This window comes from Triturus cristatus, chromosome 5_2 (genome assembly GCF_964204655.1).
Source record: "Triturus cristatus chromosome 5_2, aTriCri1.1, whole genome shotgun sequence".
Classification (NCBI taxonomy): Eukaryota; Metazoa; Chordata; class Amphibia; order Caudata; family Salamandridae; genus Triturus; species Triturus cristatus.
In genome coordinates, this window is record NC_140588.1 from 629,241,625 (window position 1) to 629,313,713 (window position 72,089).

Genomic DNA, 72,089 nt, shown 5'->3' on the forward strand with positions numbered 1-72,089 from the left:
CTAGTTCTTCTGTCTCAACCTGCCAGAAACATTTGAAAAAAACATTTATGGCATGCACCACATGTTATGGGACAAGGGGTTCATATGGCTTCCATAATGGATTTACACCTACAGTGACTGACTAAGCCTAAGCTACATCAGTGAACTGCCCCCAATCCCACCATTGTTTAGTAAAACCTCTTCCGTACCTACCCGGCCTTTTCCCTGTACCATACCTTGCTGCAGGAGCTTCAGGACCTGATTTTAAGAGTTTGGCCTAGGGAGTTACTCAGTCACACATGTAAGTATATCTCAGTTGCCCTTTACAAATTGTAATACGGCGGACGGGCTATCTGTAAAGCTTGGTACGGAGTGACCCCTTCACCAAACTGTAGTCTAAACCTGTTCGCAAAAGTTTCCTGCCCTTCCTGAATGTATTTCATTGAAATACTTTGTGTTTCATGGTGCGGCCAGGTAGTAAAGTTGGATTAAGTGTCTGTGATTTTGTGTTTTGCAAGTTTTGGATACTCTTTAACCAATGTGGCAAGTGCCCAATAAAATCTACATATCCCATTCCTTTCCCTGTATGGCAGTGCATCATTTTCCCCACATCTACTTACAGCAGACAGGACATCTATTATCTGGTTGTTATATATGACGTGTCTGATATAATATTATTCATCTGCCTCTTTGGAGTCATGGTAGAATTGAAAGGCATTTGGAGAAGAGAGGGACCACAAAAAATCAAAGCTTTTTTTTGTCCATTGCAGCTGCCCCAGCTGCAGACTGCAGAGAGTAGCGAATGTGTACCCAATGAGCACCTTTTGCTAATTGCCATATCCCTTTGACCCCTTTGTTAGCTAATAACCATTTTTCTTGACTTTAGCCATCACAGTTTTTCAAACTTTTTCTGCTATCCTTCACAGACCACACTCATTTTCACCCGTCCACCCACTCCCCGATCAGGTTTCAGTCCCTATGTCCTCAGATCTACCCTGCAGTGCCATCAGAGTCTCTTCTACACTCAGAGGTCAGAGTGTAAAAGTCCTGGCTTTTTATTCACTTTGTATGCTCTGATTTCTCAGCAAATACTTACCAGTTCTCAGCAGCAGCCGGTGCAGGTAAGGGTGGTAGCTCGGGGCGGGGGGATGTCAACAGATGATGGAATAAGGAAAAATAAATAAATTCTATTCTGTTGTCTGTCGACATCCTTGTTGCCCCACCCCACTGCCCCAACACATTTACCTGTACTGGCCGCTGCTGCCAGTCCTATACATTGGGTGAAGAGGTGGGGGTTTCTAGGCATTGAAAGAATAAGAAGCATGAATAAGAACAATTTACAAAAGAGATATCCGAATAGACGTGGCCTTGAATCACATAGGCTTCCTCCTGGTCTTCTTGCTTCACTTCCACATCCTTCTGTGCCTTCAGGCATTGGTCCTCCTTTTTTGGGTTGTTTTAGTTCTCCTGAACCTTATTCTTGTCCTGGTCGAACTAGTTCTGGTCACCATTGTACTGGGTGTCCTGAATCTGGTGGTACTGATTGTATTCCTTCCTGATCCTGGTATTCCTGGACCTGCTCCTGGTGCATTCTTGTATTAACCTTTGCTGGACCTCCTGACCCTGGTACTACTGATACTCACACTAATCCAGTTTGACTACTAGGTCATAATCCATCTAATCCTGTTGTTCTCATTCTCCTAAAACACTCCTAGTCTTCATGGTTTGGAACATCTTGATTTTCCTTTCCCTCGTCCTTGTCCTTTTCCTGCACCTGATGCTACCTCCACTCATTCTGGTCCTCCTTAAGAGGTCCTTTTGGACTAGGCCTGGTCATTTTGGTCCTGGTCTGGTCCTATTGGTCCTCATGTCTCTAGTTATCCTGGTTTCTCTGATCCTTGCAGCATGATCCTAATACCCCAGTTCCTAGTCCTCCATCTCCACATGGAACTTTAGGTCCTGGTCACTTGGTTCTGTACTACTTGGTCATCCTAGCCCTGTTTGTTGTCTTGCTTATTCTGATCCTTCTAGTCCACTTAATCCTTCCAATCTGACCCTTCAGCTTAATGGTCCTAGTCCACCTTCTCCTGATCTGTATAATTCTCCAGGTCCTCCGCCAACATGTCAGGTTACTCCTGGCCCTGGTTCTCTTGCTTTTTCGTAATATTGAACTAGCTTGTCCACATTACCCTGATCTTCCTTGTTCAGGTCATCCTGTTCTGAACTGTAATAGTTGGTCCTAGCCTGGCCTTAGCCTTGGTCATCTTTGCTCCTGTCATCCTTGTCATTGTTGTGGTCCTCCTTTTTCCTCCTCTTTCTGATCCTGCTTGTACTGAGATGCCAGGTCCTGATACTCCTGGACATCTATGACTTTCACTTCCTTTCCCCTTTATTATGGTCCCACTGGTCCTCAGCACCCAGGTCCTCTTAACTCTGATCTTGTTGGCTCTAGTTGCCTGGCTAGCTCTTCAAGTCCTGTTTTCCTAGTGTTCCTTACTCTCAGTCAGGTGTGCCTAGCAATGTTCTTCTTATTCCTAGTCCCCACAGTCCATGTTTTCTTCTTGGTGTTGTGTGGACTATACATGATCCTTTTGTTTCTGCTCCTCCTTATGTTGGTCTTTGTATGCCTAATCCTCTTGGTTCTGGTCCTCTTGGCCATTCTTGTCTTTTCAAGCCACTTTCTCCCTGCTCTTCCTTTTCTTTCCTGATCCTCTTGATTCTCATCCATTTAACCTGGTCCTTCTGATCTTTTTTACCCTGCTCATATTATTCCCAGTACAGCAGTTCCTGGTCCTGCTGGTCCCCTCCTTCTACCTGACCTCTGTCTCCTGGTCCTCTTAGATCTTACCTTCTTATTTGTTGTCCTCCTGCTTTGGATCATGCTTGTCCTCCTGGCTCTGTGTATTGTCCTCATGGTCCTTCTGCCACTGCTCCCACTGATCTGGGTCCTTTTGGTCCTCTTTGTTTGGGTCCTTCTGAGCCTCATCATTTTGGTTCCGGTCCAACTGGACATCGAGGTCCAGTCACCATATTTGTCTTGGCTCGGTATATTTTGCTCCTCCTGATCATCCACATTCTCGTCCTGCTACACCCATGTCCTGGCCTTTCTGCCCTAGTCTTCTGGTCTAGGCCCCCCTGGCACTCCGAGGCCTGTTCTTGGTCTTCTTAGTGCTGATTCTTCTAATATTTCTTGTTCTGGTCCTGATTCTCCTGGTGTTCTTGATACTGACCCCCTCATCTCCCTTGCTTATTCTGGCCCCTGGTCCTATTATCCTGGATCGTGGCTTCCTGGCTCAGGCCCTGATCCTCCCGGACCTGGTCTTCCTGCTACTTTTCCTTATGCTTCTACACAAACTCTTCATGGTTCTCTTTTATCTGGTCCTCCTAGGCCTGGTCATCCTGCTTCTCATCTTCCTGGCCATCCTGTTCATAGCCTTGCAACCCACAACTTCAGGCTGTGACCATCCTGTCCCTGATGTCCTTGGTCCTGATCACATTTTTCCTCCTCATCCTGGTCCTCCTGGTCATGGTACTCTTTGCTTTAATCTTCCTGGCCCCCTATTCCTTTGTTTCCTGGTTGTCTTACAACTTTCTCTTCTGATTCTGGGTCTGGTCATTCTATTCTTGTTTTTCATAGTCTTCATCCTTCTCGATGTTCTGTGCCAATTTTCCCATAATCCCTTAATCCTGTTCCTTATAGTTTGGGTCCTAGTGTTCCTGAATCTTACCTAACTGCTTCTTAGTGTTGGTCTCTTTGATCATTTTCATTATGGTCCTTCTTATCTTATCGTGCTTCTTATCATAAACTTTGCCTTTTGTTCATCATGAACCTTCTTGGTTCCCCCAGTCCTGGCACCCAGTTCTGTTCCTATGCAGTCTTCTAGGTCCTAGCCACCTATTTTGGATTCTCCTCACTGTAACCTCCTAATCCTGGTACCACAGGTCCTGGTCCACCTTGCTCTTGTGTCCTGGGACCCTTAGTCTTTTTCCTCCTGGTGTGGGTTACCCTGGTTCTCCATGATCTTTTTCTTATCCATTTAGTCCTATTTGTACAGTAGCCATTGATCCAGGTCCTCTTGACCCAAGTTTCCTTGTTTGGGTCCTCCTAAACCTGGCCATTTTGGTCAGGTTCCTCCTGCCCACCACTGTCCTTCCCATTTAGTCTTCTAGATTCTGGTTGAAATTCTTACCTCAGATCTTCCTCACCCTGGTCTTGCTACTTGAAATGATTGTTCTGCTCCACTTGGGAATCCTAGCCCTGGTACCCTTGCTTGTGATTTTCCAGACCCTCTTAGTTCTGTCTAAAAGGATCATGAACAGTCTTACTGGTCATGATCCTTTTAGTTCACATAGTCCTCTTGATCTGGTATTCTGGGTGCCCTTGCTACTGCCCCCCTTGGTCATCCTAGTCCCTGTCATGCATATCCTAGTATCTAGCCATTGCCTGTGAGGTCCTGATCTCTGCAGTCCTCTTCAATCTGGTCCTGGTCCTCCTGGCCCTCTTCCTCCGGAGCCTTGCTTGCATGGGTCTGCAATAACGTGTGCTGTCACAGATCATCCAAACCTTTCCGAGTTACAATGTTCCTTGACCTCTGGTTCATGTTAATTTAAGAACTTCCTGGCATTGTACTTCCTAATCCTGGGTAGACTGTTTGTCATTCACATGTACTTTTGCCCATAGTCTTTTGGATCCTGGGTAGGAGTGGGCGTCACTCAAGCAATTCAATGTAGCATAATCACACAGAATTATGTAAAAATTCCACAAGAATAATCTTGAATTAAGGGAGAAAAGTAATTCTGCATTTAACACTATTTCTTAACGCAAATATGACACTCTCACTTACAAAAAAGAAAAAAGAATATGCACTCTTAAAGTAGGATTTTCCCACAACTTACTACCAACATTTAGTACTATTTTCACAATGCAAAATGCAACTTGGTGTCCAAAATGGACGCAAGGATGCATTTAGTGCAAAAAACCAGCACTAAATGCAGAAGAACATGAATATCGAGCATGGGAGGCTGCAAGTGTTACATAAATGTGCTCTGTGTTTGAATGTTTCCCTCCACATTACTCTAAATTACACAAAGAGGAGTAATTGAGTAACTATCAGTAATTCTGATTTAAAGAATAATGCAGAATTGCCAAACTTACTCCAATTACTCTGTCATAATTAAAAATTCCACCCAGGGCTAACCCTTTCACAGTCTCTTCAAACTGCACCTTTTCAGCCTCCTTACCCTAATTCTCCTCCATCAGCTCTCCTAGTCCTGTTCCCCTGGCTTACCTAGACCCCTCCTTTTCCTGTTCCTAATTATTATGGTCCTAGTCCTCCTGGTCCATTTAGCTCTGGTCTTACATCTGGTACTCCTCTGTCTGGTTCTCATGTATAGTGTCTTCCGCTGCTAGTTCCACTGGACTTGGTTACATGATCCCTTTTAATCCCTGGTCCTCCTGCCCCATCCTATTCCTTCTAGTCCTCCTGATTTGCCTACTCTACCTTGTTCATCTGACCATGGTCCCCTCTTTCATGGTTCACCTAGTAATGGACCTATTGCATCTGTCTTCCTCATCCCTCTGACACTTGTCCTTGTTCTCATGTTGTGGGCCACCCTGGCTCATGTATTTCTAGTCACCCTGGGTTAGGATCCCTATGAGTCTGCCACTCCTGAACCATCTGATCCTGGTCCCACTAGTCCAAGAGATCCTCATCTTTTACAACCCCCCTGGTTAGTCTAAACCATGGTCTCCAGGTCCTGCTATCCATGTTCCTTTCTGGTTGTGGTCTTTTAAGTCTTGGTCTTTTTGCTTCTGGCCCCTTGGTCCTCCTGTCTCTGGTCCTTCTTCTACTGGTCTGGTCCTCTTTGGTCTGTCTACTTGGGTCCGCTATTCCTGGCATTCCTCTCCTGATCCCTCTGGTCCTGATCAGTGAACACAGGCACTCATTGTCCTTCTACTACCCCTGTTTTTTGTCCCTTTAGGCCTTTGTCCACTTTCTTTAGCTCCCCCATTCCACATCTTTCTGGCCATGATCCTTCTCACCCTGGTCCCAGTACCCCTGGTGCTGTTTTTCACTGTTCTGTTCATTGTCTTTTTGTTCCTGCTCTCCTTGGTCATTGGTATAACACTGGTACTCTTTCTTCCTGACATGATCCTTGTAGTTCTGGTCATCCTAGCACTCATGGTATCTACCTCTTGGCCGTTATTATCTTACTTTTCATCCTCCTCCACCTCCCACTGCTTCCTTTCCCAGCCCTTCTTTATGATAACTTTAGTCACAAATAGCCTCCAATCCAGTCACACAATTTCTTATTTTTTTGGCTTCCTGATATTTTTGATGAGTCAGCACTGTCAAGTACAGAAATGAGGACCCGATAGAGACACAATGTTGTCCACTTAAAACAATCTTTACCATGTTAAAGACCCGAAACTACCTTTCCTAAGATCCATTGAGCAGGTGACTAAAATGTCAGCGTGGCTGAAGAAGCTACTCATGATATGGGACCAATAAGCATCAATGCCCTAGACCTACTCTGCTGGGGTAATATTATGAAATAGCCTCAAACTCCACAGAAGCCCCATTAGAGTGTCTCAGTCAATTGACATCCTACAAGTGCCCCAAAACACTGTGGCCCAAATACCAATTGACTAATGTATATGTTCCTCCATGTTGGGCCCAGATCATACTTATCTGTCTGCATACCCCTTTCAGCTGCTTGTTGACAGCTGCTGTGACACCAGATTTGAAGTACTAAACCATCACAATCCCCCTTAAACAAAAGGCCTACCACAAGGCCTTCCGTAAGAAGGCCAAAAAGAGCTGAGTCCTCTAACATCACCAAAAAGGAGCATCCTGAAAAAACATTTTTACATGAGTGAATAAAACCTTTATGTAACATGCTTTCAAAGAAATCTCAGAATTCTTTCCAGACAGCCAAATACTCCCTGACTGCAGCGCAAAATACCTGTGTGCCATATCCTGAAGCTTCTGCTTAATTTCTACTTCTTATTTGAATATTAAAATAACATAAGTGTTTTTATTTAAAATTGATTTGATATTTTTTTCATCTTCTGACAGCTTAGCTTAATTCATGCATTTAACTTTTTAAAAATGTTGCATTCCCATTACAAGATGGCCACCACAGTAACATTGCCTGTGGCCACTTTGTTTTTTTATAGACTGCTAAATAAAGACCTCTTTCGCACTATTTTTGCAATAGCTTGTCAAACTGTACATCATCTTTGCAGTTTACTCTATGGCTGGCTAAATAGCAGAGATTATGTACTACTTTGCTGTTGGCCGGGTAAATAGCTGTTTCCCTATTATAATTGCTCCTCTTCAACATTTAATTAACAATCCTTCCTCAGGTTATCAAACCCTCAATCAATACGGACCATTTTAGGTTTTTCAAAGTATGAGACAATGGTAATTTTGTTAAACTTTATGAATTAAACTATGCCTCTTTTATTAGCACAAACAAAAATCAATGCAAATCCTACTATTGGTTGCTGTTTAAGTTTATTAGCCATATGAACCTGCTTAAAATTGCTGTTTTGCATCATTTCTTATTTATTAGGTTATTTATTAGCATGCTTGGCTAATAAATATTTTAAGGTTTTAAATTCAACTATATATCAGTTGCATTCAACAATTAGCCAGAAATAGCTGAAAAGATGTTCCATTCTCTGCTACATGGAGGGTTCCTTTTGCCACTTAACAAGATATAGTGCATAGCTGCTTCTTTGGGCTTTATGTGCAGATCACAAAACAAAAATAGGCAAGGAGATGGACAATGATATATGGTCCTAATAACTAGGCCACATGAACGGGAGAGTTTTGTCTTCAAGTAAGGTCATCTGAACTTAATAGATTTTACATTGCCCTGATGAAGCCCTGTTGAGGGTGAAACACTTTGGCTGTGCATGCTTTGCATCAACACTATTAAAGAAGGACACAGCTACAAAACTGATGACTCAAGATTCTCTTTTCTATTGTTGTCTGGTTGTTACTGTGGTCTCTCTGTTTTGGAATTGTTTGTTGTATTGTATGGTCTAGTAGCAATAGACCATTGAGGTGATTAACATTATTCCTCATTATCTGAGGCGTGGCTGTGAATACCTTTTCTGTTTGTTGTGATTTAAGTATTGGTATGGAAATATTGTATTCACAATGTCTGTAAGTCTCTTTGCATAGGCGACAAAGTGTCAGACGCTAATACTTTCTTCCTTTATTACATTAAATATATACCGTTAAGATATATTCATAGTTCCCAAGGCCAATAGGCCCTACAGATGGGATATTAGTGTTATCCTTCTATACTCTGGTAAGAACATACTTCCCACCTCCAAACTGAAGAAAGCTCCAATTAATTGGATTGATTGTGCTGGGATGAGATGCAAATTGGATTGTTTTCTCCTAAACCAGTATTCTTCCAGGACGTGAATCCCTACGCTCACATCCTCTGATCCGTTGGAAAAAGGATACACAATCAACCAGTAATCAAGGTAAGGGAAGAATGCAATTCTTAGAAGGATGCAATCTACATATGACTGGGGACAACATTTTTATAAAGATCCTTGATGACATTGCTAAACCAAATGAAAGGACCCGGAATTGATAGTGGTGTTCTTGAATACAATCTCTCAGAAACCTCAGTGATGACTTGTGCATTGGCAAGTGGAGATAGGCATCTAACAAGTCTATTGGCGCCATGAAGTACCCTTGCTTCAGGCAAGGAGTGATTCATGTGAAAGTTGTATTAAAGCCAAATACTGGTATAAACCCTCACGATAATGTCTGTACCACACACATTATTGAGTAACTAACACTTCTTTCTCCTTCTGATCTTCCAGTTCTGACACTATCTCTGTCTTGCTCTAGTGGGCTTGAACACCTTCTAGTGAGTCTGAACTTCTTCTTAAGTCTTCAGGCAGAAGGGAATGAAAAAAGACCTAATGAAGGCCCTGGTCAAACTTTGCCTGATACCCTGAAGTGACAATCTAGAGGACCCATCTGTCTGAAATGTGTTTTTCCAAGTTGTTCAGAAATATGCTTCACTGATGCCCAACTAGATTGTGAACTCTTGTGACTCAGTCAGGTCTTTGAAAGGACTGGAAGAATAGAAGAATAGGGTAATTGGGACTGGGATTTATCAAAAATGGTGGTTCCCTCAGCCACAACCCCTCCCTTTAAAGAGCTGAGATGTTCCTTTTATCAATGAACCCAGAGCAAAAGCCCTCTTGTATGGTACTCCTCTTCCTCTGAAGGCTGAAAGTACCAGCTGTAGTAGTTTGCAATTGTCTGTTGATTTCTTAATGAGTTTTTCAAGCTGTGGACCAAAAAGCCTGGCTCCAGAGAAAGGGGGAAGTATCAGTAATATAAAACACAACAAAACTTCCTACACCTATCTATTTCAGTATTAGGCACTATGTCCATAGAATAAGGCAAAACCCACAACCAACGGTATACAAAAATAAATCACATTTATTTGATAGTTTTTTCACTTTTTTGAAAGACACAATAAATGTCCATTTTCAGGTATATACAAGAACATATAATACATATTACATTACTACATTACAATAATAAGACACAAATAAAGCATATCTTGAACAGCCCACAGCATAATGACAAAAATGAATAACACCTAAACATAATACAATGCGAAAACTAAAACAGTGAGAGACAGCATTTACAGAAGAAAAAAGAAATTTTGAGACAGAAAATTATGCATAACAATAAAACATAAAATCACACACAAGACAAGCGCCAGCGCGCGTTTCGGAGATCCTATATATCCTATATAGGCTCCTTCCTCAGGGCGTGTACGATAGGTCTTTCAAAAGGCAGCAAGTACTGGACATAACTTCATATCCAATGTCATGTGGTGAGGGCAATCGCATAAATTCAATATTGCCAACCGTTGGTCTGTAGGTAGAGAAACTAGGATAAGTAACTTTGATAAAAATTTAATAAAATATGGCTAGGAGCTAATAAGAGTGAAGAAACCTAATAGTAACCAGTGAACCAATAACACCGCAAATAAAAAGGGTGAAAGATCAACAAGATGTGTGATTAAGAAAGATGCAGTTGAAAAACAAAGAAAAAACGAAACACCATTCACCTCTATTAGAAGACATAATTAGTCTACACATACTTGAAAAATAGTTCTTTAAGTAGAGGCACCAAACATAGGATTACTTCTGAAGATATATTTTAATTCCAAAAAAGCTATGGGAGAAATCGATCAAGAATTAATAGGTGACGATAACGGAAAATGAAAAACACTACAACGTTGTAAAATACAGCAGAAAATGCTTTATATTTTAGAAGACAGGGCTCCCAAGATTATGTATTAATCATGGAAAAATGGAATGCGCATAGAGTAATTAATACTGACTGTCCTGTGCTGAATAACTCGGTTGCACCAAGGGTTAGAGAGAACATAGGACCACAGGAAAAGCGCTAATTACAATATAGAAGGTATGTCTTATAAACTAATGGGAACAACTATTTCTAGATGAATGCCCCAATAGTGTAGAAATAGAGCGTTATGGATGACTGGAATTGGCTGAGACGCTAAGTATCTAATACAAGCAGCTTTGATAAGCCATATATGCCACAGTCAAAAAATGTACAATAAAGAAAAACAATTATTTAGTGGTCCAGACCAACACTTACCAAGCTAGAGTGACCTCTATATATATAAGCCAGGGGTTAATTTAGGCAAAGAATACGCCTATGTTGAGTTGTAAGAACCCGTAGTATTGTATCGGGATGTGGTTATCAGATAACACGCTGCCAATGCTGCCTGAAAATATAAAGTAGAACGTGTTGTAATAAAAATAGTGTAATTTAAATAGAATATCAAGCCGATAGCCTCATATTCACTTACAGGTGGCACAAAATGGATCTGGACGGAATTGCGTACGTGTAGTTCCGAGTACTAAGTCCGTACTTATGAATCGTCCATACGATTCAAAGAAGTAGACATCATTGTAATATCTACAAGGACACAAAGTAACAACTATTAAGTTAAGAGACTAGCTAAATAGTTGCAACTAAAGAATAATTAGGATAAATAATTGGACAGAAGTTCCCCTTACCGAGAGATCGAAAAAATCAAGCTCAGGGGTCCGCAGCATCCAGCTCCCGGCGATAAGCGGAAGTGTGTCTAGCGTCTTCCTTATAAGGAATATCCAGGGGGCCGTACATGTGTACCATGGAGATAGAAAAAGGACAACAATTGTCCTATAGAGTTCTAAAGTTGAAAAATGAAAAAAGGACAAGCGCGACCTGAACGCACTATTCTCAAACTGGGTCACCATATTGGAGATGGAACATCTATTCAAAGGAATTGTTTACAAAAGCCAAATGTGATATCCACAACGTATTCGGAAAAACTACAAACGGGACGAGTTCGACCTTAACGCTCTATTCTAGTAGGTCTAACAAATGGTCGCCATGTTGGAAATCAGTAATCTGTACCGAATAATATATGTATATATATAAATATCATGTGTATTGGCCAAGAAATCGGATAAAGGTATCGAATAAAGTAAGACATCAAGATAAATGGATGACAAATAGAGCCAAAAACTGATAAATGCTGCATTAAATCCCCAAGAGTAAAAATAGGGGGCTACAACCTCATATCTCTCCAGTCTACTAAGCAGAGTAGAGGGGACCTACAATATAGCATTTTCCCAAGGGAGATGCTCATTCAAGCCTTTTTCCTGCGTCTGGAGAACATATATCCAGAAGACTTCCCTCTTGCGTCTTAACACATCAACATTACCATCACTCGGTGGATAGACATGTTCCAAAATAATCCAACGGAGGTCAGAGATAGTGTGTTGCTTCTCAATCCAATGCGAAACCAACAGGGCCCCAGGGCGTTTGTTGGCAATAGCTGACTTATGTTCGCTAAATCGAACTCGAAATTCCCTACTGGGTTTCGCCTACATAGCCTTTGCCACAAGGACAAAGGATAAGATAGACCACATGTTGAGTACGACAATTGGTCATATCTTTGAATGTAAAGGTTTGTTTGTCCCAAGTTAGTTTGTTTGTTACAATGGCAAACTGGCATGTATGACAACACCCACATTTGTGCGTACCACTAATGGGTCTGGTACCAGTAATGGATTTCTGGACAAAGGAGTTGCTAACAAATCCTTTAGATTTAGCCAACGAATTTCTCAAGTTTTTATTGCGTCGAAACGCAAAGATGGGCTTAGGAAGAGTCTTTTTACAGTGATCAGAGTTAAGGATGTGCCATTCACTGTTGATGATTTGTCTGATCTTGTGGTCAATGTTAGAATGGGTGGTAACACAAACCAATTTGTCTTCAGTTTTGGTTTCTTTATTCTGCAACAATACTGTTCTATCGTAGTATTTGGCTCTTTTATAAGCATCCTTAATTAATTTAAACGGGTAATCTCTGTTGACAAATTTTTGTTTAAGTTCTTCAGCATGAAAATCATAGTTCTGTATGGTGGTAGAGTTCCTGCGTAAACGCAAGAATTGGCTGAACGGGATGTTGTCCTTTTGACTACGAGGACGGTAACTAGAGTATTGGAGGAGAGTATTTTTGGCTGTAGGCTTCGTGTAAAGACTGACCTCAATTTTCTCATCAACAATTTGAATCCAGATGTCTAGGAATTCAATCTTGGACTGGCTAATATTAGGACTGAATTTGAGATGAACATCACAAAGGTTGATCCAAAGGATGAATTCATCTAGTTGTTCTTCAGGACCTCTCCAGATGAAAAAGATGTCATCGATGAATCGATGCCAATTTAGGATGTTTTCACTGAATGGAGCTATCTCATTGAATATAAACTTAGCTTCAAATTCTCCCATATATATGTTGGCTACATTGGGCGCACATGCCGCGCCCATGCTAACTCCTTTTATCTGTTTAAAGACGTCACCATCAAATTCGAAATAGTTTTCTTTTAGAACAATGGCCCAACATTTCAACAAAAATAACCGGTCGCCTGGGCTATTGTTGTTGGCAAGGGTTTGTTTAACTGCTTCTAAAGCTCCTATTTGAGGACTATTAGTGTATAGGGCTTCAATGTCCATAGAAACTAGAAAATCGGTATGGTTGTTAAAATAAGTACCCTCGATTTCACTGATGAGATGTCCCGCATCTTTGATGTATCCCCGGAGATTGGATACCAGGGGTTGAGGAAAGATATCTAAATATTTAGATAGGGGCTCAGTTAGCGATCCAATAGTGGATACTATGGGTCTGAATGGAGGTAGAGGCTTGTTCTTGTGTATTTTAGGAACCCCATATAAAATGGGTATTCGGTGGAATTCTGTGTTTAGATAGTCAAATTCTTGTACACATAGAGAACCTCTGTCTAGGGCTCTCTGGGTTATATCTAGAATGTCAGCTTCGCTCAGGGTATGACCTAGACTTGATGTAATGTTCAGGGATGTTAAGCATAGCCTGGATTTGTTGTTTATATGTGGAACTATCAAGTACCACAATGCCTCCTCCTTTATCAGCAGGCTTAATGGTCAACTCAGAGTTATTGGCTAGTTGTTTAAAAGCTTGATATTCAGAGTAGTCCAAATTATACTCAGGTTTAGGGACAAAGGTAAGAAGTTTTTGTACTTTGGAGCTAACCACTTTCTCAAAAATAACAACTTCAGCACCAACATGGTCTAGAGTGGGCGTGAAGATAGATCTGGGTCGCAGTCCAGTATAATTGTCATCAGTGTGAGTAGGTCTGTCCTCAAAGAATCTTTTAAGTCGGATCTTACGAAAAAAGGACTGAATATCAGTGGTCATTTTTAAGCGATCAAGGTAGGTAGTGGGGATAAACGTGAGTCCTCGAGATAACAGTTTGAGAGCAGGTGTATCCAATGCAGTTTTAGACAGATTAAAGACGGGAATAGTTTGAAGATCTTTAGAGATATCCTTATCAGAGGATACTTCAGGTCCCTTCGGTAAATTTTCCTTAGAGGTAGTGGGAACTAAAGCAAGAGCTCTATTAAAGGATATATCAGGGGAGATATTGCGGTCAGATATAACTGCAAATCTCTCCAGTATTGGTTCCTCCGTGTCTGTAAGAATTGGGGGGAATTCTCTGATTGTTGGTAAGACCCTCTATCTGAGTTTCTGTATCGTGCTCTCATTTGGCCTTGTCTGTTGCCTAAAAAATGGGCATTTCTTCTGGGGCCCTGGAGGTTGGCCCTCCTTTGTCCATAATTACCAGAAGAGCTAGGACCGCTATCAGTATCTGATCCAGAGGTATCAGAAAAAGTGATAACTCTTCTATTAGACCAATATTGCCGCTCATTTTGATGGGAGTGGTCTTGTTCGTTTTTGTAATACCCAGAGATTAAGTAAGGATAGACTCTCTCCTCACTAAAGTATCTAATATCTTTTTTTAGTTTTTCCGTTTTTTTCTTTATGAGATATTCACAAAAGGAGCTCATCTCCCCATTGATTTCTTCTAATTTCTTTTCAGCCTCTTCAATTGGATTATTTTTCCTTAGATTCTCCTTGATTTCGCCAATCTCTTTAAATAGATTTTCTACCACCTCTCTGGCCGTTTCAATGATAAGCATCATTAGATCTCTGGAACATCTGTTGGCTATGAGTGACCATTTTTCCAGAAATATCCTCACCTCAACAAATAGCCCTGGTATGTTCCTTACTCGGAGTCCATTAGGGATAACTCCCGCTAGATATTACAATGATGTCTACTTCTTTGAATCGTATGGACGATTCATACGTACGGACTTAGTACTCGGAACTACACGTACGCAATTCCGTCCAGATCCATTTTGTGCCACCTGTAAGTGAATATGAGGCTATCGGCTTGATATTCTATTTAAATTACACTATTTTTATTACAACACGTTCTACTTTATATTTTCAGGCAGCATTGGCAGCGTGTTATCTGATAACCACATCCCGATACAATACTACGGGTTCTTACAACTCAACATAGGCGTATTCTTTGCCTAAATTAACCCCCGGCTTATATATATAGAGGTCACTCTAGCTTGGTAAGTGTTGGTCTGGACCACTAAATAATTGTTTTTCTTTATTGTACATTTTTTGACTGTGGCACATATGGCTTATCAAAGCTGCTTGTATTAGATGTTTAGCGTCTTAGCCAATTCCAGTCATCCATAACGCTCTATTTCTACACTATTGGGGCATTCATCTAGAAATAGTTGTTCCCATTAGTTTATAAGACATACCCTCTATATGTAATTAGCGCTTTTCCTGTGGTCCTATGTTCTCTCTAACCCTTGGCGCAACCGAGTTATTCAGCACAGGACAGTCAGTATTTATTACTCTATACGCATTCCATTTTTCCATGATTGATACATAATCTTGGGAGCCCTGTCTTCTAAAATATAAAGAATTACCTGCTGTATTTTACAACGTTGTTGTGTTTTTCATTTTCCGTTATCGTCACCTATTAATTCTTGATCGATTTCTCCCATAGCTTTTTTGGAATTAAAATATATCTTCAGAAGTCATCCTATGTTTGGTGCCCTTACTTAAAGAACTATTTTTCAAGTATGTGTAGACTAATTATGTCTTCTAATAGAGGTGAATGGTGTTTCGTTTTTTCTTTGTTTTTCAACTGCATCTTTCTTAATCACACATCTTGTTGATCTTTCACCCTTTTTATTTGCGGTGTTATTGGTTCACTGGTTACTATTAGGTTTCTTCACTCTTATTAGCTTCTAGCCATATTTTATTACATTTATATCAAAGGTACTTATCCTAGGTTCTCTACCTACAGACCAACGGTTGGCAATATTGAATTCATGCGATTGCCCTCACCACATGACGTTGGATATGAAGTTATGTCCAGTACTTGTTGCCTTTTGAAAGACCTATCATACATGCCCTGAGGAAGGAGCCTATATAGGATATATAGGATTCCCGAAACGCGCGTTGGCGCTTGTCTTGTCTGTGATTTTATGTTTTATTGTTATGCATAATTTTCTGTCTCCAAATTTTTTTTTTCTTCTGTAAATGCTGTCTCTCACTGTTTTAGTTTTCGCATTGTATTATGTTTAGGTGTTATTCATTTTTGTCATTATGGTGTGGGCTGTTCAAGATATGCTCTATTTGTGTCTTATTATTGTAATGTGGTAATGTAATATGTATTATATGTACTAGTATATAACTGAAAATGGACATTTATTGTGTCTTTCAAAAAAGTGAAAAAACGATCAAATAAATGAAGTGATTTATTTTTGTATACCGTTGGTTGTGGGTTTTGCCTTATTCTATGGACATAGTGCCTAATACTGAAATAGATAGGTGTAGGAAGTTCTGTTGTGTTTTATAGTCTATTCCCTGATTTCTTCCTCGCATATTCAAAACATTCAGGGTCCCTCTGTCGTAGTTTATAGGAAGCATCAGTAATGCCTTCTTTGAAGCATCTGAATTTCATTAACTCATCCATAAATGTCTACTGGCGACTACTGCTGCTCAAGAAGGTGAAGCAGCTGGGCCCATCAGATTGAAGGAAACACCCAATAGTAAGCACATATGCTGCTCCATTATGAGGGTTGGTGTTAAATCTAAGCCATTCAGGATCTGTTCTGCTAAAGATAGATTAAAAATCTTTTAGCAGAGATTTAATTGCAAAAGTTTCATAAGTGGTTGCTCGGACTACAAAACTTTAAGCAGCATATGATCCTTTAATCATACACTGGGGGTTGGTATCGGACATGGATTTATTAGCAAGCAATATACGTTGAACCATGAGGTTGTATATGGAGATGTCTTGGAAGGATCTGAAGGTTTGGACTTCTCCTTTGTGTTGACCGAGGTTTGTTAGTAGGATCCTGACAAGGGAGATACGGATGTCAGAGTGGTCCGTCATATCTGGGGTTAGTGATGTAGCCTTTGGAGTGTGTTCCTTGTGTTACACATCATTCCACATTAAGCATGTTGGTGAGGTTGAAGAGAGTGTCTCGTGTTTTTTTCTTGCTTGCATTATGTGGGAGGATGAGGCTGCCCAAGAGGGTGGTGCTTGCATGTTGGATGGACAAGGTGGGGAAGAAATCTGAGAATTTGTCAATAAAGTCCTTGTTCGAACCAGGAGGTCCGTAGATTGTAGGTGGCAGTCTAAGTTGCAGAGAGGGTGTAATGACATGTCAGCAGCTTCATGCAGTTGAGAGTTACTTACTATGGTTAAGAATCAGGAGTATGTTCAGATGATAGAGAGGCCTCCATCCTACCAATGCACACTGTCCACAAAGGCTTATGTAGCCTGTGGGAGGAAGAATGTTTTGGATGTGTGGGTAAATTATGTTTCTGTAAAGTAAAGGGCATCTAGCTTGTGATATATGATGAGTTGTGCTAAGATTCATAGGTGGAGTAATGCAGTGAATCCTAATGGGCTTGAGATGGAATGTAAGTTCTAAAGTTTGGGGATGTGTGAAAGTCAAAAGTAGTGGATTGATATTGCAGAAGTTCAAAGTGTGGATTGAGCCTCTCTGTCTCATAGGAGATTCTGAATAGAGGAGCTGCTTCCCAGCCCCAGCACTACCCGCGGGCCAGCAAACCTAGGCCTGCTGATTGGCTCCCCAGCTACCAGGCAACCATGAGCCCTTCTCTCATACCTGCCCAGACCCCTTAAGGGTTTGCTGGGTGAAACCCAAAACATTCTCCTCCATGTTGAGAGCTGCAGTTTCCCTGTGCCCCAGATTGCAGTGAACCAAAGACCAGGAGGAAGACTAGTGATGTCTCTTTCCTAAAATTTAAAAAGCAATTTTCCTTACCCGTGATTGCATCACTTTTTTTTTTAACTGTCTTTGCTTGCGGTTGTTACAGTTTAAAAATTGACATTTTAACCTGCCCGTGATTGCATTATTTATCAAATGTTTTATGTTTAAACTTGTGGTTTTTACTTGCTCGTGACCTGTTGAATTGTGGGATATGCAGTCCAAAATCTGTTGAAATTTCCCTCTCAATCCCCGTGACTATGTGTTTTCCCTCCTAATTTCTCCCTTGCTCTGTGATAAGACCTGTATGTTAAGCAGTCCACCCCCAGCTCCCATTTTGTTTTAGCAAGTGATTGAAACCAGCCCTCCCTTTTTCCCCCTAGTAACATGGATATTCTACATCAGAGAGAGCACAGAGGGGGCTCTGAGACAGCAGTAATCGGCTGTGAGCTGTTTAAGCTATATTTTATAGGGATTGTTCACTTGTTTTTGGCTAGGAGAGTGAGTAAAGTTTTATACAAACAGTGTTGTTAGAGAACAAAGTGTGTTAGGCCCTTACCTGCAGAAGTCCAAAGTGAGGATTGAGCATGTTTGTCCCCTAGGAGATTCTGAATAGAGGAGCAGCTTTCAACTCCCTGGCCAGCAAACCATGTCTGAGGTTGCTGGGACCTTATATAGTCTGCTATTGGCTGGTATATGTGCGCACTAATTGGTGGTTGTATCTGGTGTTCTCATTAGGTTCTGAGTGATTTCTGAGTCAGTGATTCATTTAATATAGGGTTAGGGCTAGGCTTTCTATTGGAAATTGGGATTAGGGTTTCATGTGTTATTGGTTGCTGGGACTAGGGTTAGAACTAGGGCTAGGGATAGGCTTCCCATTGGAAGTAGGGATTAGGGTTTCCTGTGTGATTGGTTACTGGACTAGGATTGGGACTAGGGCTAGGGTTAGGCCTTTTATTGGACGTAGGGATTAGGGTTTTCTGTCTGATTGAGTGCTTGGACTAGGTCTACGATTGTCTGTAAGGTCTTGGTCTCCTATGGGAACTAGAGTATAGGGCTAGGGTTGTGATTGGATAGGGTTAGGGATGGGATTCCCATTGGCTGAAGGGGGTCACCTGATTACTAGGGCTTTAAAAGGCATGGGTTTAGGGCATCTCAGCTTGGGCATGAAGGCTATGGTGGAGAGGACAAGGGTGAGTACCTGTTTGAGCCAGTTTGAGACTGGTCAGGACCTGGGCCAGAAATGCTGCCCATTTTCTCATTTAGTAATACCCACCCTACACCATCCACATCGCAGTAGCACACTCACACCAAATGTACTCCACACATTTACTACAAACTACCCCTATGTATAATTCAATGTTTCAGCGCACACTACAAAACCACATAAAACTAGGGGTGGGCGGAATTTGCGTAATCGCGTTACGCAAATCTCCGCGAAACGGTAAAAAATCTCCGCGAACACGCAGAAATTCCGCGAACACGCGGAATTGCTTGTTCGCGATACTTTTTTCCTGTTCGCGATCGCTGTTTGCGTGCTCGGGGTGAAATATCTCGCGAACACGCATATTGAGAACGCGAACAAGCAAAAATTTCGCGAAGTCGCGGAACGCAGATTTTTGGGCAATTTCGCGTTCTCCGCGGAACGCGAAATTACCCAAATTCCGCAAATTCCGCAAATGGAACGGAATTTACTGCCCAGGCCTACATAAAACACAAATATACTCCAACTACCACATATTTCCACCATCACCCACAAACAGTACACAACTCTATCATATACCACTAACCAATCCACTCATCACTAACACAACCCAGTTCCACACCATACTTAACTACAGCCCATCCAGAAACACACTCCCCACTCCAATTACTATTAATAGACCTCTTTTATCACTAACAAATATATACTCAGCCTTCCATCATTTGTCTATCCAACACCCTCCTCTTCTCTCTACCATAATAACACAAATACACAACACATAGACTGCACAGCACCTCACAATTTAACTCTTGCAACAAACCAGTCTAAGACAAACACTCTTACCTCTACTTCATCTCCTCCTATACACAACATACACTCTACTCACAAACACATCACAACCCCCTCTACCTTGCAACTTCCACTCACAAACAATACTATAGAAACAAATCCATCTCATGAAACAAATACACCAGCACCTCTTTTCAGTACTCCTCAAAAACAAAACATATCATGCACACCAGCACAACAAAATCTCCCAAGCACAAAACCTCATAATACTTACCATCACAAAATACAAACATACACCCACCTTTCAAATTACACAAAGGAACAAACTCTAATGCTAAGCTTTCTCTCTTCCACTACACCTAACACATATAGAGCAACACAGCAGCTCTCTTCCAACCGCCTCTCATCCATTGGACAGTTTAGAACCTGATCCACATGCTGCACCTCCACCCCTGACTCATACACCTTCCGACCCTAAACACACACAAGCAATATAAGCAACGTGCCTCACCTCACGACTTCACTTCTCCATGTCTACTGCATGACAATGTTACACCACAAAAACAACACACCGTACCAACTCTCACTCACAAACACCATCTCCACCACATACACACAAAGACCTATCAAAATTAGGCCTGGGCGGTAAATTCCGTTCCGCTCGCGGAATTTGCGGAATTTGGATAATTTCGCGTTCCGCGGAGAACGCGAAATTGCCCAAAATTCTGCGTTCCGCAACTTCGTGAAATTTTTGCTTGTTTGCGTTCTCAAAATGCGTGTTCTCGAGATATTTCTCCTCGAGCACGCAAACAGCAATTGTGAACAGGAAAAAAGCATCGCGAATAAGCAATTCCGCGTGTTCGTGGAGTTTCTGCGTGTTCGCGGAGATTTTTTACCGTTTCGCAGAGATTTGCGTACCGCGATTACGCAAATTCCGCCCACCCCTAATCAAAATGCCTTCTTAGCTTGCAGGACAAGGACCAAATTACAGAACACCTACACAATTTCTATCCTAATACAGATAATACCAGCAATAAAAACACACCTGCTACAAACCCACACAATACTGATCACTCTTCTACAAAACAAAGTCTCAATTTCATACTATTCATAACTGAATCATGGTTGGGGGAGGATATGTCTCCAGTCCTGCATGAATCCGTTCCTCAAGGCTATCAAATGATAACCCAAAATCATATAGGCAAAAGAGGATGTGGCCTAACTGTTGAGTTCAAGCCAACATTACGTAAAGTTGACGACATCTCCATAAAGAATTGTGAGTCTCCTGCAACCAGATGCAATCTTACACCATCTTCCTCCTGTTACTTTCTGCTTCTTTACAGACTTCCACCTAGCAAGGCGACATTCCAAGACACACTTCTAGACACAGTTTCAAACCTGATAAGAATAAACTTCATTCTATGCATTCTGGGTGACCTCAACATTTGGTTTGACAAACCCAACATGCCTCATCAGAAAACAATAATCACTTGCCTGGACCCACACACATCGCTGGACACATCCTCGATGTAAATATTGCTAATACCGAACAAGTTAACTTCCAAACTATAACTCTAGTCACATGGTCAGATCACCATTTGCTTGCTTTCCAACATAAAATAACACACAGCGACACTCCTAAAACTACCTTACATGCATCCACCTTTCGACCATGGAACAAACTCAATTTGGAACACTTAGAAACACGACTGACATCCTGTTAAGATCGGAAAACAATAAATTGTGTTCAAAAACTTTATGAGCGACTACAGGAAGATTTTGACATCCTGATACCACTCAAAACGACACAACAGAATCTAAGAAAAAAAGCACCTTGAAGAAATATAGATACAAAATACATAAAACAACAAATTAGAAAGCTGTAACGTGCCTGGCTCAAAACAAACACCAAACAAGACAAACTTCGCCTACAGAAAATTAACAGATTATACAAGTCAGCTATCAAAAAAGCTAAGAAAAGGTACTATTTAGACAGAATTCAAAATGCTAAATGTGCAAATATAGAATTATATGAAATACTCAATGAGTTGCGTAAACCAAATTGCCTAGAAGGAACTCATCCTGTTACTCAAGATTTCACAGACAAACTGGCAAATCATTACACGGACAAAGCAGGCAAGTTGGACTCATACTTAAAACCCAGACAAAGCACCAGCACTAACCCTTTTACAAAATAACAATCCAAGAATACACTAACCCAGCCTCTCCGTTCCTTCCAACACTTCTCACACAATGAATTTATGCACCTGATCAAAGCAAGCACGCCTGCTGGTATCCCTTCTGAACCGTGTCCACCGCAAACTTTCAAGACAATTCTTATAACAACCTCTGCTTCCACTCCAGTAAGAAGAATCACAGCAATTCCTCAACTACAGGAATATTTCCAGAAGAACTCAAAAAGTCATACATACGCCCTTTATTGGAGAAAACAAACTTGGACCCACTGAACTCTGATAACTACAGACCCATTACAAATGGACCTTTCCTGGGCAAACTGATAGAAAGAGCGGCGTTCACCCAGATGTCACAATTCATTGAAGAAAATGCCATACTTTCAGACTTCCAAACAGTATTCCGTGCGGGAAGAAGCACAGAATCTGCCCTCCTTGCCATCTTGTATGACCCGAAGAACACAGATGATCGCAACAATGTTGGTGTGCTACTCCTCTTGGACCTCTTGGCTGCCTTTGACACAGTTGACCATGACACTCTGATACACAGACTCCAACTACCACATATTTCCACCATCACCCACAAACAGTACACAACTCTATCATATACCACTAACCAATCCACTCATCACTAACACAACCCAGTTCCACACCATACTTAACTACAGCCCATCCAGAAACACACTCCCCACTCCAATTACTATTAATAGACCTCTTTTATCACTAACAAATATATACTCAGCCTTCCATCATTTGTCTATCCAACACCCTCCTCTTCTCTCTACCATAATAACACAAATACACAACACATAGACTGCACAGCACCTCACAATTTAACTCTTGCAACAAACCAGTCTAAGACAAACACTCTTACCTCTACTTCATCTCCTCCTATACACAACATACACTCTACTCACAAACACATCACAACCCCCTCTACCTTGCAACTTCCACTCACAAACAATACTATAGAAACAAATCCATCTCATGAAACAAATACACCAGCACCTCTTTTCAGTACTCCTCAAAAACAAAACATATCATGCACACCAGCACAACAAAATCTCCCAAGCACAAAACCTCATAATACTTACCATCGCAAAATACAAACATACACCCACCTTTCAAATTACACAAAGGAACAAACTCTAATGCTAAGCTTTCTCTCTTCCACTACACCTAACACATATAGAGCAACACAGCAGCTCTCTTCCAACCGCCTCTCATCCATTGGACAGTTTAGAACCTGATCCACATGCTGCACCTCCACCCCTGACTCATACACCTTCCGACCCTAAACACACACAAGCAATATAAGCAACGTGCCTCACCTCACGACTTCACTTCTCCATGTCTACTGCATGACAATGTTACACCACAAAAACAACACACCGTACCAACTCTCACTCACAAACACCATCTCCACCACATACACACAAAGACCTATCAAAATTAGGCCTGGGCGGTAAATTCCGTTCCGCTCGCGGAATTTGCGGAATTTGGATAATTTCGCGTTCCGCGGAGAACGCGAAATTGCCCAAAATTCTGCGTTCCGCAACTTCGTGAAATTTTTGCTTGTTTGCGTTCTCAAAATGCGTGTTCTCGAGATATTTCTCCTCGAGCACGCAAACAGCAATTGTGAACAGGAAAAAAGCATCGCGAACAAGCAATTCCGCGTGTTCGTGGAGTTTCTGCGTGTTCGCGGAGATTTTTTACCGTTTCGCAGAGATTTGCGTACCGCGATTACGCAAATTCCGCCCACCCCTAATCAAAATGCCTTCTTAGCTTGCAGGACAAGGACCAAATTACAGAACACCTACACAATTTCTATCCTAATACAGATAATACCAGCAATAAAAACACACCTGCTACAAACCCACACAATACTGATCACTCTTCTACAAAACAAAGTCTCAATTTCATACTATTCATAACTGAATCATGGTTGGGGGAGGATATGTCTCCAGTCCTGCATGAATCCGTTCCTCAAGGCTATCAAATGATCACCCAAAATCATATAGGCAAAAGAGGATGTGGCCTAACTGTTGAGTTCAAGCCAACATTACGTAAAGTTGACGACATCTCCATAAAGAATTGTGAGTCTCCTGCAACCAGATGCAATCTTACACCATCTTCCTCCTGTTACTTTCTGCTTCTTTACAGACTTCCACCTAGCAAGGCGACATTCCAAGACACACTTCTAGACACAGTTTCAAACCTGATAAGAATAAACTTCATTCTATGCATTCTGGGTGACCTCAACATTTGGTTTGACAAACCCAACATGCCTCATCAGAAAACAATAATCACTTGCCTGGACCCACACACATCGCTGGACACATCCTCGATGTAAATATTGCTAATACCGAACAAGTTAACTTCCAAACTATACCTCTAGTCACATGGTCAGATCACCATTTGCTTGCTTTCCAACATAAAATAACACACAGCGACACTCCTAAAACTACCTTACATGCATCCACCTTTCGACCATGGAACAAACTCAATTTGGAACACTTAGAAACACGACTGACATCCTGTTAAGATCGGAAAACAATAAATTGTGTTTAAAAACTTTATGAGCGACTACAGGAAGATTTTGACATCCTGATACCACTCAAAACCACACAACAGAATCTAAGAAAAAAAGCACCTTGAAGAAATATAGATACAAAATACATAAAACAACAAATTAGAAAGCTGTAACGTGCCTGGCTCAAAACAAACACCAAACAAGACAAACTTCGCCTACAGAAAATTAACAGATTATACAAGTCAGCTATCAAAAAAGCTAAGAAAAGGTACTATTTAGACAGAATTCAAAATGCTAAATGTGCAAATATAGAATTATATGAAATACTCAATGAGTTGCGTAAACCAAATTGCCTAGAAGGAACTCATCCTGTTACTCAAGATTTCACAGACAAACTGGCAAATCATTACACGGACAAAGCAGGCAAGTTGGACTCATACTTAAAACCCAGACAAAGCACCAGCACTAACCCTTTTACAAAATAACAATCCAAGAATACACTAACCCAGCCTCTCCGTTCCTTCCAACACTTCTCACACAATGAATTTATGCACCTGATCAAAGCAAGCACGCCTGCTGGTATCCCTTCTGAACCGTGTCCACCGCAAACTTTCAAGACAATTCTTATAACAACCTCTGCTTCCACTCCAGTAAGAAGAATCACAGCAATTCCTCAACTACAGGAATATTTCCAGAAGAACTCAAAAAGTCATACATACGCCCTTTATTGGAGAAAACAAACTTGGACCCACTGAACTCTGATAACTACAGACCCATTACAAATGGACCTTTCCTGGGCAAACTGATAGAAAGAGCAGCGTTCACCCAGATGTCACAATTCATTGAAGAAAATGCCATACTTTCAGACTTCCAAACAGTATTCCGTGCGGGAAGAAGCACAGAATCTGCCCTCCTTGCCATCTTGTATGACCCGAAGAACACAGATGATCGCAACAATGTTGGTGTGCTACTCCTCTTGGACCTCTTGGCTGCCTTTGACACAGTTGACCATGACACTCTGATACACAGACTCTATGAAGCCGGCATAGAGGGGAGTGCGCTAGACTGGATCATGTCCTACCTTCGATACAGAACTAATGTCATCCATACCCCTCCTTTCTCATCCAAACTATACTCCACAAAAGCAGGGGTCCCTCAAGGCTCTATCATTTCGCCCATGCTTTTCAACACCTACATGAAGTCATTACCGGTACTGATCAATCAATTTCACCTCATGTGCTATAACTATGCAGATGACACACAAATACTCCTTCAACTGGAATGTCCCAAAAACCCCTACTCTACCCCTCCTTGCATCATCTGACACCTCTTTTACTATACCAATCCCCCAAAACAAGCCTTTCTAAACTCTTCCCTCTGACTATTCCCCTATAATACCACCCAGACTGTTTAGGAGCCAATACTCACCCCCGGGAGGAGGGGTCAGGATGCCACTAACCACCTCTTACCCGATCTTGCATGATGGGATAGTATGCGAGTTGGTATGAATGGCCCCTCCTTAGCTATTGCCTTCCCCTGCGAAGTTTGCTGGCGCTCTATTTCTCTCTTTCTCTCCTTCGTCTTCCATTCCTGTTTTGTCTGGCGGAAGGACGTCCCGGATCACGTGGGAAGGGCTCGCCTGTTTGATGAGTACAGGCCCCAGCTAGGCCCGGAGAATACAAGGGTTCGCTCTCCTGTAACAGAAGCTAGAAGGAAGTTGGCACGGAAACTGCAAATACAAAGACGGAGTTTATTAACCCTTAAGGGTGGTCCTACAACCTACACAACACTCTTCAGTATTGCATAGAGTAGCACAAAGAACTTGCGTACGTGGTCCCCTTTTATACACAACAGAGGGGCTCATAAGTGGGTGGATACAACATAGAGCAAAATTCATTACCATTTATGGACATTTTCGATACAGGATCAATATATGGGCGGAGTTAACAATTTCCTAAGCCCGCGAAAACATGGTCAAGCAAGGACTAACTGATAACAGATGTGGTCAAGTCTGGACATGCGCCAGACGGACGAAGGAGCTATTTATAGACTGTTACTAGGCAGATTACAAGAGCAACTAGCGAAAAGGTAGGACTCTTCTCGTACAAAGCACGTGGAGACATGACAATACAAAATGGAGTCCGGACATTAGTCAACATAAGACAAGAAACATGTTTTAACTAAAGAGAATTCATGTCTTTAGTGAATGCTTAATCATATCGCTGTTTTAGTTTTCAACATGTTAAGCCGAGCATCTTCCATTGCCAAGGTGATTTGCTTTCAGATGCTGGTTCTGGGTCCTGGGAGAAGGACTCACGCTCTGCGTAGGAGTTCCCGGGATCTTTGGACTTCTCCTTATTTACATGAGGATTTCAGCGCTTGTGACGAGCGGACCTAGCACTTGTGAAGAGCGGACCTAGCGCTCATGAAGACCGGATTTCAGTGCTTGTGAAGAGCGGACCCCCTGCACTCATGGAGGATAGCTGGAGCGATGCCTCCCTCCCCCCTCTTTTTTGCTGTTCATCACCATTTAGTCTCCATTTTCCATTGGTGTTCACTACAGAGACCGCATGAGCGGTACTCCTTTCAAGTCAAGACGCTTTCGTATGCGGAAAGAACGCCATTGTGTTACCTGTCCCCTACTACGGGCACTGAACTCTCTGCTATCTGGTTATTTCCTGCCTGGGATACCTTCCAACTATGACAGACAATAGGGGTCCCTTTCTGCTTAATCCTTCTACATTTCTAAGATTTTTGTTCAGTGGGTGAGTAGTATTTTATGGGATAAAGGAGGGGAAGCAGGGGAATGAGTGAGGTGGGACCGCCTACTTCTGTGTGCTAGCTTTGTTTTTTACTCTGCCCCTCCTCTTACCTTTGATTGTATGTTTGTGTTTTCCAGCCAGTGAGTACTCCATCGTCCTAGAAGGACATGCAAGTCCGCCCCTCCTTGTCTTCTCTGGTTATCCCTGCCATCCTACAGTGCCGAAGACGTCTCCCACACACACAGCCCTCTTCCTTTCCCTGGTGACCAATTGCCTGGGTTAGTTTGGTTAGCGTGGAAGCTTGGTCTCAGGGGGAGAGAAGGGGACTATCTCCGTTTCCGCAGTCCCTGGTTTTCAGGTGAATGGAGCTGTGACTAAAAGCCAAGCCCAATATATTTACACCGCCCAAGCGGAGATGGACCAACTTGAGAGCAGAGAGACCATGTTTCACGTAGACCCTCCTTTTGTTCTATCAGGACAGGAATTTGTGGAACCATTGTCTGCCATTCAGGCAGAAGCACAATTGCTTAGACAAGAGAATCAATCCCTTAAAAAGAAAATACAGAGTAGATAGGGGGTGCTCCTTGGGGTCCTACTCTGGGAACAGTACCACAAACCTCCGGTCCTATAGTTCAGCCCACCACGTTCCAGTTTGATAGGTCCTCAGCCACAGGAGGGGGTCCACCTACTTCTATTACAGTAGTCACCCCTGTACCCATTCCTTTAGCATCACCGGAGAGGTTTGCGGGTGACAGCGCAAAGTACCGCAGTTTCATGAACCAGTGTCATCTTCAGTTCATGTGTCGACCTACGGCATTTCCTGATGACATGGCCAAAGTGGCATTTGTAATTTTGTACCGAGTGGGTACCGCAGCCAATTGGTCCATTCCGCTCGTTGAGACAAATGACCCTCTCTGATACGACTTCTCCGCCTTTAAAGAGCAAATGAGGTGTCTTTTTGATAAACACACATTTATGCAAGCTAGTGACACCGAACTGTTGAACCTCCGAAAGAGAAACAGTCCCCATCTAATGTATGACACAGAGTTCAATCGGTTAGTGGCAGAAACCAGGTGGCCTCTGGATAAGAGAACCTCTTTGTTCTATCAAGGGCTGAATGATGAACTGAAGGACATCTTATCCCAGATTGTTGATCCCCCTGCTGATTGTGCAGACTTTATAGATATGGTGGTGAAATTGGACCATAGACTTCGGGAAAGAAGAGGGGAGAAAGGAAAAAGTGAGATAAGAAAGAAAACAAGACACCCCCATCTGAACTGATGCAAATAGGTGGTGTTAGGGGGCCCTTGACTAGAGAAGAGAAACAGAAGCGGCGGGACTTGCATCTCTGTCTGTATTGTGGTAAAGGGGGTTATTTTGCTCGGGAGTGCCCGGTACGACCCCGGTCTTCCCAGCCTCGAAAGACCATTGCTGTCACAAACCAGGGGAGACCTCTGTGAGGACAGTGAGTGGGGTACTCCGTAGTAGTTTAAGGGAAGACGATACACAAGGAGTGAGATGCTGCCTAACCAACAAAACCGGGCCCAAGTCCCTAGACATTTCACTATTAATGTCAATATGGTTTTATCCAGTACTAACCGGGTAAACCTTTCAGTTCTGTTGGATACTGGGACTACGGGCAATTTTTTAGACATCACCTTGGCTAAATCAATGGGGTTTGTCTGCGTACAAAACAAAGAACCAGAAGGGCAGTAGATGGTACAGAATTGTCTTCAGGGTCCATCACACAGTACACAGCTCCCTTGACATTGGTGTGCGACAATGGTCATTCAGAGGAAATATCCTTTGATCTCATTGACACACCTGCCTTTGGGGTGATCCTCGGGGTGCCCTGGCTACAGCTACACAACCCCAAAATTGACTGGGTGCAGCGCACAGTGACACTAGATTCCAGTCACTGTTTACATCTTTGTTACATGGAAGCCATAGAATGGGTATCCCCTCTTATGTGCGCCTCCTGTACCATAACTGAACAGGCCATTATACCACTGGTTTATCTGCAATACGGCGATGTCTTCGACAATAAAAAGGTGACTGTACTCCCTCTGCATAAGTGTTTCGATTGCTGCATCGATTAGGAACCAGGGGGAATATTTCCCTGTAGTAGGATCTATGCCTTGTCGGAACCTAAGACAGCCCACTTGAAGGAGTACTTGGATGAAATGAACTCTTCTGGGTTCATTCAGCACTCCACCTATCCAGTCTCCTCCCTCTTTTTTTTATACCAAAGAAGGACGGGGATCTGCAGGCCTGCATTGACTATAGGTCCCTGTATAAGGTAACCATTAAAAACTAATACCTTTTACCTCTCATTCTTGTACTGTTAGATCAGGTAAAGGATGCCACCATGTTCTCCAAATTGGATCTAAGGGGGCATACCACCTCATTCGGGTCTGCAAGGGGTATGAGTGGAAGACTGCCTTCTGGACTAAGTTCGGTTTATTTGAGTACTGTGTTATGCCGTTTGGTCTCTGCAATGCCCCAGCAGCATTTCAGTTTTTTATAAATGAGGTATTTCGAGACGTTCTAGACCTCTTTGTTATCATATACCTTAATGACATTCTGACGTTCTCCTAGACACCTGGAGAACACGAAGGTCACGTAAAACAGACCCTTCAGAAGCTACGTGAACACAAATTGTTTCTCAAACTTGAAAAATGCATTTTTCATGCCACCCAAGTCGACATCCTGGGGTTTGGTATTTATGCTTCGGGGATAAAGATGGACGAAAAGAAGCTTGGGGCCATTTTGGCTTGGCCAATTCCTACATGTCTGAAGGACGTGCAGGCCCTGTTGGGGTTTGCCAACTTCTACCGACGCTTTATCACGCATTTCTCTGATTTGGTCACTCCCATCACTCGACTCCTCAAGAAGGGGGCTCAGTTTGTTTGGTCACATGATGCACCACAGGCATTAATTAAAATCCAAGTTTACATCTGCTCCGGTACTTATACATCATGATCCCTCTGTACCGTTTTATATAGAAGCCGATGCATCTGAATATGCGGTGGGGGGAGTTTTGTCCCAAAGAGACGCAACAGGACAAATGCATCCCATTGCCTATTTCTCCTTGAAACTCCTCCCAGCGGAACAAAATTACACTATCGCAGAGAGAGAGTTACTGGCAATCAAAAATGCTTTCCAGGAGTGAAGACATTATCTGTGGGGGGCTAGACACACTGTAGCCATTTACTCCGATCACAAAAATCTGGAGTTTTTTAGTTCCGGACATGCCCTCACGCACAGACAGATGCGATGGGTATCGTTCTTTAATGAATTTGATTTCATGATAACGTATCGTCAGGTGCCCAACAGGTCAAAGCAGATGCACTATCCAGGTTATGTGTGCTGTTCCCTCATCAGAGACCGAAACAAGACCTGGTGTCTATGATACCCACCGATAGTATCCTTGGTTATGTTTCTTCTGATTAATTCCTTATAGACCTTAAGAAAACACTGTCGGAAATGGACTTAAACCCCCTGGATAATTGATCAAGCATGTCAAATGAAAGACGGGTTTCTGTATAAGGGGGAAAAGTTGGTTATTCCCCCTGAACAAAGGGACCAAGTCTTGCAGTGGGCACACTCTTCTTCATTGGCTGGCCGTCCTGGGGTCCAAAAGACCAAGGACATCTGTGACCGATGGTTCTGGTGGGGAAAAGTGGCCACAGATGTCAACAACTATGTCTCCTCGTGTCCAACATGTGCTGAATAGAAAGTTCTACACACTATGCCATCTGGTCTCTTACAATCCCTCCCAGTGCCTCCATCTCCATGGCCCACCGTTAGCATGGATTTTATCACTGACCTACCTAAGGCTGAGGGACAGACTACCGTATTTATAATTGTGGATTCATTTTCCATAAGGGCGCATTTCATACCCCTCCCCAGGATCCCTGCGGCCAGTGGTCTGGCCTCCGTGTTCATCCAACAGGTCATCCAGCTGCATGGGGTTCCCACGGTTCTAGTATCAGACAGAAGGCCCCAATTCGTTTCTAGGTTTTGGCATGAGCTTTGTTCCTCCCTTAACATGGATTTGCGCCTGTCATCCGCGTATCACCCCCAAACGGATGTACAGACAGAGTGAGTCAATCAGACGATGGAACAATATCTGCATTGCCTGTTAGCCACCTTAACAGGTAGTTGGGTAAAGGCATTGCCTGTGGCTGAGTTTGCATACAACAACAGTTGGCATACAGCCTTAGGCATTTCTCTTTTCTTTTGTGCAATGGGATTTTACTCTAGAACTGTCCCTATCCAACCTACATTTAGGATCCCGGCAGTGGATACACTCTGCAAGAATCTTAAAAAAATATGGAAAGGGGCGCAAAGGCAGTTACACATAGCAAAGGAAAACATGAAGACGAGGGCAGACAAACATCGATGTCCCGCTCCGGTTTATGCCCCAGGAGACATGGTATGGTTAGCCACCAAAAATGTGTGTTTAGCAGACTCAAAAGAACTTCAGCCCTGTTTTGTTGGCCCTTTTCAGAAAACATGAGTCCTCAATCCTGTGGCCGTGAAAATGAAGCTTTCTGACGAGTACCAGATTCATATTGTTTTCTATACCTCCTTTCTTAAACCCTATGTTCCTTCCACACATCCTCTAACTCCTCCTCCCCTTTCTTGGTAAATGATCAGAAGGAGAACAAAGTGAGTCGCATTTTGGACTCTCGAAGGGGAATTGGAGGCTGTACTATCTAGTGGATAGGAAGGGGTATCCACCAGAGACAAGGACCTGGGAACCCTTCACTTATGTCCATGAACCCCTTCTGGTATAGAGATTTCACGCCCGCAATCCTACGAAACCACATCCTGTTGGGAGGCTGTGGGGGATAATGTTACCACCCGGACTGTTTAGCGGCCAATACTCACCCCTGGTAGGAGGGGGCGGGATGCCACTAACCACCTCTTACCCGCTCTTGCATGGTGAGATAGTATGCTAGTTGGTATGAATGGCCTTAGCTATTGCCTCCCCTGCCAAGGTTGCTGGCACTCTCTGTCTGATTCCTCTTCTATTCCTCTTTTGTCCAGCGAAAGGACGTCCCGGATCATGTGGGAAGCGCTCACCTATTAAGTCGAGAGTCTCCAGTTGCCAAGGTGCTTGGTTTTCATAAACTGCTTCTGGGTCCTGGGAGAAGGACTCAAGCTGCACCTAGGAGTTCCTGGGTGTTTTCACATCCTTTGGACTTCTCTTCTTTACATGTGAACCCGTCAGTGCGGATCCTGTTTGTGAATTTTTCATGGGATTTCACTGCTCGTGAAGAGCGGATGTCAGCGCTCGTGAAGAGCGGACCCCTGCACCCTTGGAGGATCGCCTCCCTCACCCCCCTCTTTTTTGCTGTTCCATCACCATTTTGTCTCCATTTTCCTTTGGTGTTCACTACAGAGACCGCAGGAGTGGAGCTCCTTTTAAGTCAAGACACTTTTGGTTGCGGAAAGAATGCCATTGTGTTACCTATCCCCCACTACGGACACCGAACTCTCTGCTACCTGGTTATTTCCTGCCCAGGATACCTTCCCCCTATGACTGATAATAGGGGTTCCTTCCCGCTTAATCCTTCTACATTTCTAGGATGCTTGTTCAGTAGGTGAGTAGTATTTTATGGGTTAATGGAGGGGAAGTAGGGGAATGAGTGAGGTGGGACTGCATACTTCTGTGTGCTACCTTTGTTTTTTCTCTGCCCCTCCTCTTACTCTTGATTGTATTTTTGTGTTTTTGAGCCAGTGAGTACGCCATCGTCCTAGAAGGACATGCACGTCAGCCCCTCTTGGTCTTCTCTGGGTATCCCTGCTATCCTACAGTGCCATAGACCTCTCCCACACACACCGTATTCCTCTCCCTTTTCCCCTGGGAACCAATCGCCCGGGCTAGTTTGGTTAGCGTGGAGGCTTGTTCTCGAGGGGAGAGGGGGGACTATCTCCATTTCCGCTGTCCCTGGTTTTCAGGTGAGTGGAGCTGTGACACCCTCCACATCCCTTTTTACTAATCCCAAGCCTCCTCCTACTGCTATGACCTCCAAAACAAACAAAAAAAGTCTAAATCCTTCACTCTTCTATCCGTCCACTATCCTTTTCAATCAAAATAACAAACTAACATGTCCACTTCTCAAATTCCATATTTCACTACACTAATTCAACACTAATCCTTTATGTGTTCCACAGTAGTGTGCAACTCACCGAAAAAGTGCTTCAACACCTCATCAGGGGTAGCAAGCACTCTAAATGCAAATCTTTTTCTCTCTTCTATACATCCTCTACCTTCTGTAGCCAAATAACGGAAGACCATATCCACCACTGAAAATACTTTCATATTTCACTATACTAATTTTCAACACTAATCCTTTTTGGGTTTAGGAGTAACGTGCTACTCGCCATCAGGGGCAAAAAGCGCTATATGCAACCCTTTTTCCCTCTTCTATCCCTCCCTACCCTTCTGAATCCAAATAATTGACTAACATATCCACCACTCAAATTACTTTCATGATTCACTATAATAATTTTCAACACTAATCCTTTATGGGTTACGTAGTAGCGTGCTACTCGCCAAAAAAGGGTTTCAACACCCCATCAGGGGTAACAAGCGCCATAGAAATACAAACGTTTTTCCCTGTTCAATCCCTCCCCTACACTTCTCAATCCAAATAACAGACTTATGTATCGACCACTCAAATTACTTTCATAATTCACTATACTTATTCAACACTAATCCTTTATGGGTTCAGGAGTAGCATGCTACTCGCCAAAAAAGCACTTCAACACCCCATCAGGGTTAACAAACGCTATATAAATGAAAACCTTTTTTCCTCTTCTATCCCTCTGCTATCCTTCTCACTCCAAATAACTGACTAATATCCACCACTCAAATTACTTTCATATTTCACTGTACTAAGTCACCCCATATCCTTTATGGGTTTCTGGAGTAGCGTGCTACTCGACAAAAAAAACACTTCAACACCCCATCAGGGGTAACAAGCACTATATAAATACAAACCTTTTTTCCCTATTCTATCCTTCCACTATCCTTCGTAATCCAAATAACTGACTAACCTATCCACCACTCAAATTACTTTCATATTTCACTATACTAAATATTGTCAAAAAAATATCAAAAACAAGGCTAACGACATGCTTCATCACTTCTTTGTAAATATGCCCCTCAGTCTCTATAGTGTGAAGTTTTGTTGAACTAATACACAGTCCTACTAAATCCATAGGAACGATATAAAATTACGCCACCAACGTTGTAACTTTGATACTATTTAATGGGTCGCCAGAGTAGCTTTCTTGAGTGTGCCCAAAGATCCTTCATCACCGTTATACCGAGACGCCTGTGGTGATAAGAATTTATCCTTTTCCTCCGGCTTCAATAGGCAGCACATATTTATATCTTTAGGTTGATCATGCTAGGTCTTTCAAAAGGCTTGCCCCTATAATTATTGTTTTCTTTGAATTTCAGTCTTTAAATATGGTTGTAATAGTGATTATTGCTGCTAATTGTAGACAAGTTGTCACTAATTAGTTGTCTAGATATAGGCTCATAAATTGTGTGGAGATGTTACTTTCATGTTTGAGTCACACAAAGCTTATAAATATGAAGTTTTTTATTCCTCGGTTAATTTTTCTGCAGTCTATGCTAATTCACAGAGATTTCACACATACTCTGAGGCTGCACTGAAGCAGCAATTACGGCTACATATAGACTTTATGAATAAATAGAAATATAATTAGCTTACCAGGAACATCATAATTGGTCCAAAGGGGCTCTCCCACATACACCTCAAAATGTAAGACTGGGTGCCCTCTCAGTAAAGAAGGGGCAACCTGGCCAGTCTTAACAGGCTACATGCCTTATCTGCATACAAATGCATCAAATAAGCATAAAATACTTTCTCTTTTGAACTATTTGTTTAGGCTGTATCAGCGTTTGATGCTGAGTTTTGTGTGCAGAATAACTACGGCACAGTAAGGACTCTTCAAGCTGGGCAGGTGCATTTAATTGTGCCTGCAATTAGTCCAGTTACCATTAATGCCAGTATGGAAAAAATCCCTACCAAACATGATGAAATTCATTTGTGATTGTGCAAGAAACAAATCAGCTTGAAGCAGTGTTTCCCCATATGGGACCCAGAGATAAATTTAGAATTCTAACAATTTGGCTTCTACTTGGTGTGATTCCCCTGTTGAGAAGGGAAATAAATGGGGTACAGTTTTTACTGCCATTTGCATTATCTATGATACTCCTTCAATTGCAGTAGACTCAGGGTAAAATTGGAGTAGCCCCTGTCCTGGATTTGGTGATGAAAGTAAAGTTATTGGCAACTTGGACACTATGTACTCAATTATTTTAAGTAATATCAAAGGAGAAGCAGCTTTTTTGGCGATACGCTAACAGCTCGCTTTTGTTCCCGCTGTAGATCAGAAACACGAGCTGCCTGAAATAATTTCTATTTCTGAAATCAATACATCTATAGGTCATGATAGTGTGGGAACCAGGCCTAACAAGCCACAACTTAAAGGTAAATCTGATGCTGATACTGCCAAGCAGACACCTGGGTCTTCTAAAAAGCGCTAGGATAAAATTAAAGACAGGGTTAAAAATCTTACAATTTACGTAGCCATGACACAAATAAACAGCCTGATATATATATATCAATATGTTGATATGTATCCTTCTCGTTCCTATCATGCCTCTACAGGCATGGGGTCAGAGAGAGGGGGGCAAGGCGACTGCACCCTAGAGGAGTTTGTGAAACCAAAAACGTACTCATTGAACTCCTGAAAACATTACAAACAAGAAAGAGGAACTTCCTAAACAAAAGCACAATTTAACAAGAAGAAAGTGACAGGAATTTCTGCTAAATATGCCTTAAAACACTCAGAACTCGGCTTCAGAGCAAGGCGTACATGCTAACACTTCTAAACAGTGCAGCAGATGTCACAATAGTTAACCAGGCTTTTCAAGAGTTTCTCGTGGGGAGACCGACTAATGACTATGTACAGGTTGAAACTGCTGATCAGCGGCAAAGCCCTCATAATAGACTTTCTGATTTGAACATACAAATTGACCGCGACATACAGCATACTATTAAAGTAATATTCTGGCAGAATTTAACTAAAGAATGCAACATTATCTTGGCTGAGATTGATTGGCCGCCAAGTTTGTTAGAAAAGTTCCACAAGGGGAAGATGTAATAAAACCTGTTTTTCCATTCTTGTTTCTGAGGAAGGTACAGCAGCAATGCTGCAGAATGGTCTATTGCGCAAGCTCCAGCCTGTCCAGTCTCACCTTACTAAATTATACCTATGCTATCGATCTCACATCTGAAAGCAAAATACTCCATTGAACATGAAGCTAAACACTCTGGGACATATTATCAAGGACGGCGTTAAAATTATCGCCGGATTAGCGGTAGAAAACTGGCGCTAAAGCGGCAATAATGGGCTTGATAATATGCCCTGGAGAATTTCAATAGAAGCCCATGTTCACACCAGAACATGGGCTTCTATTGGAATTCTCAAGGGCATATTATCAAGCCCATTATCGCCGCTTTAGCAGCCGTTTTCTGTCGCTAAACCGGCGATAATTTTTAACGCCGTCCTTGATAATATGCCCCTCTGTTAGGGAGAATCTATCAGAGTTAGAATATCAAGGTGTGAGCCTTGTGTCTCCCCTATGAAAAATCTATTATTTCTTGTACTTAAACCTGATCATTCCTTTTGTACAGTCTTCGACTATCAGCATTTAAACAGTCACACTCAGCATTTTGCTGTACAAACTTCACACAACACAGGCTTGATAAATAATATAGTTCCTAAAAAATACAAAACTACATTGGAAATTTCCAATTACTTTTTTGGTCATACTATAGTACCTGAAAGCAACAATTTGACCAGGTTCTTGAAGCTAGGATCTTATTATTCCAGCATTTGCTGACCATGGCTATACATTTAATTGTCAAAACTCTAAAATTGCCTTTCTATGTGTCCTGTTGCTAGGATATGATTATTGAATTAGGGCAAAGGCTTAGTATCACATTTCTTGGAGAAATGTGCTCTTTTGCAAGCACCAAATACCTTAAAAAAGCTTCAATCGCTTTTGGGCTTTCTAAATTTTAGTAGACTATACATTCCAGATTATGCACAATGGGTTAAAACATTGAACAATTTAATTTATCCGGATTTTTCCTATAAACATTGGACTACTGGGCATACTCCTATTCTCAGAAACTTACAAACAGGCATGCTTGAGTCTAAACACTTACATGCTTGTGTTAACACTACTAATTTAGTGGTTCATATAATTACGGGTTCCAGTGGTTACACATATATAATATTCAATGAAGGAGAAACAGTGCTGATTGCTTTTAAATCACATTTATATTCCAATGCCAAAATATTTTTTACATCAACAGAAAAAAATTGACTGCTCATCAGACTGCCGTGCCGAAGGAAAGTCAATTGTTTTTGGGGAGATGCATTTTGTGGTGTCTCCTGTTCCGGCCTTATAGGCCAGCTCTAGGCCTGCATTAGTCACCCGAAAGCCTTACATCCAAGATGGAGCCAGTGGGCCACTTCCTTAACAGCTATTGAATAGATTATGTGTTGGACTTGGCCCTTCTGGCAGGTTCACCCCTGAACTTTTTTTGCTTTTTACTGGTGACTTGGTGTGGTGATTTTTTGGTTTCTGCGCACTTTCCCTGTGTCCCAGGGTAAAGTGCGTGCGCGCTCTGAGTGCATGTGGTGAGATAGGCCTGCCCTCCCATAGGAATGCATGGGGAATGTATGTGTCCCTAGTAGTTCCTGATGCGTGGGGTGTGCAGGCCCGAGTTTGGTATGTGCGGACTCGTGGGAGTGAATGCTGCGCGATGATGTGTGCGGCGTGCATGTACCTAGTGTGGAAGTGCCACTTCTAGAAGTGGGCACTTCTGTGTGCAGTGTGTCTGTCGCGTGATTGGCTGGTCATGTCATGTGACGGGCTAGGGATTCCCCCGAGTCAGGATGAGTCACCCAGTGGTGAATGGGGAGATCAGCAGCTAGATGGGTGGGAGGAGTACACCTGGGTCCTGAATAGGGCAGGGTTTTCCACACACAATGCTGGCTCCGCCCCCTGTGGTGCGACTGACGACCCTAGCCCTGCCAATGAATAGAGTGAGGGGCTGAGCACATCAAGGGTGCTCCCCAACCAGCTGCGACTGGTTTTCCCCCTCACCCTGAACCCAGAACAAAGGGGTTTGCTGTATAAAAATGGGGCTGTGTCCCCACAGAAACTGTTCTCCTTTGGATCCTGACAGAGGGGGGCTTGCTGCTGGTGGGGCCCAGGAGGGACCGCCATGGGGGCTACCTCCCTGCTGGAGGGCCCTGTGTGCTGGCCCCTGGGCCCTACCTTGTCCCCCTGGATGCTGCCAAAAAGGACTTGCTTTTGATGGCCCTGGCACCCTGTGGGCCCCGTGTTTTATATTTTCAGGTGCGCTTGGGGGGCCCTGAGGAGAGCTCCTGTTTTTGCCTGGCAGCGCTGGGCTGCATTCACCGCCGAGGGAATCCCGACATGGGGATTCCCTCATACTGTCCGATGTGAGGCGGGTGCCCACCCCGCGTTTGGAGTGCTGATTGCAATTTGTCAGGAGCGGGTGCCCACCCCGCTCCCCTGCTATTTTGAATGGTGGGTGCCTACCCCACATGGCCGCTTCCCAATTGTGTTGAGTGCGGGTGCCCACCCCGCATACTGCGTTGGGAGGATCGCCGCTGCAGCCCGCTTTGAAGTGAGCCGGCCGGAGGCTGCCGATCGCAGCGCGGCTGAGGCGTAAGTCAGGCAGAGATTGCCTGGGACATGGGCGGGGCCTCCCTGGAGTCCGGAAGCCCCGCCCGCCGAAGAGAGGATGGCCCGGAAGACTGCGAGGCCTCGAGGGGCTCCCATGAGTGGGGAGAGCCCCGCACCTGTACCTGAAGCCCCGGGTCCCAGGAGGGGGCCCGGGTGTAGAGGGGGCCCGCCGGTCCGAGCGGGGCGCCCGTGAGCTGGTGGGAGCCCCGGTAGCAGAGAAGAGAGTTTCCCCCATCGAGGAGAAGCGAAGGAGTCGGCCTGCAACAGCCCGGTGAGTGGGGCTGTGTTGAGTGTCCGGGGAGGGGTGAGACCGCATCCCCCCCCAGGCCGCCGAAGCCCCGAGAGTGCCAGTGAAGGCACAGTGTCCCGGTTTCCTGGGCGGCCCCGTCGGGCAGCGGGTCGCCCCCACAATGGGGCATGGTCATCCTAGAGCCAGAGAAGGCTCCAACGGTTGGGCCAGTGTTTGTTTTTAGAGCGCTAGTGCGCTCGGCTTCGGGGGCATTTCCTGGGTGTTCTGAGCCCACGAGGCTCCAACGGAGGGCGCCTGTATGTCGTTTTAGAGCCCCAGATGGCTCCAACGCTGGGGCATAATGATTTCAGGAGCCAGTGTGCTCCAGGGGGAAATGTCGTTTTAGAGCCTAGGTGGCTCCAACGTTCTGGATATTGTTTTAAGGGCTATTGAGAGCCCACGCCTTATTTGCCTTCCCCCAGCTGCGCAGCACTTAGTGCCAGCTGCAGCGTTTAGGCCCTGTGCTTGTCCCCAGCTGCCCAGCAAGTAGTGGGCAGCTGCTACGTTTAGGTTCTGGCGCAACCTGGACTCTAATGCGATTTTGGTGCTAGGAAATGCACGGTGTAGTATGTTTTGCGCACCTTGTGTTCATGCTTATGGGGTTGGGAAATGTACTGTGTATAGTATATTTTGCGCTCCCTGTATTTCATACCTCTAGATAGGATTTCTGCCTAGGAGGTTGTTTTACCTTGTTTAGGTTGATGGTAGGGAGAATGTACTTCCCTGTGTTATGTACGCCCCTAGTGTAGGTATACTTAGGTGGCTAGGTCTAAGGCGTTAGACTTGCGAGAATTGCATAATGTGATTTATGCCCCTGTGATGGATGCAGGATAGGTTTTATACCTGATGCTAGTGTGATGACGCTGAAGTCATTATTGCACCAGTAGATACTGGTTATGTTCTACATGTACACTTGGTAATTTGTGTTATGTTCTAAGAGTGCTAATTCCTGACAGTGGTCCATGTGGCCCTGTCCCCTGTACATGTAATCCCTTGTAAATTCTGCCCGTGCCTGTTGGCACATTGTAGAGTGTGTGTTTTTATCTAATGTGTTGTGTATATTACAAAGGCTATTTTTATAGAATACCTTGTGTGGAGTTTCCTTTGTGGTGGGCCTTGGGTGTTGTTGCTGGGTGCGCGCGCAAACGCTTTACACATCGCCTCAGGGATAAGCCTGTCTGCTCGTGCCAAGCTACCAAGGGGGTGAGCAGGGGTTATCTTTGGCGTGTAACTCCCCAGCCCTGACTAGAGTGGTGGTTTCTGCCTGACTTTGGCGCAAGCCTTAGCCAACCAGAAATCCCATTTCTAACATTGGTGGCAGCGGTGGGATGCAATCACCGCCGAGGGAATCCCGACATGGGGATTCCCCCATACTGTCCAATGTGAGGCGGGTGCCCACCCCGCGTTTGGAGTGCTGATTGCAATTTGTCAGGAGCGGGTGCCCACCCCGCTCCTCTGCTATTTTGAATGGTGGGTGCCTACCCCACATGGCCGCTTCCCAATTGTGTTGAGTGCGGGTGCCCACCCCGCATACTGCGTTGGGAGGATCGCCGCTGCAGCCCGCTTTGAAGTGAGCCGGCCGGAGGCTGCCGATCGCAGCGCGGTTGAGGCGGAAGTCAGGCAGAGATTGCCTGGGACATGGGCGGGGCCTCCCTGGAGTCCGGAAGCCCCGCCCGCCGAAGAGAGGATGGCCCGGAAGACTGCGAGGCCTCGAGGGGCTCCCATGAGTGGGGAGAGCCCCGCACCTGTACCTGAAGCCCCGGGTCCCAGGAGGGGGCCCGGGTGTAGAGGGGGCCTGCCGGTCCGAGCGGGGCGCCCGTGAGCTGGTGGGAGCCCCGGTAGCAAAGAAGAGAGTTTCCCCCATCAAGGAGAAGCGAAGGAGTCGGCCTGCAACAGCCCGGTGAGTGGGGCTGTGTTGAGTGTCCGGGGAAGGGTGAGACCGCGTCCCCCCCCAGGCCGCCGAAGCCCCGAGAGTGCCAGTGAAGGCACAGTGTCCCGGTTTCCTGGGCGGCCCCGTCGGGCAGCGGGTCGCCCCCACGATGGGGCATGGTCATCCTAGAGCCAGAGAAGGCTCCAACGGTTGGGCCAGTGTTTGTTTTTAGAGCGCTAGTGCGCTCTGCTTCGGGGGCATTTCCTGGGTGTTCTGAGCCCACGAGGCTCCAACGGAGGGCGCCTGTATGTCGTTTTAGAGCCCCAGATGGCGCCAACGCTGGGGCATAATGATTTCAGGAGCCAGTGTGCTCCAGGGGGACATGTCGTTTTAGAGCCTAGGTGGCTCCAACGTTCTGGATATTGTTTTAAGGGCTATTGAGAGCCCACGCCTTATTTGCCTTCCCCCAGCTGCGCAGCACTTAGTGCCAGCTGCAGCGTTTAGGCCCTGTGCTTGTCCCCAGCTGCCCAGCAAGTAGTGGGCAGCTGCTACATTTAGGTTCTGGCACAACCTGGACTCTAATGCGATTTTGGTGCTAGGAAATGTACGGTGTAGTATGTTTTGCGCACCTTGTGTTCATGCTTATGGGGTTGGGAAATGTACTGTGTATAGTATATTTTGCGCTCCCTGTATTTCATACCTCTAGATAGGATTTCTGCCTAGGAGGTTGTTTTACCTTGTTTAGGTTGATGGTAGGGAGAATGTACTTCCCTGTGTTATGTACGCCCCTAGTGTAGGTATATTTAGGTGGCTAGGTCTAAGGCGTTAGACTTGCGAGAATTGCATAATGTGATTTATGCCCCTGTGATGGATGCAGGATAGGTTTTATACCTGATGCTAGTGTGATGACGCTGAGGTCATTATTGCGCCAGTAGATACTGGTTATGTTCTACATGTACACTTGGTAATTTGTGTTATGTTCTAAGAGTGCTAATTCCTGACAGTGGTCCATGTGGCCCTGTCCCCTGTACATATAATCCCTTGTAAATTCTGCCCGTGCCTGTTGGCACATTGTAGAGTGTGTGTTTTTATCTAATGTGTTGTGTATAATACAAAGGCTATTTTTATAGAATACCTTGTGTGGAGTTTCCTTTGTGGTGGGCCTTGGGTGTTGTTGCTGGGTGCGCGCGCAAACGCTTTACACATCGCCTCCGGGATAAGCCTGTCTGCTCGTGCCAAGCTACCAAGGGGGTGAGCAGGGGTTATCTTTGGCGTGTAACTTCCTTGCCCTGACTAGAGTGGTGGTTTCTGCCTGACTTTGGCGCAAGCCCTAGCCAACCAGAAATCCCATTTCTAACATTGGTGGCAGCGGTGGGATTTGGACTTGCGTTTGCGCTGTACCGCAGCAGCAACTGGCCGCACTACAAAACTCTGCATTTAGACAAATCACATGGTATAGGGATTATTGTTTTAAAGTTTGCTTTTAAATGTCATTTCTTTGGAAATGTGTTCTTGTGCACTGTGAGTTAGGTGTCCCTAGCTCGGGAGGGTAGATCATCCCCCTTAGTGCATTGTGTTTTCTGGATTCACCAGAGGGTGGGATCCAGTGGTGGCAGCAGATGTGTGTCCAGTGCATGTATTCCCATTCCCAGTTCCCGGGGTAGTGGTACCTGTGTCACGTGGTGGTCAGGTTGAGAAATCAGGGGCGGTAGAAACTGTCTTACCAGTCTTGGGAGGGGTGGGGATGAATGTGTAATGCGCTGGATGAATGTGAATGTCCCATTCCCAGTTCCCAGAGTAATAGTACCTGTGTCACGTGGTGGTCAGGTTGAGAAATCAGGGGCGGTAGAAACTGTCTTACTAGTCTGGGGGGTGTGTGAGTGTGGATGAATGGTGTGAGTTCTCTGAAATAAGGAGCTTGCTGAATACTTTGGTGTGAGTTCTCTTAAATAAGGAGCTTGCTGAATACTTTGGTGTGAGTTCTCTGAAATAAGGAGCTTGCTGGTTGATTGGGTGTGAGTTCTCTGGGATAGGGAACTTGCATTGGGGAGTGATTCCAAAAGTAGTGGCTGAGGTGTCTTCCAGCCCAGCGTGGTGGAAGAGGTTCAGAGTAGCCCAGCTAGGTCTCGGTGTAGGGGCTCACGTCCTGTCTCTGCGGAGAAGGAGTGGGTGGGACTGCATGTCTCCAGGTGCCCGAAACCCAGTGTCAGGGCCTGGATGGTTTCTTTAGGGAACATCAGGTCGGGGGCCTAGGCTGTACTAATAGGTCATTTGAGGAGGATCTCCCAGTGTCTAGAGGGCGTGGAGCGTCTGTAATCAGAGCTCCAGTAGTCCTGGTGTCTGGCGGTACCGTTCCAGTTGGAAGGGTGCGGAAGTCCAGAGGGAGGGGTGAGAGGGGGATGGATTCCCCAGTGGGAACCAGTAGGTCAGGGACCAGCCGGGAGGGCTGTGTCGCCACTGAGTGACCGTGGTGTCGCCACTTCTGTCCTGGGGGGTCTGCACGCACTGTCAGATGGACAGGAGGTCGTGAGATCAGCGCCAGGCAGACTGTCACACGACCCATTAGGTATGTGTCACCCTCGTTAAGTCCTGGTTCACCAGGCATCTGACCAAAGGGTACGTCCCTCGGTTGGGGAGCCAGTAGTCGGTGTTTCCGGATCTGGACGTAAGGGCAGCTGTAGTCCTGAGGGCAGGTGGGGCTCATCTTAAGTGAAGAGACCCTGCTCTACAGTGGAAGGGGGTGCAGAGGGAGGGAGTCCTCGCCTCTGACCCCTTGGATCCCAGGTGGTAGACCAGTTGGTGGAGAGAGGTCCTAAACTGGTGGGAGAGTTGTGTTCTGGTGGGTGCTTCCCTGGGAGGGTGCGGAACCCCAGAAGTAGAGGTAGGGTGGGGCATTCTTGCCCGTGACCTCTGGTCAGCCTGAGGGTGCGGACCCTAGGTTGAAGGATCAGTGGTAGTTGGGAACTACACTGAGAGGGAGAGTGGAGAAGGGCTTGTATGCCAGGGGTTACTACCCCCCACTCTGGGTTTGGCAAGGACCAGTGGTATCTGGGTGGCCTAGGGCCTGGTCCTGGCCGTGGACAACTAGGTAGTACCAGTGGGGTAGCCTAGTTGGGCCTGAGTTCTTTTCGGTTGTTTTTTTTTTCAGATGGAACCATGTTGATTGAGAATGGCGTAGAACAGGAGAGTGTCCCTGCAGTGCGGGCCTGCGTCCGTGTTCTATCGCCCCAAGCAGGGAAGACCATCACGGTGGTGATTGGTCTGCCCTGCGTTTTGGCTGGAAGGGGGTTGTGTTGGACTTGGCCCTTCTGGCAGGTTCACCCCTGAACTTTTTTTGCTTTTTACTGGTGACTTGGTGTGGTGATTTTTTGGTTTCTGCGTACTTTCCCTGTGTCCCAGGGTAAAGTGCGTGCGCGCTCTGAGTGCATGTGGTGAGATAGGCCTGCCCTCCCATAGGAATGCATGGGGAATGTATGTGTCCCTAGTAGTTCCTGATGCGTGGGGTGTGCAGGCCCGAGTTTGGTATGTGCGGACTCGTGGGAGTGAATGCTGCGCGATGATGTGTGTGGCGTGCATGTACCTAGTGTGGAAGTGCCACTTCTAGAAGTGGGCACTTCTGTGTGCAGTGTGTCTGTCGCGTGATTGGCTGGTCATGTCATGTGATGGGCTAGGGATTCCCCCGAGTCAGGATGAGTCACCCAGTGGTGAATGGGGAGATCAGCAGCTAGATGGGTGGGAGGAGTACACCTGGGTCCTGAATAGGGCAGGGTTTTCCACACACAATGCTGGCTCCGCCCCCTGTGGTGCGACTGACGACCCTAGCCCTGCCAATGAATAGAGTGAGGGGCTGAGCACATCAAGGGTGCTCCCCAACCAGCTGCGACTGGTTTTCCCCCTCACCCTGAACCCAGAACAAAGGGGTTTGCTGTATAAAAATGGGGCTGTGTCCCCACAGAAACTGTTCTCCTTTGGATCCTGACAGAGGGGGGCTTGCTGCTGGTGGGGCCCAGGAGGGACCGCCATGGGAGCTACCTCCCTGCTGGAGGGCCCTGTGTGCTGGCCCCTGGGCCCTACCTTGTCCCCCTGGATGCTGCCAAAAAGGCCTTGCTTTTGATGGCCCTGGCACCCTGTGGGCCCCGTGTTTTATATTTTCAGGTGCGCTTGGGGGGCCCTGAGGAGAGCTCCTGTTTTTGCCTGGCAGCGTTGGGCTGCAATCACCGCCGAGGGAATCCCGACATGGGGATTCCCCCATACTGTCCGATGTGAGGCGGGTGCCCACCCCGCGTTTGGAGTGCTGATTGCAATTTGTCAGGAGCGGGTGCCCACCCCGCTCCCCTGCTATTTTGAATGGTGGGTGCCTACCCCACATGGCCGCTTCCCAATTGTGTTGAGTGCGGGTGCCCACCCCGCATACTGCGTTGAGAGGATCGCTGCTGCAGCCCGCTTTGAAGTGAGCCGGCCGGAGGCTGCCGATCGCAGTGCGGCTGAGGCGGAAGTCAGGCAGAGATTGCCTGGGACATGGGCGGGGCCTCCCTGGAGTCCGGAAGCCCCGCCCGCCGAAGAGAGGATGGCCCGGAAGACTGCGAGGCCTCGAGGGGCTCCCATGAGTGGGGAGAGCCCCGCACCTGTACCTGAAGCCCCGGGTCCCAGGAGGGGGCCCGGGTGTAGAGGGGGCCTGCCGGTCCGAGCAGGGCGCCCGTGAGCTGGTGGGAGCCCCGGTAGCAAAGAAGAGAGTTTCCCCCATCGAGGAGAAGCGAAGGAGTCGGCCTGCAACAGCCCTGTGAGTGGGGCTGTGTTGAGTGTCCGGGGAGGGGTGAGACCGCGTCCCCCCCCAGGCCGCCGCAGCCCCGAGAGTGCCAGTGAAGGCACAGTGTCCCGGTTTCCTGGGCGGCCCCATCGGGCAGCGGGTCGCCCCCACGATGGGGCATGGTCATCCTAGAGCCAGAGAAGGCTCCAACGGTTGGGCCAGTGTTTGTTTTTAGAGCGCTAGTGCGCTCGGCTTCGGGGGCATTTCCTGGGTGTTCTGAGCCCACGAGGCTCCAACGGAGGGCGCCTGTATGTCGTTTTAGAGCCCCAGATGGCTCCAACGCTGGGGCATAATGATTTCAGGAGCCAGTGTGCTCCAGGGGGACATGTCGTTTTAGAGCCTAGGTGGCTCCAACGTTCTGGATATTGTTTTAAGGGCTATTGAGAGCCCACGCCTTATTTGCCTTCCCCCAGCTGCGCAGCACTTAGTGCCAGCTGCAGCGTTTAGGCCCTGTGCTTGTCCCCAGCTGCCCAGCAAGTAGTGGGCAGCTGCTACGTTTAGGTTCTGGCGCAACCTGGACTCTAATGCGATTTTGGTGCTAGGAAATGTACGGTGTAGTATGTTTTGCGCACCTTGTGTTCATGCTTATGGGGTTGGGAAATGTACTGTGTATAGTATATTTTGCGCTCCCTGTATTTCATACCTCTAGATAGGATTTCTGCCTAGGAGGTTGTTTTACCTTGTTTAGGTTGATAGTAGGGAGAATGTACTTCCCTGTGTTATGTACGTCCCTAGTGTAGGTATACTTAGGTGGCTAGGTCTAAGGCGTTAGATTTGCGAGAATTGCATAATGTGATTTATGCCCCTGTGATGGATGCAGGATAGGTTTTATACCTGATGCTAGTGTGATGACGCTGAGGTCATTATTGCGCCAGTAGATACTGGTTATGTTCTACATGTACACTTGGTAATTTGTGTTATGTTCTAAGAGTGCTAATTCCTGACAGTGGTCCATGTGGCCCTGTCCCCTGTACATGTAATCCCTTGTAAATTCTGCCCGTGCCTGTTGGCACATTGTAGAGTGTGTGTTTTTATCTAATGTGTTGTGTATAATACAAAGGCTATTTTTATAGAATACCTTGTGTGGAGTTTCCTTTGTGGTGGGCCTTGGGTGTTGTTGCTGGGTGCGCACGCAAACGCTTTACACATCGCCTCAGGGATAAGCCTGTCTGCTCGTGCCAAGCTACCAAGGGGGTGAGCAGGGGTTATCTTTGGCGTGTAACTCCCCAGCCCTGACTAGAGTGGTGGTTTCTGCCTGACTTTGGCGCAAGCCTTAGCCAACCAGAAATCCCATTTCTAACATTATGTTTTTAAGCCACTTTGAGAACCCAGAAATACCTCCAGTATGAAAAAGAATACCCCGTGTCTTGTGATGTTTTGCCTCTAGATGAGCATGCTTTCATAATCAATACTGATTGTTCAGACTAGCCAGCGGTTGGGACTAAGCACAATAACTTGGCTGCATGTGCTGCAAAATAAGGTGTAATGAATGATGGTGTATTTCAGGCACACAAAAAAACATATGCAGAAGCTATAGGTGACTGTACCTCTCAGCTGGCTGACCTCAAACATTTGGTTCTGGCTTTGCAGAATACAGATTCAGAATTACCCACACTCATAATGTTTGATTTCTATTACTGCATCCAGTCATTTAATGATAATTTACCTTATTAATGCTTGAATTGATTTAGAGATTCTAAAGTTAATTAAATCAAGCAATAGCCTCCTTGGAGAAAGGTGGAGGCACAGAAAGATGCTTTGCCGTGGGCTCATGTGATCCACACATTGAGTCATTAACGTATTGGTGTACAAGTTGCAGAAAATTAGTTTATTGAAGAAGCTGCCAAGGTGACTGTTCAGACTGTATTCGTAGCTGCAATTACTCATTCACATATAAGGATAGATGATGACATCATGACTGTTGTCACTGGCTCAGTTAATGGCAAGTCCCTAAAGGCTACTCAGCAAAAAACTCCATTGAGCCGAGCCCTCAAACATATTCCTTTGCTCATATTACCAGGGTGATCGAGCGATACCCAAGCAGGACATTAGGTTAGAGTTAATAATAGCTGCTTGTGAAGGATTGGCTTCTGCCCATGATGGTATGGCAGCTGCAGTGTCTTTATTATATAAACATTACTGGTGGCAGGGACTTTATAAACAGGTTAAAACATTTGCCCTTTGCAATGAGGTCTGTCAACAAATTGAAAGTTCCAACCTTAAACACCCCCCACATATACCATTTTTAGTTTCACATAAGCCAGTACAATGTGCCTATTTAGATCATGTGGACAACTCCATAAGGTTGGTGCCTTTAAATATATCTTAGAGGCTGTTGATACTTGTTCTCAAAATCTGTGGGTGTGGCCATAGCGATTGCTGATACTGAAACTGTTATTAAAGATTTGCATGTCTTTATCAGCACACATGCAGTGATGGCATTCCACTTGGACCAGGGACCGGCTTTTGCGTTCAAGGTGCATTGGGATACTATGCGCACCCTGGTTGTTGTTGTGCATTATTCCTCCCCCTATCATTTAGAGTGAAACTCAATAGTAAAATGGAAGAACCATGACTGAAACTAGTCCTTAGCAGCTAGAGTAATAGGTGCAGGTCATAGCTGGATCCATTACCTGTGTGGACTCCAGAGAGTGTTTAATAATCTGCCTATATGGTCATCGGATGGTCCCACTCCATACAAGATATTGTTTGGGTTTCAAAGTTTGTTCCAGGCCTTGATAACTCTGGCACAGCAGTGACAGATGTGCCCTCTGACATCAATGAATATTTCACTGTCTTACAGAAATTACAAGACTTCAGAGATTAGCATTCAATTTAAATTCTAAACGTTCTGCCACCGAGGAAGTGAAGGAGCAACCAGCAGTTTTCTGGATGAATTCATAAAACTGGGGATCTAGTCCAAGAGAAGATTGCCGACAAAAAAGAGTTTGGCCCATCCTACCATGCACAAGTGTGTTGCCCTTGCTGTCCAAGGTCCTCAAACTGAGATTTTGCCAAAGCTTGCTGATTGTAAACAGAAGCTACAAGTTTCAATACATTTGATCAAGGTACACCATATGGCCAGTGCTCTACAGTAGGCAACTGTAGTTTCTGGGCAGTTTCTTGTCACCTCTCCCTACCCTGCATGAAATCCTGCTACATGCACTCTGTAGTCCTAATCATTCTACTCATCAGTCGGGGTCTTCAGATGCTGAACTTTCCATCACACAAGTTAATGATGAAAACATAGGAGGTGTTTCTAACGTGAGTTTGCCATTTTCTACTGCTGGTCCTTGCAATGAAATTATGAACTATCAACCACCTTTGGAGGTGCCTACATGCTCTCCTTTATCTGATGATGTCCCTCTATTTACTCAGTCTACCTCTCGTTACTTTGTCAACATTGATGATTTGTCTTCTGAATGTTCACATAGCTTCTTGTGTGGTATGCGTGCACTGTTCTTTTAGCTGAAACAGACTTAACTGATTCCCCCTTGGTCCAGTTGGATATTTCTTTAAAAAAATGTTCTTTCCCTCTGTATTGGGTTTGTTAAATCTTCTTTCCCTTTTTGAATGGATACTATCTTCCTGATCGTTCTTCTGCAGAAGTGGTAGCTGAGGTGTTTATGCCCCATTCTTCTTCACATAAGGTCCAAAGAGACGTGTCCCTTCTGAACATAACTTCATTCCCTGTACATGATCGAATCATTTGAGATAAAGTCCCCTATGACATCTTTGGTCCTACAGACACATTGCAAATTCTGTATGTTTTGTAAGTTGCTATGGATAACATGATTACCCCAGGTTCCATTTCTGATTAATAAAATGTTATGAGTATGACTAATATGCCATCTGAATTTAAATCATACACAGTATTTGAGAATGATGATTTGTATTTGAATTCTGCAAATTATGGTAAAATGTTTTGCTACCATCATCATGCACATCACGATTTACATAGAGCAAGCACTCTACATTATGTTTGTAATTATACACAGTGAGAACACTGCCTGGCACCACTTGTGGGTAGTCCTAAAACATATTTAGGGAAGTTCCCTTATTTTTCTGGTCATGCCCCTACAGACTCAGTTTCAAATATTATAAGCTTATGCCTTTCCCACCCACCAAAGAAAAATATAAACATACAAACAAAATTGATTTATTCAGACTCATTTTTTTCACAGCTAACCCTAAAGGGTTATAAGTTTTGGAAAGGCAATATTGAACTTAAATCTGTTTGGGGTACCCGACATTGGCAGGTCCAGGGCACTGATGCTGTATTTAAGGCTTTACAGATCCATCGCCAAATAATGGGCCCAATTCACAGAACTAACTTAAGATAAAATCCTAAACTTACTACCATTTTGGTATTCACAGTTAGGACTCCTAACTTTAGGACTCCTTTTTTACTCAGTTTTGGAGTAGTAAAGTTCCTAACTGTACTACTCCTAAACTGGGAAAAATCCTAACTTTAAGACTTTCGGTATTCACAGAAGGCATTTAGGAGTCCTTAAGTTAGGACTCCTAACTTCCGTGAATACCGACATGAGTAAGTGCCTTCTGTGAATACCAAAATGAGTAAGTGCCTTCTGTGAATACCAAAATGGTAGTAAGTTTAGGATTTTGTCTTAAGTTAGTTCTGTGAATCGGGCCCTAACTTTTTATGCAAAACAGTACAAAAGACTACATGTTTTGGCTTGAGGTATGCTAAAACTTTGAATACCTCGAGCATTCCCTCTGTTGCATTGTTTGATAATTGGCAACATTTCCTTAATTTCACCGCAGAACAGCTTAATGAAATGGTGCACAGTAGAACGCACAATACTTCACTTTCTGGTTCAGATTGGTGGTTACTATGGCCAGTAGATAACAATGATTGTAATGCTAATTTTTTTTAAACCTTCTACGGGGTTTTAGGCAAGCAGTCCAGACCCCTAATATATTCAGTCACAACACTCGGGTAGTAACTACCTATAACGTAACAAAGTTATGCCAACAATGGTTAGAATATTCCACCTTGTCAGCAGTTAAAGACCACGTATCCGTCCTTTTAGATATTATGGATTTAAAAAAAATGTTGTTGGGTCCCGGATCTCCTTGTTCTAAACATTTTATATATGTCAGGTTTTAATGAAATTTGGAAAATTACATTGTCAACTCATATTTATTCATTGAATAATATTGTTCAATCTGCATTCAATGTCATACAAAATAAAATGTCTATGTTTCCACATGGCCATAGTCATGAGATTGATTTTGCAATTAAGTTGGACGTTGCAGGTTTTAAAATCAAATAGAGTGACATGGAATTCTATATATGTAACAAATGTTTTTTTGCCATATAATTTGACATGCATGGAGAAAATAATTGCTAAGAAAGAAGTAACCTGCACTATGTTTAATATTGAACGTTCAGAAAAGTTGTGTTTAATGTAGCTGAAACTCCATTTGCCATCTGGCTCATTCACAACTTAATTTCCATTCCCATTTCAACGTTACATTTCCGATCATGTCTTTGACATTTCCAAATAGGCAGATATCATGAGATAGGTACATTTTTTAGCTTGGTTTCTCCCTTTTGAATACAGATGCATGCACAAGAACAAAGAGGTTTTTGTTAGTTCACATGAGTGTGGAACTTCTTTGGGTAACTTCATCTGTAAAAAGATAACACTTCATAGAGTTTTAATGCATCCACGGCTATCCTAGCATGCTATTTGAAGGGTGTTCCTGTACCATTGATAATTCTGAATCTTTCTTTGTTGCTTTCTAAAGGGAGCTACTTTCGTTTTTTTTAATTGATCAGAGTTGTTGTGGGATGAAACCAAGTGTTCCTAATTTAGTCACTGTTTTCAAGGTGGTGATTTGTATGAATATCTTTATCTCCCCAAACACATTTCACCAGGGATGCTACTTTGTGACCAAAGGTCCTAATTTTTCCAATCAACTTTGAGAAATGAAACAGACTGAAAGTCTTTTTGTCTTAAAAAATGTGACTCTTACAAATGTCTAAGAAATGTTTGATGTCCAAGTAGCATGTTCCCCATCTGATGCAAACACTGTTACACACTCAATTGCCATTGCATTTTGGAGAACTTGCACACCATATTCTCAATGCTTTTAACACCACTGGGGTGGTACACTGTTTTAGAAGTGATTGGCTCTGGATTTGTTTATATGTTACAAACTGTAGTTGGAGTTATTCTGTCTTTTTTACATTTGTTGTTGTCAAACATTTTTGGAGGAATTCCAATTGTCCTAATCCTTTTGGCTGCTATTTTGGTTCTATTTTTGTTGCTCTGCAATGGCTGTCCCACAACGAGGTCAAATGGTGAAGGAATTGCCCCACATTCTTCTGTGTCATGAGTGCTTGATGCAGTATTTTGGATAGTCTTTGTTATCAGAACTGAATGAGAACTATTCTCTGTCCTTCTGGCCAGTGCAGTTTCAGAGAGTGTAGCCTATGTTTCATTGTCTCTAGTGCTCTTTTGAGTGTGCACTTGACTTGTGCCTCGCTATGCAATTGTCACAGTCTATGGATATGAATTCACTTGTGGGTCCTTTGTAGTTGTATCGGGTGTGTTGGTCTGTGAGGATGCCTGCTTTGCTGCAGATGCCTATTAAGAGCTGCCTTTGCCATTACGAATTGCTTCTTTGACTTCAGGTTTCCTGGCATCTGGATACTCTTCTGAGGCTGCACTCCTGGCAATGTTGCCATCGGCTTCTGCTGAATGGGCTGCGATGACTCTCTTCATTCTTTGAATCTTGGACTGCAGGCATTTTTTGATGTGTTGTCTGTAAACGCGGGTTCTTTCCTGGGCCCCTATAATGCTCTGGAAATGGATATGGTGGTCATTTCAGAGATGCCATCATTCAATTTGGATGTTGTATAGACTCTTTAATTGGCTTATTGTTTTTTTTAAATAGTTTTCTTAATTTCTTAGTAATTTCTGTGATTTTTCAATTTGGCACATTATATGGCTTTTTTGTATTGGCTTCTGCTGTTAAATTGTTTATAGTAAGCGCCAGGCTTTTTACATATAGTCATTGCTTTTGCTTATTTGTATATGCCATCTCATCTGACCAAGGAGAAGGTGTTGTTGAGCTTACATTTAGCCAGCATATTAGGTTTTCTTCATAACTTGGCATCTTTTTCTAACAGTAGTTTGCACATGTTTTCCTTAATATGAAGAAGTGTCATGCACACATTTATTCCTGGTAGTTATTGTCGCTCTATATTGTGCACAATTAGTTCCAGGGTCACACATATTAGAACACAATGCTCTTGCTATATTTTTTAGCTCATAGTAGACAACTCTTTCTCTCCAGACTAACTAAAGATGCTGTCCTGCACCTCTAGCACAGTATGATAGGGATGGAGTTTTATTATTTAAACAGCAGCTGTACTGAATTCGATGAGAGGCACTTTGCGCCAAAGTTATCAAGGAAGCTTCCGTGACTGAGATGCAGCTCTGCAGGCTTGACCTTCATCCTGAGAAGGAAGATAGGCATGCAAGAGACATGTGCAGGCCTGCACACTCAGACGGGGTGCATTTGTTAATGCACTAGGGCTTGCTTCCAGACACATTATACCAAGACATTGGGTTACACCAGTCCAACAGGTCTGGCCGAAGGGTACTCCTGAAACGCGCTTCTTAGTGTAGATATATCAGTGATAGAAAGGAATAACATTAGGAACAATTTAAATGGTTGAATTGTTTGTGTTTTTCACCATTCTAAAAATGCTTACTATAATGATATGTTTTATCTGTCCACTAATTGCAGGTCACATTTTATTTACAGAGATAAGAGCTTTTCAATAAACATTTGAAAATGCATTATCGTTTCTTTTCTTTGTAATACTGGGGCACACTAAAGTGACAAACAAAAGTGTTAGATATGTTTCCACTAATTCCGAGGAAACTGACAACATCTATTACTCAGGAAGGTAAGGAGTTTCGAAATGGTACTGTGAGCTAGCCAGAAACATTTACTGATGATGTTAATAGAATCAGTCTCTATAATGTGAAGCTTTGTTGACCTAAAATACAGTCCTAACAAAATTTGTAGAAAATGTACAACAGGTAAATCTGTCTTCTATTGCTATCTTGCACACTTAAAGTAGTTTCAGGTCATTTGGAGGTTTAGAAGTGACCACGCAGAAGATAATCAACTCACTTTAAAGTTATGACTTAGAAAACGTTGGACTCATGGAGGGTAGCGACAAGATGACACACAGCTTCACCATACAATATTTTCCAATTTGTCCCAGTCTGTCTCATTTTAGAGTGAACTTAAAGATTTACCTCGGACCACTGTGATGTAATATTCAATCTAATGGAACACGGGCCAATCATGTCTTCTAGTCATACCCCACTTAAGAATATCTTGATCCTACAAAATGACCACGAACTCGGAGCAGATGGAAAAGAATCCACAACCTCAGCAGCTATATATTTTAAGTTTATCCTACACTAGTATTTTGGAGCAAAATCTTAAGGTTTCAGACTAAATTTAATATGACATATTCAGTCTGAGGAAGCCAATCTCAACCACAGTGTACTTCCTCACCCAACAGTAAGATTTTGACATCCATTTCAGATACTAAATGGCAGATTTAAGAATTTTTCACACAACAGAGAGCTGCAACCTAAGCTGCTGTGTTGAGTTGAGTTCTCTCCCTGCTCTGTCTCTATTTAGACTGCCATAGTTCAAGGGTGTTTGTGCATTCTTTATATTTAAAAAAACGTCTATCCTCATTTGTGTGATTTTCCTAACCGATTAATTAATCACCAAACTCAATTACCTTGACCAGGTGAAACAATAAGAATGGTAAATCTCCCCTATTGAGGTATGTCACAATAAGTATTCAACAACAGTGTGGTTCTGTGCCTGTTTGTCATGTGTACAATAAATGTCCAATCAAACCTTGATATTCTGTGCTATAGCTGTGCACTTTAAGGGTTTATTGACCCACCACTTCTAAAACCATGTCCCTGCTTATCCGACGGTCACCAGCTGGCTTCCTGCAGCAGTCCGTGAAAAAGACGCACGATGAGAGTCGAGTACTCTAACAAAGCTTTTTTTTAGAAAGTGTTCACTCGCAGAATGTACTGTAAAAGTTGAAGGCAGGGGCAGGTTAGCCCGCACTATTAAAGCTATGTTTAAACTCTCGCTGTGTGATTTAACATAAAATGATTTTTTCCTGGCGAACATATATTTAAAGCAGTACCAGCTGCAGTATTTTAGTCAGATGGTGTTTCACCTTTTCACTTCAGGTAAATACTTTAACAAGGTTGCATTTGCTTGTTAGTGAATTAATTGTTTGGTTAATGATCCTTTAACATAGTAGTTTGGAACGGCTTCCCTTTTATATTTTTAGCGGAATTAAAATTCCTGTGCACATGTGCTAATATACCTAAACTTCATCTGAGGTATTACCCGGGTTCCGTTTCTCCTCTTCATTAGTCACACCAGCCCCCAATACACACTCCAACACTGTAGGTGGTCACTTTAACTCAAATATAACAAGTCTCCAACAGAGACAGCTTTATTGAAACATTTAGAGCTAACTGTATTTTAAATATTGTAAGCTGTTCTGTAACTCCCACGACATTCTTCAAAACACGTACAGCATATGATGCAATTAGGAGACACCTGTCAGTTTAGTCAACTGCTGAGAGCAACGATTTAAGTACAAAGTACCAGTGCGTGTTCAACATGCAACGGAAATGGATAGAATAGCCCCAGTGTATGTGCCTGCATTAAATAGCACATCTTTGTTAACTAACAAGGTATTATTAAAATGCCATTAGTTGACAAGGTATATGCTTGTGTGTTATCTTGACAAACAAGAAATAAAGAAACAAAAGAAAGAAGGATGGAATGAAGGCAGCATGTAAGGAAGGATGGACATACTTGAGGAAGAAAACAAGGGAGGAAGAATGGGTGAGAGATGGAAAAGAAGGAAGGAAGGATGGCAGAATGACAGAGAAAGAATGAAAAAAGGGAGAAAGGAAGAAAAGAGAGATTAAAGGGAGAAAAGGAGGAATTGGGAAAAAATGCAATGGGGCAGAATGGGAGAACGCAGAAGGAAGGAGAGATGAATTATTGGGTGAGGGGGTGAATGGAGAAGAAAGAAAAACAGTGAGGCAGTATGGAGGGGGAAGGAGTGAAGATGGAAGGAATGAAGAATAGATCAAAGCACTGAACGAAAGAAAAATAGGCAGAATTTGATGGGGTAATTGCAAACGTGAATAACAGAATGCAGTAGTCATTAATGTAAGAATTTCTGAGTGAATAAAGATAGCCTACGATAATAATAAAGAAATCAATCATTTATAATGCAGATGACTAAGGGATTGGAGTAAAGAAGGGAATGATGAGACATTATAGTAAAGTATGTCCATTGTCCTTCCTTTTGTTGTTTAATCGTATCTTGCATGTTATACATTAATGGAATTTTACAACGGACACCTTTTGACGTATCAATAGTTAATATTAATGGAAATACCTGAGCTGTTGCCTAGGTAGTGACAACCCTTATCATCTGTTCTGTAACGTTATGTCATTCGCATTTGTGTAGTGCTGCGTACCACTTATAACATATCTAAATTTATTTATGATCTGTGTGGGTGCACTTTCGTTCAGATTTGAGAACGTAACAACTTGGTTGGGTCTGTTGTTTGTGTCTGGTTGTGTGATTACAGTACGTTTGTTCAATTTTAAGATTAAGAGTGGATTGTGTAGATTACTGTGAAAATAAAATGTGTTCTCTCTGTGAATACCTTAGTGGTGTATTTTGCGTTTAATTGTGTTTGTTGATAATAATTTCCAATTTTGTCCCCTTATTTGTTGATTGGTTATCCATTGTTCGGCCGGAGGACAGAATTCTCTTTTTTGTGCAAAACAATCCCAAAATGTAATGATAAGGAAATGTTGTTGTCATACATGCCACTACCTTTGAATAAGCAGTGCTTTGCCAATTAAATTAGTATGGGGCCATACCCTGCACATGTGGGTGTAAAAGTATTGTCTTACATATGCTGTATAAATCATACCATTTGTTGGTGTCTCTAGAACAATAGTGCAGTTTGGTAAAATTGAGAGGAGAGTGCTGCTAAAAATTAACTGAAAATCAGGCTCGAAACTAGCAATCATTTGTTCAGGATGTATGCAAGGACTGCTCATACTGTGTTTATTGCAAGGGTGTTTGGTGTTGTATGAAAGTTGGTCACTAACTGGGGTGGATGTGAGTCCAGCACAAGGAGTCAAGTTAAAAGACAGTTTCAATAATGTAATCCTGGGTTTAACGCCTTAGTGGCTCTGGCGGAGGGTTGTCAGGCTTAACTTCGAAAAATGTTGAACATATTTAGCAGTAACAAAACAGTTAAAAAGTGAAAATCCAATACAATGAAAGCAAGAATCACCAAGAAAAAGTAAAGTGACTGAGACCTAGGTGTGATTTCAGGCCAACTGCGATGGAGCACAGGTCAGATGCCTCAAGCAGGTTTGTCTCCGTTTAAGATTTTACCATCTGACTTTGTCTCTGAAAGGAAAGTCAAAATCCTCCAGCCGGTAGTGGTTGCAGGCTGGAGCCTCTAAAGTCCTCTCTAACTCTCAAAGTTATTGGACAAGGTCCTGCTGAAGCCATAAGACTTGGTGGGAAAAGCTGAGAGTGAAAGACCTTTTAATTTTGTAGCCACAGAAGTCCTTGTGTCAAATAGATACATTTCATGCCTTTGACTTTCCCAGTGCCTTGAGACCCTCACGGGTGAGTAGCGTGCTTTAAAGTTGCCTGATTGATTGATTTTGCTTAGTCAAGATTCCTACTTTCAAGAGTAATCTTTTTTTATTTTTTAAAGCAAAAAACTTCCAACAAAGCAAGCCTTGTAATGTGTCTAACAAAGTCCTTGTGAAATACACCGCCATAAGATCCCACTGAAGCTCTGGAGGTCTTGGAAGTTCCAACAATCTCAAACTTTTCAGAATACCTGTAGTAGCTCTTCTTTGGTACTTCTAGGCCTCCCAGGATCCCAGCAAAAACACTTAAGGGCCAGGACTCATTCCAGCAGGAAGCATCAGGAGGGTTCATACCAGGTCCAGTTGTTACCGGTCAGACGTGGTACATCGCAAATATGTCATAAAAACACGCTGGCAGGAACCTTGTTTTGAAAGAATTAAGGGAAAAGGTTAACAAATGCTAACTATTCACAAGTGGAGCTAGAGTAGTCTAAAATGAAAGACATGATTTCATTTGCTGCCATTTTCATGATCATCGAGTGGAAAGTTAAAGAGGTTGCCATGTTATAGTTGCTTTCTATGAGAGTGGTGTACTATTCTTGTGCTTAGTTTTTACATAGCCTAACAGTGTCAAAACTATCCATAGAGAGCTAAAAGAACAATATAATCTATGAGCTCAATTCACTGGTATAGCTATACAAAAAATGTATATTAGAAATGAAGAAGTGTATGGGAGTTTGATTAAAAAGAGTATCACAGTAATGTAAAAAACAAATCTGATGATTTGTATCTGCCAGAGGGTATGTTGTTAGGATGTTAGTAATGTAAAAATTACTATGAACACTGCCTTGAACAATCACAATGTTTTAAATGTCCAAACATTTTGTGCAGAAAAGATACATCTATATTATTTGCATTCTGGGAGTTGAGGTGGTTTTAGTCACATTATTAAACAGGAGTACTGTAGTCATAAATAAAACATAAGAAAATGTGCTGTGCCTGTATATAAATTATAAAGTAGTAATACTTGTTATGTATGTTTAAGGAAGTGCTTGTTAACGTTTTTTTAACTTATATGACAGGTTTGTACCTGTTTAGATGGTGTGATATGGGTTTTCTGGTTGCACATATGTAGATGTACGATGAGACTGTTAAGTTTACTTAAAGATGCAGACAACTATATATTTTTGGAAAGATGGCCTAAAGGTGTATATATTTTTATGAAATCACATAAATGTTTACATGTTGATCTTTGTTCTTCAAGGCTGTTAAAAATTCTCTGTATATAATGATGGTGGTCAATTTCATTCAACGTGCTCTGTTTAAAATTGCGGAGCGTTAATAGTGAAGAATGTCAGCCTTCCCGGCCCTCAGTAACTTTCTACTCGCACTTCCACTGGGGGAACCCATAATAGACGGTGACTTCCACACCACACTAGATGCAGCTATAGATCGTATCCCCCGAAGGGATCAACGTGGTACAAATCTCCGCTTAGCGGAATTCCTAGATGCATTTGGTCCCATAGACGTTTGGAGGTCACGTTTCCCGCAAAAACACCAATATACCTTCCACTCCGGGGCACACAATAGTCTCTCGAGAATAGATGACATACTCACACTAGCGACTGGTCTAGAGAGAATAGCAGAGATATTACATTTACCCAGAGACATCTCCGACCATTCCCCGGTTCGACTCAAATATGCATCCCATGTCCTGGGGCGGCACCGCGTATTTCCCCTCTGCCCCGGCTTTCTCAAAAACCCCAAGATCTGGAAAGGTCTGACTATGGCCATGCGACAATATTTTACCAAAAATGAACACTCCGTAACATCCACAATAACTTTATGGGAGGCATACAAGACAATACTGAGAGGCCAGGCAATTTCCTTAACCACATGTCATAAAAAGGAAAAAATTAAACAGATGGAGGACCAGGAACATGAGGTGGGCCAGGCTGAGAATGAACACTCCTCAAATCCTAATGACACTACGGCCCATAACTTACATCTGAAAAAGCAGGAATATAGAGACTATATGTGGGAGGAGGCAAAGGCCAAGCTCACTGCCACTCAACATAACCTTTATGAAGTTGGAGACAAGGCGGGCAAGCTCTTGGCCTGGTTGGATAAACAGGAACAGGCTAGTCGATGGGTGGCCCAATTGAGTTTAGACACCAGAGATACCATCACAGACCCACAGCAGGTAGTTAATACGTTAGCACTCCACTATGAGGCAATATACACACCTACAGCCACAGCCATGCTAGAAGAAAATCTTGCATTTCTCAAAGATATTCAGATGCCCACGCATGCACCTAACGATATCCAAGTGCTAGAGGCAGATTTAACACTAGAGGAACTGACACTAGCTATAGGTGCAATACAATCCTGGAAGGCTCTAGGACCCAACGGCATACCTATCGAACTCTATAAAAAAGCAGCGACCAAACTCGCTCCGCATTAACTTAACATGTATAATGCCAGCCTCGAAGCAAGAGAACTCCCAAGGGATCAGCGCCTAGCAACTATAGTAGCAATTCATAAACCTGGGAAGCCGCCATAGAAATGCACATGCTATCGGCCAATTTCACTGCTGAATGCAGAAGACAAAAAACTGGCAAAAACACTGGCCGCCAGGTTACACCCGTACCTCACCACATTGGTACATCCAGACCAAGCTGGTTTCATGCCAGGGCACAATACGGCACTTAACCTAAGGCGCCTGCATGGCATATTAGCCTGAATACCCATTATTCGAGAAGGCGCTGTTATCCTATCCTTAGCTGCACGTATGGCATTCGATTTAGACGAATGGCCCTTCCTGTTTGCAGTCCTTCGACACATGGGTTTCGGACCTAAATTTTGAACCTGGGTTCAGTTATTATATACAAAACCTTCGGCACATGTGGTGGTGATTGGGAGGATATCAGCCGATTTCACTTTGGGGCGTAGAACAAGGCAGGGCTGCCCCCTGTCGCCGCTCCTGTTCTCCCTGGTACTTGAGCCACTGGCAGCCTGGGTAAGAAGGGATCCAGTCATTCGTGGGCTTAAGTGGACGGCGGGATGGGAAGATAGCATTTCATTATATGCGGATGATGTTCTATTATACATGACATCCCCAGACGCTCGATTGGTAGCCTCCTAGTTATCTGCGATGTGTATGGCAGATTCTCAGGATACACTATTAATTGGACCAAATCTCTTCTTTACGTGCTGAGTGGCCCACCTCCGCGTCTACCGAGGAACTGTGAGATACAGATCGCAGACGAGGGTTTTAAGTACCTAGGACTTTATATCACATCCTAGCCCATGCAATTTAGGGAAAAAAAATCTGCTGGAACCCCTAAAAAGACTCTGTTGTGAAATCAAACATTGGCAGTCCCTACCATTGTCGCTATTTGGAAGAGCTGCTCTCTTCAAGATGATGGCACTCCCTAGATTCCTATACGCTCTGCAAAACACCCCATTCCCGGTTCCCCCCTACCCATTTTAAAGCAATTGAAGCAGAAGTGAGCAACCCCCTTTGGAATGGGAAACCTGCCCGCATAGCCATGCTGGTATGATGGCGGAATCGCCCTTCCCAATAAAAAAACATACCATTGGGCTTCCCAACTAATTATGATAAATAAGTGGCTCCACGTCCCACAAGAGGAGCTGGCACTCTGCATGGACAGATACATTCTAGGAGACAAAGGAGTCATGGGAGCACTCTACTATAAATCCTGGAGAAAAGCACTCACGGGCCCAACTGCACACACTGTACAAATAGGGTTTGCTGCACTCCATACGCTCGGATGGGAGGGGGTTATCACACAATTTACATCACTTTAGGAAAACCGAAGACTGAACCGACTTCATAATAGTAAAGGTTTAAAAAAATGGGACTTAATAGGTATTTCAAAAGTAGGTGACCTGTGGAGTAAGGGAGAAGTTCCTGCATTCCCCCAGCTTCAAGAACAGTATGGGATGGCATCAACAGAAATCTTTCATTATATGCAGATTAAACATGCACTCACAGAGACTATTCCATCGGGTACCATGCTCCCTGAAGCATCGCCGTTAGAGGACAGACTACTGACGGAATACATGACTACAAAAGCCATTTCCCTAACCTATCATAAAATAACAAACAGCCTACCAGACACCGCAAAAACTCTTAGAGAAAAGTGGCAGAATGAAATAGGGGAACTGGACAAGCAGACTGGCAGGAGGCACTAGCATCCCGAGGGAGGTAGCAATACCCTCCAAATTAAAGCTGGTACAATAAAAAATATGTCAGAGAATCTGCTACACAAGACTAACTATGCACAGAATGGGAAAAACTGACAACCCACTGTGTTTACGGCAGTGCGGGGCACTAGGTACTTTTTACCATACTCTGTGGGAATGTCCAGAAATTGAATCATAATGGAAAGCTGTTATGCACACAATTATACAAGTTACTGGAGTAAGTGTCGTGCCGGAACCCAAGAGATGTCTCCTCATTATGTGGGAACTGACAGATCTTAACCATACGGCTCAAGATTGGGCGACATTGGGTGTGATGATGGCTAAACGGAACATTGCTCAGCACTGGGGAGCAGAAACACATCCTACCTATCGACAATGGTGTAGTGATATGGATGGCGCAATGGTAGCAGAGAAAGTGGTATATGCACTTAGAGGGTGCCCCAAGAAATGTTCACAGGTGTGGGGAAACTGGAATAACTTTAGGGGAAATATTTTTGCCCCACCTCAAGATGAATCGGCAACAGACACCAGTGAATAACGGTCAAGCTACAATGTGCTGTACTGTATTTATTGTTCAACGTAGTCATGACATGAGTATATGTGGGAAACGACTGTGACAAGAAGCTTGATTATACGAACAATTATTTTACGATCAATCACTGTAACTTGTACATGCCTTTAATTTTGTGGTGATGCAATTTTTATCAGTTAATGGAAATTGACAATGTTGTTTTTTTAAAAAATTGACAAATGTCTTTGAGAGTTTGTGTGCTGCCTTTAATTGACATGTAACTTTTCTTTGAGAAATTATGAATATATATTTTAAAGACAAAATAAATATTTGGGAAATTATGTAGGTATCCCATTAGGAGAAATGTGGTGCTTTCAAATGGTGAGAATTGTTGTTTTCAGTTTCAGAAACTTATTGAAGCTTGTGGACGCTGAGTAACAGAGTAATGTTTGCTGTTAGAGAGCCATGTATGCAATTCTATCATCTAGACTTATTCAGTTATTTAGGTACTACACATGCATTCTTCCAATCACATATGCACTAATTATGTACTCAATTAACTATGCAGGCAACACCCATGCATTCACAAATTCTGGCATTTGTCCAATCAACCAGATATTAGCAATTTACTTATATAAATACACAGGCACTAACTATGCAGATATGGAACCACTGATGTAGTTCCTTTATGCTCTGCGAATAATGCATGGACTACCTATATTCTAAGGGAACAACAAAGGCCCTATCTATGCACTTATCCAATCATCCAGGGAGTATTTATTTTATTTTATTTTTAAAGGTTTTATATAGCGCTGGCTAGACCCGGAGATATCAGAGCGCTTTACATGAGTATCAGACCATAGTTACAGGTTACATCATTACAAAGGTTACACAGTTATTAGAGCATAGCTACATAGTTACATGTTAGGTTGAGACAAACAATAAGGACAATATGCATAAGGGAAAAAGCAGGCAAGGGGAGAGATTCAGGGGAGAGGGGGTTGGAGCAGGGGAAGTAGACAGCTTATGCAGGAGGGAAAGGGGAGTGTGAGAGACACAGCATGAACAAAGAGGGGGAGGGTGACGGGGGCACAAACCGGTAGATGAGTATTAGCTGCATCCAAAATCCAGTAAGCTGTGATCCCAGGGGAAGTGGCATCATTCCCCCAACTCCATTGTGAGAGGCTCCCTTTACGCAGTTGACTCTCTCAGAGGGGTCTCTGAGACTCCAAGGCCTACATACTGGATCCTTCCCCAAAAAGGGGAGAGGGAGTGCTTTGGCAAGTGGCGCCATACCATACCTCAACTGTGAGTGGATCCCTTGGTGCTGTGGACACTCTCAGAGGGATCACTGAGACTCCAGAGTATAAGTAATTGAAACTTTCCCCAACAAGGGGAGGAGGATTGCTTAGTTAAAGGGTACAAGGGACAGGGGGCTTGGCGGCGTAGCAGGCAAGGGGAGAGATTGAGGGGAAAAGGGATAGGGGTAGAGGAAGTAGACAAAGAATGAAAGAGGGAAAGCAGTAGGGGAGGGTGAGAGAGAGCATGAAAGGGGGGAGGGTGAAGGGGGCACAACCCGGTAAACGGGTAAAAACCTTGTCTAAGGTCTGGTAAGCTGTGATCCTAGGGGGAAGTACTAAAAAAGAGAAACACATGTATTTACAAGTTTTAGTGAGGAATATGCACTATTTTATAACCGTGAGGGAACTACAAATGCCCTATCTACGCACTTATCCAGTCATCAAGAGAGTATTCTTGTACTAAAAGAGAAACACGTGTATTTACAAGTTTTAGTGAGGAATATGCACTATTTTATAACATCTGGTGAAATATATATATATCCTGTCACACACTGTTAGCATCTACTATGAAGAATTAGTGAGGTATATGCTGTGATACACATTAATGTGCAGATTTATATATGGAGTGTTTCCCAAAATTTAAATCTGAAACATCTAAGTAAAAAAAGTAGTAAAACACTAAGGCCCTCACGTCGCAGAATCGGGACCCACCGACCTCCGACAAACTGGCCGTAGCACAAGCTCCCTATTGGAAATCGGAGTGCTTGTTAATGCCTGCAACTCGGGGCAGGGATTAACAGGGGGTAACATAGGTGACCCCGAGACCTTCAACTGGAGTCTGCTGAGGCATGGGGGCCCTTCTAGGGGCCTCCAAAGTCAGTTTCAAACAGGCTTTTCATGTCATAAAGCCCAAAATTAAAAGCCTGTCAGAAATTGAAATTGTAATCCCGACGGTAGAAATGCCATCATAATCCAGCTGGAATGACCAGCCAGTTCAAATTCCGACCACCGTATTCATAATACAGCAGTTGTTTTTCAAACCGCGGATGTCTGTGGGAAAGCCTCTGACCTCCAGTGGAGGCTTTCCGACCAACATCGAAATTGGCCCCTAAATGTACTAGTGACACAGTTGTAGAGAGGCACAGACTTAGATTTTATGTTGTGTTTTTGGATTTACAGTATTGAGACACTTTATGTACTTTTACACTTGGGTGATGTATATTTAAAAATTGAATACCTAAGGGATAAAGGGATCTATTAGCGTGTATAAGTGAGAACCTGAGATATGGTGCAGCTGTGTTGTAGGAGAGGATGCAATAATATTAAAATGTAAGTAATAAATGACTCTGTTTCACACTGTATTCTCTCCAAACGTGTGTAGTAGAAGCTACATGCTTTACTTGCTGTTCATTATACAGGGCAACCAGGTATGAATCTGTGTTTTCAAGTGCTACCATGACGACTATCTAACTAACAGAACAGTGCTTTTGGGACCGAATGCTGATGTCGTTCTAACAAAATGTGTGCAGGGGAATAATAGATTGTATAGTTTTTAAGTTAGGCTCATCAGCAGCACCATACATATCAGACTACATGTACAAGGAGAGATATACAGAGACATGGTAGCAGTCAGACATTCACACTTGACAGAGCACGCTTTCAGTTTAAAGCAACCACATCATTATTAACGGGCTTCTTGCAGTGTACCTTTGCAAAGACTCATATGGACTCAGATAGAGGTTAATACACATGGCAAATTGGTTTAATCCTCACTTTTCTCTACCATTTTATTAGATAAGCAGAGCTCTCAATGCAAGCCCTAAGCCAAAATAAAAGACTGACTCCCGCACGCCACTCTTCTGAGCGTCAGCATCTTCCCGGAGACCTCAATGAGTGTGTCAGTGCCTTTTGAGGTGCACGATTACACAGGTAAAGAAGGCTAAGGGTACTAAATACCTCTGTCTATCACCGCATGGTCTCAAAATGTGAGTAGTAGAAGCTGCACAGATTATACAGGGCAGCCAGGTATGAAGCTGTGTGTCAAGTGCTTCCGTGACACTTGTCTAACAGATCAGTGCTTTTGTTACTGAATGCTGACATAGCTGTGACAAAATTTGCACCACTCTTGTCAGACTAAACTTAGAAGTGCAGACATGCCTAGCACATGGTAGCAGTCAGATATTCATATTTGAGACAGTATGCTTTCATTTTAAAGCACACACCTCACTACCTATAGCGTACTTGCGGTGTACCTTCGCAGAGACATATATGGACTAGGATACAGGTTAATACACGTGGCAACATCTTTTAAACACAATACACAAACCTATATTAGGATGGATCCCTAGTTAGGTTGGGGGCAGAGAGGAACACTATGAGGGAGTACACCCTCCCGTGGATAAACACTAAATCACTATAAGTACTCCCGCAATGGACCAGTCAGCAGTAGAAACTCTACTACTAGCTCAGGTGTTGGAATACCCTGTTTGAAGTAAATAACACCACCTAGGCGTGGGGAAGGAGGCAAGTCCTTTTGTTAATATTTTCCCTCACACACCCTAGTGGTGTCATGCTTCATCATTGGGACACCCTGACGTCTAAAGGTAAGGGTGGGCTCGACCAATATTTCAGGGAGCTCTTGGTGAGATGATTTTTGGCCAGGGGGTATAAAGATTAAAAATCGGCGTCAAACCCCAGTTTCCCTTTATTCTTGGGTTTGGCACTGATGTTAAAAGATAAAGTAAAAGGGATGCTAGGGGTATTATGGTCCTAGGACCCTATTGCCAACATGTTTCTGTCCTTAATGCCCCATAAAGGGTGCACGGACATTCATCAGGGCTTGTGCCCCCTGTGGGTAGGGAAAGAAGAAACAGAAGTTCCCGCGGGAAGTCCTACTGGAGACTCATAAAAGGGATGAGACCAACACCCTCATATGCGTAACTACCTTTAATGCATCAATCAACGAGGTCAAGAAAATTATCAACAAGAAATGGCCAATACTAACTTCGAGTAAATTAAAATTTGAAAAACCTATGTTTTCTTTCAGAAGGAATAAAAGCCTGAGGGATACATTGATCCATACGGATTTACAAAAAGTAAAAACCACCCACCAAAGTACTTTATGGAATCAACCATCCGTTGTGGGCCACTATCCATGTGGGTCATGTGTGGCATGTGCATTCACGGAACACACAAAAGAGATCGATTTGGGTATGCAGTACAAATGGGAACAGAGATCTCATACCAATTGTAACTCGGAAAGAGTAATCTATGTCATTAAATGTCCATGCCAACTTTTATACATAGGTATGACAGGGAGAAAAATAAAAGTTCGTATTAATGAACATAGAAGTACCATCAGAAGATCCATAACAGCAACCAGACTCACGGCACATTACCTAGAGAAAAAACACTCAGATAGTGATCTCTGGTGGTCAGTAATTGAGAAAGTCAAAGGGGATGAGAATATGTCTAAGGCCCTCTTACAACGAGAACAAAGATGGGTCCACAGATTAAAAACCCACATAATTGGTCTTAACGACCATATTTCTCGGAACCAACTGAATAAAAATCGTTAGTCCAGACTGCTCTATAAGCTATGATAAAAACGTCCCCACCACTATGTCCATATTTGGGTCCTAATGATAACAACCTTACATGATGCTATGCAGTTGATTCAGGCTTCGTAATCTGCTACTGGCACTCTTAGGAACTCTATATAGATTGTGCCCCTGTTTATACTTAGCGATTTTGGAAAGTATGCATTATTCATACATCCGTATGTAGATGTGTATATATATAAATATAATTGTGTATATGCACCCCTGGGAACATGGTCACTTTGCCATCTAATGGGATTGAGTTATTGCACTGTACTCAGGAGATCCACTCTCCAGACACCCAAGCAGATTCCTACACTCCTTCTCCGCTTCTAGGAACGAGAGCTTGCAGTAGTTCTTAGTGATATTGTCAGTAATCACCGAAAAACGAACCATTCACATCTAGGATGGAGTATCGTCCCCCTTAAAAAACCTCTAATGCTGATCAGAATAAGTAATACTCGAAATAACGAGCCTACATTTCAAAACTACCCCCGGTCAGTATCTAAACTACAAATCCCATGTTGATCATAACGGCGCATGCGCAGGGTTTACTTCCGCGTAGGGAGTGGTCACGAGTCTCCGGAAAACAACGGATCCATCAAGCAAGGCAAGCTTAAAAGTCATGGCTACAGTTACGGCAAGGATTCCGAGTGGTGGGAACCCATACCGAATAGGTGCTCATACGGGGCAGGACCCTTGGTATCGTGAGTAACTCTGAAATGTGTAGTGGGTGAATACGGGAGAGCGAGCTATGATGTCGCATGTTTGCGAACGTATGCGTGACCTCCGCACCTCATTTTTGTTTTCCTCTTTGTTTCCCTTACATATTTCGGCCATTGTGTGTGGGGCTGGATTCCCTCCTCATTTTTCGGCGAATTTTCCTACACCTCTGGTATTTGACCGTGTACCTACCAATCTGAATGTTACGAATTGTTTTATACGAATACATAGTGTGTGACTACAGGGCTACCCCACATGTAGCGGTCCCACTAGACGTTTATCCTCTCCTAAATTGGGGTAAGCATAACTATACAACTAGAGTGAATTTACAAACTAGAGTGAATTTATATTCATGACGTGTGTACGAGTAAGGAGTGGTTTGTTTTAAACTTGTGCTTGCATATTGGAAGTTTGACTTGAAAAAATGTGATTTTGTAGACACACTCAAATGGATGTGTGAAAATAGGATGCGGTACAGAACCGCCACCTTAAGAATCTGACACCACAATTATGAGTGCAAATAGAATGTGGAAAATTCCGCCACACAAAAAAACTAGATACACACCAAAATGCTGTGTGTCACACATAATGAGTGGTTATGCCTTAATCACGCGCGCATTCTATTTTCTTTTAAATTTCACGTATGATGATGTGGAATGAACCGAGACGTACACATTGCCTATGTTGATATGTCTCCTTGCCAAAAAGAACTGATGCGCTATACATGTTGTTAGTCATTTTTTGTTCTTCACAGATGGAGTGATTTCAAATACGGAATGACATTTTAATAAGGAGCAGCTATCTGCCCTTACTGCATAATAGTATAGGGAACTTCTGTTTCTTCTTTCCCTACCCACAGGGGGCACAAGCCCTGATGAATGTCCGTGCACCCTTTATGGGGCATTAAGGACAGAAACATGTTGGCAATAGGGTCCTAGGACCATAATACCCCTAGCATCCCTTTTACTTTATCTTTTAACATCAGTGCCAAACCCAAGAATAAAGGGAAACTGGGGTTTGACGGCGATTTTTAATCTTTATACACCCTGGCCAAACATCATCTCACAAGAGCTCCCTGAAATATTGGTCGAGCCCACCCTGACCTTTAGACGTCAGGGTGTCCCAATGATGAAGCATGACACCACTAGGGTGTGTGAGGGAAAATATTAACAAAAGGACCTGCCTCCTTCCCCACGCCTAGGTGGTGTTATTTACTTCAAACAGGGCATACCAACACCTGAGCTAGTAGCAGAGTTTCTACTGCTGACTGGTCCATTGCGGGAGTGCTTATAGTGATTTAGTGTTTATCCACGGGAAGGTGTACTGCCTCATAGTGTTCCTCTCTGCCCCCAACCTAACTAGGGATCCATCCTAATATAGGTTTGTGTATTGTGTCTTGAGCAGCGTATAGCTGTGGGGCTTCTATCCCGATATATACTGGTAGCACACACAAATAAACCCGTGGGCAATTCCTCCGGATGTCTGATCAGTGATCTTTGATCCCTGATTTTTGATTCATAGTAGTGCACCAACGATCCACAGTCAACTTCCTAACTCACACACTGAGAACTACATACCTTCTCCTACTCTACCTCTCTAGTACCAAAAAACTTTTTTTCTCTTCCTCCTATTTCCATCTTTTGAGGGATAGGGAGATGACAGACCAACTCTCCATGTCAGAGGCCCTGGGTTTGGGATACACTGACGACATGGCAGCTTCGATTCTGGCAGGACCATCCTTACTACCAGATACAAATATAAACCAAAGTTTGAATCAGGACCAAAATTGGGACGAATTAAAAGAACTCAAACGAACACAAATGAAGATTCTCATACATGGTGCCATCCTTACTGAATATTTAAGAGGTAATGCGGCACCAAGAGGACTTCTGGTGAATAATGCCCCTAGGATCTTCCTTGATGACCAATTATTTAAAAAGGAGTGGTCTCTAATCGCGTGGCGATGTACCCGCGATTGGCTTATATTGATCATCAACACCGCAAAAAGACTGTCAGATGCCATCCTGGTTAAAATAAAAACGAGCGAGGATGCATTAATGACAGAAATCAAAATTACCTTATACCGTAAGAAACTAGAAGTGGTCAATAAGGAAATTAACGAACATAAAGACTTTTTGATGCAAAGTAAGATCAGCAAATTACAAAAGGACTTGAAGAAATTTGCACATGAGAAGGTGTACCCCTACATTAGAGAGGACTACGTGCATCAGGAAAAGACAGATTCTGGTTCGTCTTATCAAAGTGATTCTAGTCGTTCGGAACCGGAACAAGACAGTTGGTCTAGTGATGGATCAGAAATAAGCTGGAGAGGAAAATGGAGAAGACCAAGGAGAGGCAATTTCAACCGTGGCTACCAACACCCACAAATGTACCCTTGGCCAGGACCATATGGACCGATATCCTTTCAGGGTCCACCACCTCCATTTCAAGGACAACAACTTTTTCAGCCGGGACCTTTCTTCCAACCAAGCTTCAACCAGAATCGTTTTTTAGGACAGGGCGGAAGGAGAGGGAGACACGGCAGGAGGAACAATACAAACAAACAAGTCCAATGGGAGGACAGCAACATACCAGTGAGTACACGGAGCACGTCGAAGGGACCCAGTGCAGGAACAAGCAATCAACGGGACTAGTAGTTAACCTCACAGATATTCATCTGACGAAAGAAGAAACAGATATTCTCAACAAAGGCCTGGGTTTTGTACCAACAACCTATATAGACAAATTCCAGATGAGATGCGAACTCAGTGAATTCTTTCGCAAGATACGTGTAAAAGCCTTCTTTATGGACAAAGAAAAACCTGATGAGAATGACACATACACAACATTGAGGTTAAAATCAAATTTCTTTCCTCCAACGTCCCTAATGCCTCCAGAAATACTGGCTTTTGAAGAGAGCGTCACCAAGGAGATCGAGGAACTTCCCACCAGGAAAGACACATACAACAATATGACTAAAAAAGAGAGAGAAGCTTTGAAAAATCTAAGTTCAAGAAAACACATCATAATAAAACCTGCAGACAAGGGCGGGGCAACAGTTATCCAGAGCACCACAGCCTACCGCACAACATGCCTGAACCTCCTGGCTGACACTAAATTCTACCAATCTCTCGCTAGAGATCCAACCACACGGCTGAAGAAAACTATAAACTCCATAACAGCGGAAGCATTGGGAGAAGGATGGATCAACAACAAGGAACACGCTTTTCTGAACTGTGAGGACCCTAGAACCCCTATTTTCTATACCATACCCAAGATACACAAGAATAGATCCCCCCCTCCGGGTAGACCTATTGTGTCTGGTATCAGGTCCCTTCTAGAACCTCTCTCTAAGTATACAGACTGGTTTCTACGACCCCTAGTCACAAGGATCCGGTCGTATATACAAGACACCAAACATCTTTTGAACATCCTCCAAGATGTACCATACAACCCAGAGAAAAATACACTAGTGTGTCTAGACGTAGAAGCCCTATATACCAGCATCCCTCAAGAAGAAAGCATCGAGGTGATTCAGACTGTCCTTAACAAAGAGAACTGGACCTGGGAAGCTCCAGTGAATTGGGTCATCACCCTTTTACGTTTGCCACTGAAGGAGAATTTCTTTAGATTTGATGACCAGCTCTATTTACAGGTCCACGGAACTTCCATGGGCAGCATGTGTGCGCCGAGCATAGCATGCCTATACATGGGGCATTTTGAAGATGAACATATATGGACCCCCAATCCATTCTCAGCCAACATAACGAAATGGTGGCGTTACATAGATGACGTCCTGGTTATATGGGAAGGAGATACAACTACATTAGGACAGTTTCATACATGGCTCAACAACCTCAATCCACATCTGAAGTTCACAATGACCCATGACCAAGACCGTATATCCTTTCTTGACGTCACAATCAGTGCCAGGAACAATGGTATTGTCAGCTCTTTATACACTAAACCGACAGACAAAAACAGTTTGTT